The sequence below is a fragment of the Phasianus colchicus genome, chromosome 10 (genome assembly GCF_987193195.1).
Source record: "Phasianus colchicus chromosome 10, bPhaCol1.hap1.1, whole genome shotgun sequence".
Taxonomy (NCBI): domain Eukaryota; kingdom Metazoa; phylum Chordata; class Aves; order Galliformes; family Phasianidae; genus Phasianus; species Phasianus colchicus.
The window spans coordinates 13,771,635-13,842,630 of record NC_143445.1 but is presented as its reverse complement, the minus strand read 5'-3'; the positions used below and the strand labels follow the sequence as shown (position 1 = coordinate 13,842,630).

Here is a 70,996-nt window from a genome sequence, read left to right as displayed (position 1 = left end):
TTGTCCAGGTTGGTTAATTAAAGGATGTACGGTAAATAAAAATTGATATTTAATTTATATTAATTTCAAATTGTTTAATTAGAATGACTAATTATTTAACAGCTTTAAATTAGAATGATTTGATGTAAAGGGAATGGCAAATAATTGAGGCACTTTCCAGTTTAAAATACTTTCAACTTACATGATGCCACTTGTGATTTGCATCTTCAGAAAGAGTTTCAATAAGTAGTAACTATATTCTTCTGAGTTTAATGTTGCTGTGTTCCTTGATTTAAAAATGTCTGATATAAAAAAGAAAGCAATTGTAATATGTAATTGCAGTTGCAAAAGCAATATCACTCTTTTTTTTTTTTAATAGTGAGACGCTTAGAGAAGAATGTAAAGGAAGTGCTTGAAGATTTTGCTGAGGACAATGAAAAGAAGGTTAAGCTTCTAACTGGTAAAAGGGTCCAGCTCGCAGAGGATCTCAGTAAGTAGTCTTCTGGAACTAGGTTGAAGTGAAACAAATTCTAAGCTACCTCTCTCTTTAAGAGTAGGAAAGTAAGGCTAAGAACTCCTGATGCTATGTGGGCCATTCACGTGCTCACATTTGATAAGTATCACAAATGGAATTGTTTTTAAATACAATCAGATTTCACTGACTGAAGGTGGACATGGTTGGTAAATGTGATAGAAAAAAATTTACACTAGATTTAAGTTCACTGTTACTATGAATATATTGCACGATTGCATTGAAAAGCAGAGTTACAACAATGTTGTAGAGAACAGTTCTTGTTTTTATAGTACAGTATGGTTAATCCACACCTCCACAGAACTGTCTCTGGATGATATAGTTCTTGGCTATGTAAGGAGGTTTTGATTACACCTATTTTTACTTGTTGGGTGCCTTTCCACAGATTCTTTTTTGGAAATGCCCTTGATTTACTTAGTGGTCAGCTGGTTTTAGTCCTTACATGCAGAGCAATACCTGTCAGCCTATGAAGCTGAAATAGCTGTTACACTGAGGCATAACAAGGAACAAAAGGTAGCAGTTCTAAACTTCTGGAGGGACTACAAGTAGCACAGTGATTTGAGTCACTCAGGAAGTGTTATGGGAGTGCTGGTGTTAATATATGCAAGTTATAAACAGTGAAAGATTTTAAGGGGACAGCCCATAGGTGGGTGATTCTCCACCTGACAAATGTCTTGTTGCTTTGATACTGTGTTGCTTTTTATTTTCCTGAGCAAGTATCAGTGCAGATAAAAACTTGCTAAATTTAATATAACCTTAAATATGCCATGTTTTAAAAGAGTGTAAACAGAGCACTAAAACAAGACATAGAATTTAAGTTACCCTGGCTTTATTTGGCACTGTAGTTGGCTTAAGTTTTTTTTTACATTGTCACTTTTGCTTCTTACCAGCATCAGGAATAACCTTCCATTTCAAAGCAGTAATGACTGGAGCTTTTGTTTTATAAACTCAGGCTAGACCTCTAGGAATGCCTTGTCTGTGTGATGAGGTATCTGTGTATGTATGCATCAATTTTTAGAGTATGCGTTTTTAAAATTATTATGTAGCTAAAACACCATCATTATACTGTATTTCTTTTAGATTCAGGAGGTCACAGATACTGGGTACATTTTTCTAATGAAATAATCATTATTCAGTGCAAAACGATGTATGATGACATGTTCTGTTTTATTGCACCTATGGGAAGATTTTAAAGCTGCCACTGCTTAGCTCTGTAGTCAAATCAGCAATGTTCTCTACTTTCTGCAAGCTTTTATTGCTAAGTGGTTATAATTTTTATGGGCAAATGACAGTGAAGAGGGATTTCTTTGCCGTTCCCATGGTGACTAGAGTGCATGTCTGTGTTGCAGTTTTTTTATACTCCTGATACAAACTTTGAGAGCATAATGCATTGTACTCTCAGGTGGCTTTACGAGTAATTTCTTTCTTAGATTATTCAGTGGTGATCAGAACTGTGGTTAAGGAAAGAAAATCCTCACTCCCGCAACACACATTTGTTAAGTCCTTGTACTTTAATTAGGAATGGAATGGAAATGATCTTCTGTGTCATGAAGTTCGCTCTCCCTCTCTTGCAGGCAGCTGTGTTTATACAATCCAGCTCACTCATCTATCTTGAGCTCCATCTTTAAATCAGTTAACATTTGGGGGCACTCTATTCTTATTGAAAATCTGCTCCACTATATCATTCTTCCAATGCTTACAGACTTGTCTTTTAATTTCCAGGGCAATTTCATTAATATGAGGCTAAGATCAGCTTTCTGATGGAAATTATAATTACAAAAATTTCTTTAAAGACCTGAGGTTAAGATGCTTCCTTCTGATATGGCAACCCTATTGTACTTCCATCTGTCAGTCCTTTAACGTTGAACACTGGATGTGTTTTACTGTTTGTTCAAGATACTGGTTGATGGCAAACTGTTTCTAGCATGGTGACTCAATCTCATAATAAGAGCTCATGCAAATCCCAGAACGTATTTGAGCAAGTTTTGTCTGTATTCTACATCCTGGACTGGTATTTCAGCCTGTATTCTTAAGGATTAATAGGGTTTTGGAAGTCTTGCAATGGGTGGATCCCAGTAATATCCCTGGCAGTGAGCAGGTATGGGTACTCAAGGAAAAGAATAAGAACAGGTTAAACATACAGCAGTACTTGTTAGATGCTGAAAGAGCAGACCAGACAATCTGTGGTTCCAAGATTTCCTAATCCTGAGGTAATATCTTTGTGATTAATAGCCCTTCATGGGTTTCTTTCTCCTCCTGTGAATTTCTCTAATTGCTTTTTGAACTCTTATAAACTTTGGCATCTGCAACATCCTGTGGCAATTAGTTCCAGAGTTTAGCTACACATTGTGTGAAAAAGTACTTCCTTTTGTTTGTTTCTGAGCCACCTGCCAGTTTCATTTGGTTCTCCCTAGTTTTTGCACTGTGAAAAACATTCAGTAATCTTTCTCTATTCAGTTTTTGTGCTACTTATGACTTCATACATGCTTATGCTACCAGCGTTTGCTCTTCTTTTTCCTGAATTGAAAAATCCTCATTTGTGTAGTTGCTTGTTGCAGGGACATTGTTTCATCATTTCAATCAGCCTTGCCACTCTTTTCCCTTTTTTAGTTCCACTAAACCCCTTTTGAATTGAAAGAGCAGAACTGCATGCAGTATTTGGGCTGTACCTGCGTTCTGGATGTATGCAGTTATATTATAATTCTTTCTGGTTTTTAATCTTGTCTTTTACTAATAATTCCTCATAGTTCATTTCCTTTCTTGACTTCTGAGCAATGAGATGATGATTATGTTGGCTACCTGCTGCAGCTCCATGTTCTTCTGTGAGAAATAACAGCCAGCTCAGCATCAATCAGCCTAGTTGTTTTTCTTGCTTTGTTTTAAAACGTATCTGAGATTTTTTTGTTTTTCTGAGGATGAGGAAACAAGTAAACTTCTGTCTCTTATACATCTGGTTGGGCACTTCAAGCATATTGAGCCATTGTAGGAACCTGGTTTAATGTCACTGTTCACAACATCCCTCACAACTCTGGTGCAACGTTGATACTGAAGTTCTCCACTGAATTGTCTGACAGCTGAGAAGCATAAACCACATATTGGATGGCCTTATCAGCAACAACAATACTTGCATTTGCTTTCCAGATGACAGATGCTTCTTGCTTGTGCACACTGCCAAAGGACAAAGCATTTTGTTTTGAAACTTACGTTACACACAACTTGGTGTTTTCCTGTATGCTTAGCTAAATCAGTATCTTAAACACATTGTGTGCTGGGTGGTTCCATAAGAAACAAAATAGGGTAGAGGGAGCTAGAAGTATTATGGCAAACATGGATATTTTGAAGGGAAATTGACCTCCTGTCAAGACTGCCCTGTCCTTTGTATTGCAGGCTTTCAGGCACTGCTGCTGGCTGGATACAACATCCAGTAGGTAGTGGTGGCAAATTTCTGTCCTGTGTTGTACACAAGTGTGTATAGCTGTACACAAAGCTTTTTCACTTTTTCTAAAATTCTGCTTGATTTATGTATTTTAAATATCAGTTACCCTTTGTTAACAGTATTTTAGAAAGCAAGTCTATCTGGACTGAGTATGTAATGCATTTTAGAAGGTGGGTATATCTTGAATCTATCAGTAATATTTTATATTTGCTAGAACATGTTACATGGTTTTGTGATATTCTGTTCAACTTTTCCAAGGTGATTGACATTAAATACTCAAGCAGACTGCCACTGAGAGGTGTTATATTTTAAATACATTAAAACATTTTTTTTTTCTGCGGAACTTGTTAGAACTGTGAAACTACTGGCATTTCCTGAGCTTCAGGGCCTTTTTGATGGCAATGCTAAGGACAGTTGATAATTTATGTGATTCTGTCTGACATCAGACTGTCTCTACTAGTTTGGAAGAGCTATATCCTTCCGCTTTTCAATAGTGAGCATATGTTTTCTTCAGGGGAAGAAAAAAGAACATAAATCTCAGAAAATTTGATTTCAAAATAAAGAGTGTCATTTTTAAGCTGTTTTATTCTTAACAGAAACAACAGGATAGTAGTTTTAGTTAAGTGCTCTACAGTTCAGAGCAAAACTGACAAGATGGATAGAACTTAACTTTCTGTAGACCATTTAACGTGGCTGCTTTTGTTGCTGTTGAGCTCCCTGTGAAGGGCTTCCTAGAACCACCCAGCTGTCTTCAGAATTCTGCTCTGCTGGACTCACTTCTATTCTGTTTAAGGCCAAGGGAAACTTCATTAGCGTGAACTCTGTACAGCAGCTAAGTTGCTTTACAACTTTCCAACGCAAGATGGCAATGAGTGGTCTTTGTGGAAGTGAGAAAGTTGTGCATGGCAGCAGGGCTGGTGCCAAACCTCCCATCTCTGGTTATCGTTTCTCTGTTCTTGATGCATGGATGTGGCATACAGTGGGTGTTTGTTTACACAGTGGGCGTTTGTTTCTTGGATGTTAGCCTTTTTCATCCAAGGGGAAGATGAATTTGCCCAGCCTTTTTCCTTCTTGTTTTCTGCTCTTTGATGTTTTGTTTGCTTATTTACATATTTTACATAACATTTATAAATATTGTAAGAGGTGGACATTTTTCTCAGATAATCTTCATTAGCAAATGCATGGTAAACTTTATTTAGTAATGAAGCCTGCTGACTGTTACAATCTGAATGCTTCAACCATTTGGGAAAGTGAATGGGACCTTCCAGTATTGTATCCTAAACATAAGCTACAAATACATGTTGCAGTGGCATTTAAAAAATGCTAGGTGGTGCGCATGTATATTGAATACCTACAGTGAATCTTAATATCAGGCCATCAGCAGGAGCTTTGCTGTTTACTTCACTAAAGACAAAATATTTTATCAAGCCTAAGAAAATATGCATGCTCTATCTTGCCTTACTTCCTCTTCTTTATTCCTTTCAGACAGCTAAGGTATGAGTGTTATAAAGCATTATTCGTGTGAAAATGTGATTTTTGCAGAAGGCTTGTACATGCAAAGCATATTTCCTAGATCATCCAATATCCTATTTCCTCACAAGTTTTAAAAGAAAATAAATCACTGAATTATATATAAAACCATGTGCATTTATGTGGGGAAAGTCATTGCAGAAAGCCTGGGGAAATTTGATCCTGAATTTACTAGGTTTGAATGTAAAGAGGTCAGCCTGCAAGTTCATTTGTCAGTAACACTGACACCTGTACAGGTGTCCTGGGCTAGCTGAGACTTCGTCCTGCACAAAAGCCTTTTGAAACTTGTAGGTAGTGAGCCCTCACATGAAGAAAAGGCAGTTCTTAGCTTGGGGCCGTTTGTTTGAATTCTGTCATACATTTTTAACTTGTAAAATAAAAATAATTAAGTTCCACAAATTATTATAAAACTAAAGCATATAAAAAACTAAATCAGTGTTATAGTAAAATACTTCTGAGTTATATATCTAAAGCCATTGCTTCAATGTCACCACCTGAAGTTCTCAAGATATTTCTGTTGAATCCATTATAGCTGAATATAAACCTTGCAGTGAGACTGTGCTGCGTTCTATTTTGCAAACTGTCTTTGAGCTCAAATGATTTTAATATCATATGTATGTGTAATCAACTTTAATGCAGTTAGAAAGCTGGCAGTATGTCTGGTACTTCCATATGAAAGCTGATAACTCGGAATCTGGGATTTCTGCACTATATTTGGCTGGGTGGGCTCTGTGCCTGTTGGGTTTAAATCAGTTTGCTTATACAAGTCATCTCTTTTTCGTTATACATTTATGCAAAGTTGAGGAAGTCTGTGAGTAGCGCTTTGCAGACGATGCCTTGCTCTACGATTATGTGGCTTTTTTCCTCTTATTGCTGTTAGCTGCAGAATTAAACGTTGTGTGAAACTAATACTATATTGTGGTCATTACTGTCATCTAATTAAATTTTGGTCTCTTGAGATGACTGTCAACAGTATTTTGATTTTTACCTCTGTCCTACGTGACAGTGTTGATTACATATGCCCTTGATTTGGCTTTGTCTTAGCTTTCTAATGCCTTTACTTCCTTTTTTTTTTTTTTTTTTTTTTTTTGCTGTTATGAACTTTACGTTTTTTAAAAGGTTAAAAGGTTTCATGGGGGGAAAAGCTCAGCTGTAGGAGGAAGGTTCTACTCTCAAATGGGCAGATCTCAGATAATTTCCCCTGGAAACCAAAGGGCAAAAGGCCAAAAAGCTGTTAGTAGTTCTTACGTCAGTGTTTGAGGTGCATGTTCAGAAGCAACATAGTTTTCAGTGTTTAATAGAGAAGAAAAGGTGTAATTTTGAAAATGCTGACTGTAATGCTTAGATGTCATTCATACTGCAAAAGGGATTCTCAAAGAACGATATGGAAAAAAAGGCAGTATTGTAGGAAGTCCATATGGAGAAGTTGCTTTTAAGAATTTGCAGAATTATAGTAATTTTGTGCCCTCTTTTCTTCCATGGTGCCTAACTGTTGCTTGGGAAGCTACTTAAGGAAAATGTGGTCACTTCATAGTTGTGAGATGTTTCATGTAAGTGGCAGCAGTCTTGTTCAGCTCCATTCAGCTGGTTGTGGCAGTGTGCTTGTGAGCAGCATATAGTTCTGGGTTGATCCTGAGCTGGCAGAAGTTTGCACAGGAGGTGCTGTGGCCTTTTATCCGGACAAAAACAGAGGGGCCATTTCTCCCTGGGAGTCATCAAATGCATCTCCAGTGTGTGCAAAGTAGTGGCTATCTTCAGTCCCCTGCCAGCAGCTCCTACTGGGATGCTCTGTGGTCTGCATCTTATCAGAGGCAGACTGTCACTTAGAAAACATTCATTTCTGCCTAGATCTTAATCAATCAATTAAAGTGCTCATGTGGGCCATGTGTGTCAAATGAGTTCAAGCTTGTTCTGATGTCAGCAGCATACAGGTGACAGCAGGACTGCCGTGCTCCATTTGAGTCCTGTGTAGTACATGGGGCTCTGTGATGCCTAGTCAGGGGCGGTGTGCTTGGAATTTGGTCAGTGTGGCCATCCATGTCTTCCATTTCCCCTGCCTTTGAATGTAGCAAGTCAACTAAAATGCATCCTGTTATTTTTAGTAGATGTGTTTCAGTTCTTTTTCTTAGAGTTCTGGGGCAGCTGCATGAGACCAAAGAATTAAAAACAGAAGAATGTGTAGGATGGTCTCTGTCAAAATGCAGATAAGGTAGTTCCTGCTTTGTATCACAGCAGAAAGTGCTTTAAAAAGCTGCATCTTCTCAGAGAGGAAAATAATCCTCCAGGGAGAACATCCATCACTTGTAAGCCTCCTGTGATGGAGTGATGGTTTACTTTACTTAAGAATCCCAGATGACCAAGGTCTGTCTGCTGTGATTTCTTAAAGTTATTGATGAAGAGTTAGGCTCTGGTGTCCAGGTTCTAAAACAGATCCTTAAAAAGTTCAGCACATTCGTCACTGACTAAGTGAAGCCTATCACTTAAAGCTGACATTGAAAAATAATGATATACTGCTACATGAGTAATGACACATTTAATGCCTGCTGATCTAGACCTGTGCTTCAACCCATGCCTCTTGTACTTGATGGTCATTCTGTTGTATGCCAAATTTAATTTTTTTTTCCTAAAATGCCCTTAGTGATGCAAAGATCAAGACACGTAATTGGTTGATGTTTTCTTTTTCATACTGGCTGTTTGAGAGTAGCTATTAATCAAGTTGTAAGTACTTACTGTGGGGAGATTGCTATTTGTATAAATGCAGAATTTTAAACTAAGCTCCGTAGGTGTGTGTTTGGTATGAGTATGTAACTGTTAACTATTAACGTCTCCAAAAGCTAGAGAAATCAATGTAACGACTCTTCATGCTGTTGTACATTGTACTTTGCTTCTAATGAGTAAGCCTATACAAAAGCTCAAAGGAAATATTTTCTGATAGTGATCATGACAAAATAACAAAATAAGAACTGAACAACTTGCTTTTCCCTTAAAGCTCGCTTAAAGTTTCTGACTATCAAAACTGAAGTTAGATGTTACTAGGATCTAAAAATTATCACATTTTCCAATATTTATTTATTAGAATTTCACATAAATATTCCTGATAGCATACTAGATCATTATCGAGCTAACTACTGGTTAATTTTATTTTGGGTGGAGAACCAGCCATATCAGTTGTTCATACTGTTAAAGTTTTATAGCTATACTCAATGGTAACCTTTATGTAAGTAACTTATAACTAAGTTATACAGCTGTATGTGTCTTTCTGCATCAACTGGAAAACAAACTTTTTTACACTACTGGATGAATCATTGGTTAATATTTCTGATTTGCCTTTATTTTCTACTTTTTGCCATTTCCACCCCGAATAATGAGTATCATTGTGTTTGGTTTCATTCAAAGTCAGCAGTTTTATTTTGAAATGAAAACTCTGTAAGTCTGATTCAAGATGCAAGTCTGTTTTATGAGGTTTCTTTGTCATTCTGCTATTAAGTTCCTTCTAGCTGTCCACCAAGCAGCAAAACTAAATTCTGTTGAAAGATTGAGTTATGAGTATGGTTTTAATTAAAAATCCTATGTAGGGACAGGAGACTGGAAGGAACCCAAGTCTTACCTTGCTGTTGCAGACATCATGCCTCTCATAAACTTGATTATTACCATTATTAAGCTTCATTTGTACACTAAGCTATGTTAATGACAATACAGAAATGTATACTAGTCTGACCTTACATCATGCTTTGGAAATATTTAGTTTATGTTCTGTAGACAAGTGGGACTTAGATGTAATAACTTGTAGAAACACATAAAGTCAGAATTCTGTGTAGTTGTCACTTCTGCTTTGCCCATGTACCTCAGTTTCATGTTCCTGCCCTGCCAAGCGCAGGGGGACTTCATGCTTACCAGTCTGAAGAGCCCTGGGGATTGCTCCAAGAAACATAGAGAGCTTCTGTTCTGTTTGGCTGAGGCAGGGAAAGTGTGTTGCTGCTGCCATTTCATTAAGCTGCAGTGGTCTCACTTGTGGATCTGGGGCAGCTGTAGGTCAGGATGCTGATTGATTAGTAAACCACAATTTCATCAGCACGATGCACAATTTCTGTTTCTGATTCTTAAAAGCATTATCAGTAATGCTACAGTAACGTGGCAATGCTCGGTACCTTGTAAAAATAGCTGAAGCGTCTTTAGATTGACTTCTCTTTTACTGCCATCTGGTTCCCTTTAGTCTGAACTTAGTGATCCTTTTTTCTACAGGTAGCTGATAGCCTTATTCAGGTACAATAAGCAGAATGTGGTATTAATATTTGCAACGGGAGCAACTTCAGTGATGACAACTTCAATATTTATTTTTATTTTTTTCCCTAGAGCAGACTAAATACACAATCTAGCTGATCTTTTCCTGTTCTAGCAGCTGCAAGAGGGAAAAGAACAATTTTCCCTCATAATATCTTTGTAGAAAGCAGTTTCCCATATGTTTTCTCCTGATGATGCCACACTAAAGGAGATTTCAGCCAGGTCTGTTACAGATAGTCATATCTGTGGAGCTGATGTTCTGACTGACTCCTGGAGATCTTAATATTGGTACTGAAAGAGTAAGTCTAGTGAATTCTCTTGTTCTAGCTTTTAAAATGAATATCTCTGAAAGAACATTGAAATGATTGGCTTAATTCATTTTATAATGAAAGCATCTCACCTGATGCACTTCAGTAGTTAAAATGTGTTCCTGTCCTCCTCCTTGACTCTCTGGGACTGATAACTGGAGTACACTGATTGTAGATGCTGCACAGATTGCCATCTGAGACTACAGGTATTTTTAATGGGATTTAAGGCAAGCAGAAAAGTTGTCGTCATCTCTTAATATAAAGGTAGAGAGATTCCTGGGGAGGTGATTTATAAGCATATTTAGGAAGCTTTTGCATCTGATTTATCCCATTCCACTGGAAATACTTTAAAATCAGAATTTATGGAAATAATTCAATTAAGCTTTCTGTAAATTCAATAGATTGCAGTAGGTACAGGAAACATTGTCATCATAAAGAAAAGCACTGATTCACACCTTCATTCAGTCTAACCACTTGTAACTGAAGGCTATGCTAGCTGTTTTCTGCAAGTTTGCGTTTTAAAAGTCGTGTATGTTTGTTGATTTGTGGATTTACTATATGAACCATTATAAACCCCATTTAAACTTCTCAAAGTTTTGCAGTGCTTTATTACGCTAATGAGCCACTTGTTTTAGAATCATTTGCATGATTCATCCTCCTGCTCTGCTTCTTTACAAAAAAAAAGTAGATGTTGAAACTCCTGACAAACCAATATTTATAACAGTTTGACAGCAGGATGAGGAACAGTGTTTGTCTTTATAACAGCTTAAAGAAAAGGTCCTTCCAGCACCCAGCCATGCAGTTACAATCTTGACCTCTTTCTTATGCTGGGAACATACATACAGCAGACAAGCAGCACCTCCCGTGTGTTTTCTTGACCCTTTGACTGTCCATTCACTTCCCATCTGTTTTGCAGCCTTAAAGGAACAGAGGGGGCCCTCTACTTATAAATCTGTCTTTGCAGCTGATAAATGATGTTCTCTCTCTTTAAGGGCAGCCTGGGTGGTTTTGCCTTTTTTTTTCTCCCCTCTTAAAATTTTAGCTTTCCCCTTGTACTCATCCACAGGAAAACACAGTATGTGAACAAGAGGAAACTGGCAAAAAAAAATGTGATGGGTAGTTTCAAAGGATGTTCTAAACTTCAGCAGGACGTGACCCTGCAATGATGGGTGAATTATAGGAGCTGATAGGCTGCAGTTGTGAGACAAGAGAAAGCATGTTGATGCAGGTCCTGTAACAGTGGGTGGAAGTCTGCTTTCTGGGGCATTTTTAGAGTGGCTTTTAGTGCGTTGCCTCATACTGTTTCAACAAGAAGTGTAGCTTTTGTCTGGCCTTCAGAAAATTCAGGAATGCAGTGCAAAAGGCTGAACTTTGAGGACTTTTTTTTCTAATTCTCCACCTGGCTGTGCACAGGGGGTTGAGTACACGTGTGGGATCTGTGACTTAGGTAGCCCTAAGCTGGAATTCAGCTTTCAATAGGGAACTGTGGATCCATGTTTCCAGTTTTTAATAGTTGCTTCTGGGCATTCTGGTGAAATCTGACTACAGATCAGGCTTTCTTTTTTGCCGGAGGAAAGATAATGCATTCACAGGAGTAAATTCTAGATTTTTGCCTTTATAGTTAATTAACCATAACACAGAAGTAGCATAGCAAGCAGTAGCAATGTTCATAGGCAACAAAGGAACAAGAAAGAAAGATTGGATTAAAAAAAAAAAAACACACACAAAAAACAACTGAACTGTAACCAAAACCCAGAGCATAATATCAAAGCCATGTAAAAATAGTTGGAGGTAGGAATCACTTTGCTGTAGAACAGGAGGGTTTACAGTGAGGCATTAGCAAATGTTATCATGCTTTTTCATGCTATATCCTGCACTGAAATATAAAATGAAGATGGATCTCTGTCTGGAAAGAGTTCACTATGTTTTGTTATGCTGCAACTGAAAATTGATGCCATATGGGCAAACTTGTAAACAAGGGACAGGGAAGTTTTTTGTTTTACCTCATATGATAAAATACTCATGCAGTTTCCTCCAAGCAGTAGTGCTGGGAGACATGATTTTTCTTTTAAAATTCTATGCTAAACACATTTCTTATTTACATCTAAGTATGTATGTTTTGAATGTCTGAAAACTCATCTTTAGAAGTGTGATCAGGACCAGTCTTGTGGAGAGAGGTTGCATCTCTCATTAAACCAATTAATGCAGTTGGAAACTATATTTTTTTCTTGCTACTTAAAGCCTTGTTGGAATAAGTCGGTAACATGCTTTACTTTCATAATTTGTTTAATATTATTATAAGATTACTTGGCCTTATCTTTGTAGCTTTGTTTGATAGATACCTTATTTTAGCTGTTTCAGTGATTTCCTGACCTCTGCGCTGTTAATTGGCAGATAATCTTAGTTGCAACAGGCTGCCATCAGTGACCTTGCAGTCCCTGTAAGAATGAATATTTGAAGAGGTTTTCTTCTTACTAGCTTACAATATTATGAAAAGCAAACTCTATCTGTGAGTGTGGGGTTTTTTTGTGTTCACAGCATATCCAAATCCTAATTACAGACCAATTAGTCTGGGTTCGAGCCTTTTAGATCCAGTATCACGGGATTAATGAAGAGAAAATGAATGGGTAACAATATCGTTTCATATGGAGATAAGGATAGACTGAGCATGAATGAGGATCTCATGACATCCGAGGAAAGAATTTCCTCATTCTGTCAATGAAGTTTTATGGGATATGGTGAAAGGATTATGGGAATATTCATGACCAGATCAAGAGGCATAAGGAGTTGATGTATGAACCAGCTTATCTTTTAGGTAAACACAGGGTAAATGGGAAGTAGAATAGCCATTCATTGCCCCTAGGCCTGTGATTTTCATTGCTCTGAGGATGGTAACGTTCAGTTACTGTTGTTCTTTGTTGATACCATTTGATTTTTGGATCACTTTTTAACAGGTGGCAACTTCAGCTCTGCTTTGAAATTGTCAAAGACACTGTGCTCTTTCTAGATGCTATGGGTAACAGTAAGCAATAGCACATATTTAAACTTGTGAAGCACCATATAATAAGACAGTAGTCCTTCCAGCCAACTGGGGCGTAAAGTACTGGGGTAATTGAGAATGATACAGAAATCACTTGCTAGCGACTGAATGCTTTTAATCCAAGGTTTACTTCTTCATGGAAGAAGTATCACAATACATGGAAGGAGTAATACGTCACTTAGGCTGTCTTTTAATTTTCTTGTGCAATATTTGTGTCTGAAACCCAAGTGATATTCTGGGTTTGATGTGTTCATACTCCTGTAAATTAGAGCACGTTTTGTTTTCAGGAAGGCTTAAGCTAGTAATATTTCTATCAAGTTGTCAATGAAAACGATGCAAATTTTGGTTATGCAGTTTCTCTGTTTCACAGAGAAGTGAATTGCGATCAGAAGCTTTTTTAAATAGAGGCATTTGGCCTCACGTGGTGCTGGTGAGCCTATTGACCACTACCCAGAACTGCAGACACTCCACTTCTACTCTTTAGAAAACTGCCACGCATTTATATTTACTGGTTTATTAAGGTGTGTGCTGTCAATGCATAACTCTGCTATTTCCCTATTTAAAAAGTAAGCAAATTTAGCAATCTGTTTCTTGGTGCTGCTGCTAGGAGTACAGTGCTAGCTGTTGTTGAAGGAGGCTTGCTGCTCCTAGGAGTACAAGGCAGAGCATGAGGAACTGCTGCTATTTGGCAGTCATTGTAACTGTTCTTTCTTAAGAATAGCTAGCATGTTTTTTCAAAGTATTGAATTACCTCGAGACTTCATAATTATTACAGGTAAGCAATCATTTCAATTCAGTCCAAGTATAAAAACTAATAAAGTACCTGTAATATGGAGGCAGTTTTAGTGTGTCTGAACAAACACACCTGATTCAGTACATTTTGGTGGAATAAATATTTGGTATCCTGTTATTTAATTATGCCCTAAACAGAAAATTAAAATAGCTTTTGTTGGCACAAACCTTTTTTAAAGGTGATATAATTAGAGATTTTTGCTGATGCTATTAATTTTCAAGACTTTAATATGACATAAGTGAGCAGTTGAGTAGGGAAAATATTTGCATTTAATACTGCTAAATCTCTTTGCTTTCACAAAGCCAATGGCTTGATCAATGTAAAAAGCATATTTGGGAAGAAATGTATCAGTTTATATATATAGTAACTATACACATATAATGTCAAAGCTATTAAGAGCACTAATCTAATGAGATCTGATCTCCAGTTACCACTGGGAACTGCTGATCAGTTTTGGAGAGGGAGCTGCAGGATTAATAATGTTCAAAAATGGGTTGACTCTGTCCAAAGTCAAAGGATGTTTTTTTTTTAATGCTAATTTTATAAGCAATGGCAGAGCATCCATATTGTGAGCTGTGCTATGTAGCTGGCTAAATAGTGGTGTTGGCTTTGTTGCAGAATAGGTTTACATACTAACATGTCAAAGAAAAATACCCACTTTGCTACTTTGAGAATATAGCAATTCTTCAAATTAACTTCATGGGGATGCAATGATCATGGGACTTTTTTTTTTCATTGACAGCATTCAAAGGTTATGTTAGCTGAACTGAACCAAGACTACTTTTTTTCTGGTAAAAATCAGCTACTGCTGTTCCACAACTTCCAAAAATACAGCTTTCACCCTCATACTGTAACCTTCGTTTAATACCAAAGCCAGCAGGTGCTCTGTGGTCGTAGATAAGCAGTACTGGGGAAGGGGATGCTGAAGGACTGAGAGTAGAAGGGATTTGCCCTTCATCACCTAAATACTGTACTTTAAAGATGGAAGTCCAAGGCCTCTTCATTCCCCTGCAGGCTGTTTTCCATCTTTTACTTCAAATTCCAATTAAAATTCTCCACTTCTACAAGATCAGGGCTATGGGATTTAGTTGAGTTTTGCCATTATTACTCCTCTAAAATGGGTTCAGCATTATCTGTGGGATTGTGACTTGGTTACTAGAGGAAACTTTCAGTTCCCTTGGGTACACTTCTATTGCATTCCTGTTTGAGGTCCTGTTGTTCCTGCTCCCCCGCACCTCCCCCAAAATGTTTGTATCCTATTTTTAAGGATGTCAACTCTGCTTCCTTTCTGTTTTGCTGTTACTTCAGCTCAGCAAAGCCCATTTACAAATATGGTATTGATAAAGAGAAGAAAACATTAATAAATAATGAATAGAAATTAATATATAAAGAATATATAAAAGTTTTATAAAAGGAAGAAAGAAAAAATCAAAACTTTTATGTCAGTGAAACTTACAGCTCTCATCCAGTAGTATCTTTATTTTTGGGGGGCTGGGGGGACATTTTTCTACATGTTTCTTCTCTCTAACTTATTTGTGTGTTGTAACGCTTCCCACCCCTTCTCTCATGCTCTTGACCTGTGCTTTTATCATGGCTGTAATCACACGCAGAAGAAGCTTCAGTGAGGATGTGGTGAAAGAGAAGCAGGAAAGCTTGCAGGCTTTCAATTCCAGTTAGGTTCTAAACCCTGCTTCATAAGCTGCTTAATAAATCAAATAGGTTATGTGGTAACAACTATTGAATGGGACTGGGGGAAGAGTGGATGAGAATGCCTAAAACTGTATTTTTCCTGATCCCTGTTGCCTTTTTACTAGTGCTGTTTGCAATTGTGTTCTAGTAATGCCTTTGTAAAGAAATAAGCTCCCAGCTTTATTGTTTTATATAAAATGAGATTCTGCCCACATCCATCTAGTTACTGTCCAAATGCAAGGAAGTACAGACCTTAAACATTCTTAATATTGTGTATGCCCCCCTTGTGCATTGGGTTTTTGAATATTGATGTTTGCTTCCCTGAAATTCTGCCTGATCGAAGGTCACTGGCTTTTAACTCTTCTTAGAATGATTAGTGGCATTTGTGACACTTGCTTAGGGAATTGTCCCTATTCTCCACAGCGTAGCAGGTGTAGGGCAGTTGTGCTGTGCATGACCTCATGGAAGCCTCGGTTTTTTTGAAATACAAGTATAGGATTTCTTTTCTAATGTAAGGTTGCTTTGGGAAACTTTAGAATTATTAATAAAGCATGATAATTGTGAATTGTGTTTGCAGAAGTTCTTCAAAGTGGACTATTTCTTTTCTTCTGATGTGGAAAAATTGAAGTAGTGAAATGTTTTAATTGCAATTTCTTTAATTCCTCCAGAAAAAGTTCGGGAAATCCAGGAAAAACTTGAAGCCTTCATAGAAGCCCTCCATCAAGAAAAATAGATTGTCAAGCAGGTAATTGTGTGCAGGTGATAAAAACTATTGCAATTTCTTCACTGTTCAGTATAAAATAATTATTCATGTCTCCTGGATGTATTTGCACACAGACTTTGTGAAAATTCCTTTTTATTTTGTTCCAGTGCCTGGCAGCTGCTGCTGCTTGCTTCTAACATGTAAAACTGTACTTTCAGCTTTTATGCTACAAGCAGATATGAAACTTAGTAGGAATACAATTAATGGCTAGTTGTTCAGATTTGGTTACTCTTGGTTCATTATTTCTTTCTGTGTTAAGAGACGGTCTGTAACGAACTGGAATGAAAATTAAGAAGCAATTTTCTTGGCTGCAAAGTGTTTTGAAATCTTTTCTTTATAGACATTATATATTGTAAATAAAAATTATATGCACGTAGGTCTTTGTTTTTGAGAATTAATACTGAGATACGAAATTTAGAAGTGATCTAAGGGCTCTGATATATTTGCATGATTTAAAATCTCCTCTTTATTTCAGCAGCAATTTAACACAGGAATGCAGACTTTTTGAGGAACCATGCACAAAGAAGACTGAACAAAAATGCTTTCATGTCCCATTCTGTATCTGACCTTTTGGGTGAGCATTGTGAAACATTGGAGAAAAAAGAAAATACTGTCTCCTGGGATTGAGAAACTCTATCAGAACCGGCCTGTTTTTTTTTTAATTTTTGAAGCTACGTGTATGTGACAGAAGAGCCTGATTTGTGTCTTGATGAGATAGCCTGGAAGCTTGCCAGAGTTCTACATTTAAGAGTTCTTTTTTCCTGATTGGAAAAAATGCATTTGTTGTTGTCACCTGTCTTGTACAGTGGAGCTGGATCAGATTCATAAAGGGATTTTATCTGTTGTCGGTTTCTTGGCTGCAAATGCTCTTAGAAGTTTGACATAAAGTTTTTGTATTCATTTGTGTGTACATTAAAACACCCTTCAAAGTCATGCCATTTCTCAGTTATGCTCTGTTACTGAAACAGTCTCTGATCACTCTGGTACAGATTTTAAGCATGGTATTGAGATATCGAGGGGAAATCGTAAATTTTGTTAAACTCAAAACTCTTGAGACATGATTCAAGGAATTCCAGTGCTTTCAAGTGAAAGTGCAGACTGCTGTTCACTGACACCTTAAAAGGTTTGGCTCAGGAAATGATACCAATGGGGGCTTTTTTTTTTTTACCAGTTCTTTCCTAATTGTTCTTGTTCCTTGGAATCATGGCCAATTACATTTCATTTGTCATTGCACAGACTGATTTCTTTTTTAAATCTTCCCTTTCCAATAGGCACAAAGTAAACTGATTGTGTAAAATATAGAAAGGTAGCCTGTACAATTCTATGAAGTCCAACCTTTTGAAGTAAAAAAGCAAAAATATAATTACTTTCATTTTTCTAACAGCTACTGTAAGACCAAAATCGCTTTGATATGAATGCTGCGCACAAAGTCCCTCCATAACCACATGATATCTGTAATGCAATACAGTAAAAATAAAAACTAAGTATAGTCATTCTTCTCCTGCATTTTAGTCACTTCTGACAAATGTAAGTATGATATAGGCTCTGTATCATAGGTGCCTGGTGATTAATCACTGAATTTTTCTGCCCACACTTTGCAACAGATGATCTGGATACACTTCTGAATACTGTGGAAGAAGGTGTTAGGCTTTACACAATTTGTTTTGAAGTTGTCTCATTATGAAGGTTGAAAAATTGACGTAGGTTTATTTTCCTTTTTGGAAAAGGCTATAGATTTCTGACCTCCTGGCAATTAAAAGAGAGGAGCCTGACTCTTTCATAACAGTTACTGTGCCTGTTTGCTCACAGTGAAAACAATAGAAATTTAGGTAAGATGTTCCCCAGATATTCAGATAATTAAGTACTTAGGCTATTGTATGAAAACTTAACATAGAGCTATTCATAAAAAAGTTGAGAAGTTAAGTACTGCAAGGTGATCTTACTGCTTGGGGATTATTTTTGTTGTTTAAAACTGCTTTTCTGTAAATGAGTTTTTAAGAATGGAAAAATGGAAATTAAAAAAAAAAAGGCTTCTATCATCATCATTCTCTGACAATAACTTTAGAGATGTATATTTGCACAGTTCTGAAAGAAGATTCCATAGGCTGTACAGCAATTGAAATAAGTCTGTACTTGCATTAAATTCCTCTTTGTATTAAAAAAAAAAAATACACAACTTTTTGCATTTATGTCAAGAGATCACTGTCAGAAAATTCTGTGTAATGTAAATGTTGCAAAATATCACATCCAGTGGTCCAGTATTCATCTCTCAGTGTGATGTTCCTGTAGTTCTAGTTCCAACCTCTGTGCTGCTCATCTAAGACTTAGCATGATGAATTCCATGGAAACTAGGTATTTATTGAGTAAAAATGTAACTGAAGGAAAAATAAAATGTGGATTTTGAACACAGTACTATTGTACTTCAGAGTCATTTGGGCTTTCTTTTTCTCATTTGTTGAATTGTGAAGAAGTGTATTGTTATGGTACTAAAACATCAGATTCAGAAGTGTTGTGTTAGTGCCAAGTTGGTGATAATTATATTAAGTGTTTTATTTCAGTATATGAAATAATGGTTACCATTGAGAAATGTTGAAGTAAAGGGTCTGCAAGTCTGACCCAGAACCCCTTGAGTCATTTAAAACTCTCCATTCTTGGTAGAATTTGGTCCTGGAGATGTTCACAGGGTATTTTTGTCAGTGAGAATGTTGCCATATGAACTCAATCTGTAATGATCTCTCTATATTTTTGCAGAGTGACAGCAGAAATTTTCTTTGAGATGTGTTTCTGCTTTTTTGAGATGCCATAGGAAACATCCGAGTCATGCTTCCTTATATGGAAGGGATGTACATTGATGAAGATTACAGAAAACAGCAGGTAATAAATTTGCCACCCATATATGCCTTTTGTTTTTACTTCCTTTGAGTGTAGCTTGAGAACTTCCTTGAATGAAAAGTCAAGTCTGGAGAGAAAGGAGAGATTTGACTAAAAGTCTGGTTACAAACTACCCTGGTAGAGGAACTGGTATATATCCAGTTATTGCTGTCCTGTATATAGACATGACTCTAGAAGCTTGGTTTCCAGGCTAGAAGAGCTTTTTATGAACACCTGCCTCACGCTTGTTTTTATTTAGTAAGAAAAAAGCTCTTGCAAGATGGGGTTCTATGTAGTCAGATAACTTTTACAGCTGTCATTTGTTAGAAATGTATGCTCTATGTACCTTTTACCACAGAGGTGTTTTTTTTTTTTTAATAGGATGAGGCTGTGGTTGAGAATTTTTTTAGCATTTGATATAACTACAGAAACAAAGGGAGGAGAAAACTGAGATTGCAACAATGATCCATGCTGTGGTGCTGGCATGGAAAACACATTTCTGTGTACACAAACATTGCTGGCTTCTGCCATTACTTCTGTGCTTTTACACACCAGAAAGTGAAAATATCCAAGTTGTCACTCTGTAAACAAATGCTAAAAATCACAGGTGTGGTTTTAGACTACAGAAGTGACTGATGACATAGTACTAAAAGTGCTTCTGGAATGGCTCTTGAAACTATTCCTGAATCGACACAGGAAACAGTTCCAGAAACATTTTTAGAAGTGACTCGAGGCAGGCTGCCTGGGTTAGCGCTGGAAGTTAGCAGAGCAGCATGTCCTAAAGTGGCTCTAGAAGTGATTCTAGCAAAAGGGAGTTGGGTCTGGTGGGTACTGTCACAGTGTTTCCGAACTGACTGGTGAGTTTCCAGGTGTTATTCTGGAGCTGAATCCAGAACCAAGCCTGCTATTGGTTGCGGACTTATTCTGGAATTAGATCTGTTGGTGCAGATCTAGAGCTAATTTCTGCTGAAAATATGCTTACTGTATATAGCTGCTAATGGTTTGTATTTGTTTTGCAGAACACTGATACAAGATCCTTTTTTGCTGCTGCAGGGAGTCGGTATGGTCTAGGACAGCTCCAGGAATAGTGCATCCTAATCTGTCTGTCAGTGTCACTTTCTGAGACAAAGATTGATTTCATGTACTACATGTGGTGGTGACAACCAAGATGAGCTTTGTTCCGGTTTTTCACCCAAAGAATTTCAATGAGAAGGTTAATCAGTTGGATTAAACCATTCCTAATTCATGTAAAGACATGATGTACTAATTAAAATGGTATTTTATAAAAGTTTTACAACAGAATATCTAAAATACGGTAGATAAAGTCAAATACAGTAGATAACATGAGCCTTTTTAGGTTAGAAATCATTTCACTACAGCAATCATAACCAGGAGTAATTTTCACTTTCAAGAAAGCGTCGTCCTTGCTAGGCTCACAGAACAGGTGTTAAGCTAACAGCGTGCTCTGTATATTTAAGGATGTCTGAAGGATATTTAAGGATGCCTCATCTCCACAAGCCAATTGCCTATGACTTTTAATGCTTAGGGATGGAACATTCATTGCAACCTTCCGTACAATGAGCCTGTTCTGGTTCATGTGAAAATCAACATCCTTTTTTGTGTTGCTGCCTGACAGGATGCTACAATACTATTAGCATTTGCAAAGAGTTTGCTTCGTCTAATAGTGCAATCCCCAGATCACAGGCTGCTCAGTTTGTGTTTCTCTATTATGTGAAAGACACAAAGAAGTTGAAGGCTGGCAAAGGCCTGTCAAATCTTGTAATGTAGCAAGCGACCCCAGAGCTTCATTCTGCTTTATATCATCCCTTGTTCCCCATCCCACCCCTTCCCCTGAATGGGCTCTGAGGTAGGTAAATGAATTCAGCAGTATGGTAGGCGGATGATTCCTTTCTGACCTCATTCCTGTACCATTTGTTTCCAGGCTTGTTGGAAGGAAGGGGACGTATCTGAACCTTTTGTTTCAAATAATTTTCTTGCAGGTTGGGGAGTTAATGCAGACCTTGTCTGAAGTCACCCAAGTGGAAAGGGTTCTGGGTGCCTGTCCTGACACGCTCAGTCCCTTGGAATTGCCAGATTAAAGGAGAAAGCAGTGAAATGGAATTCTTTTACGTTTGGCATTGCTTAAACACCTGGACGCTTTTTTTTAGGAACGTGTTTATATCCTGTTTCATGCCTTGAAACATCTGTCTTAAGAGCACGCAAGAAGCAAACAGAGCACAAGCTTCAAACAGCCCAGCGTTAACACGTTGCAGTCAGGAAGAATTTGTTGAGGCTGAGGGAAAAACTGAGTATGATGCACACTAAGCAACAGTTTGCAAAGGGCTGTTACAGACTGATGTGTGAATTTGGCAGAGCACTTCTTAGATTTGAACAGTTGGTTTGTTTAGGGATTTGACCTTGGTTCATGTGTTTGATGATGAGGAAAGCAATGGTTTTCCACCATACCAGGACTGAATTCTAGGAGCAATGAGTCCTTTAACACCAGCCCTTCCAGCACTGTGCATCCTTCTGTAGAAGAAAAAATAGAGGAATGTGACCGGCAGTAAAACATGAGATGGCAATATCTTCACAGCTATCCTGTGTAGTTGTCAGTTTACCCTCTGCACAGTCAGTGCTATGATGTTTGGAGGGTCATTCTTACATGAAAAGTGACGAATTCCGAAGATGTCAACTATAACACAGAAATATTACTCCCTCAAGTGTACACAGTAAGTTTACAGTATCTGGAGTGTGAAATCATAATTAAATCATAGCAGGACAAGATTTCACACTCAGTATTTAAGGAAGTATTCTACTAAAGAGAAACATTGTGGATGATTTAATTGTCACGGCAGCATACATCTTTGGCAGGTGAATGGGTGATGCATGACAACCTCCATCTACTTATTCCAGTAGGAATTCAGTGAGAGGCCTGTTTATGATTTGAGCTCACCACTTTGTATAGCACGTGTGCTTTGCAGAAGGCTTCCACAGGCTGAATCAGACACAGAGACAAATCTGCAATAACTTCATCTAGTCTGGTATTGCTGCTGATGTGAAAAATACAAACACAAAGGGAATTAAAGGCATCAGTCACAACCCAGGTAAGAGTGCTTCCTTAAAGCCAGAGATGTATTAATGATTTTCTATTGGTGGACTGCAGCTTGATGGTACAGACAGAAGGGATGTTTATCTTATTCTTGTGCATGTTAACAGGTTTTCCATGTGTGTTTGTAGACCTTCTTGATTATGACATTTTATGTTACAATTTGTGTTGAGCTTGAGAAGTAAACTTCCTGCGCTGATTCGGGGCATCCCCAAAACAAGCTCTTTGATCATGTTTCATTTCTGATTCTTCTGTGACATGTTTACATATCTCAGGTGGAAGATGAGCTCATCTAACAGCTGTAATCTCAAATACACTGAACCTGAAGCAATCTGCATGTGCAAATTATCTTTGCAGTTTAGGATTATTTATGGACTAAATGTTTCAACCAAACAGAATTGTTCCCTGGCCACCCCACCTCCTATTGGTAAAGGAGTTTATACTTTTACAGGGCTCCACTGCTGGTGCTTTGTAGCTCTGTGTGTTTACTCACCAAAGTCAGTATGAATATTGGTAGAATAAAGCCCTTAAAACAAACAAAAATCCTCCACTGGTAACAAGGAAGGCTATTACTTTTGTTCTTATCATGTAACACCTCTTCTCTAATAAGTGGACAAAAGACCAGTTTTTGTCTTGGCCTTTATCTGGCAGTTCTGATCAATTACATCTTTTTGCAAGGCAGACTTTTAAGCTATTGGATATTTATTTTAAAAGAAAACAGTTCTCTATTGCCCAGAGCCTGAACGTTAGAATTCAGCTAGGCTTCTGGAAGCGCAGGCAGCAGTGGGTTATCTTGTGAAGGTTCACCTCTGTACCCTGCTTTGTGACATGATTTTACACACCGTTTGCTTTTCTGCCAGCACAACCTCCTTCCCTGTCTTCATCTGCCTTATGCAAATGGCTCCCACACCAGGTGACACAATCAGGCCTGTGATGCATTGAAGGTCAGATGAGATTTTCACAGTAAAGCCACCTGGCTTGAAATATGTATGCAGTATAATTAATTCATGCAACTATCATCCCTTTTGGGGGCAGTTTCTTGCATCTTGATTTTAATTCAAGTGTGTAGCACAAACGTTATGGACATACCTGTATTTCAGCATACCTACTAGGTAGGTATTATGCACACTTGGGCAACTTCAGAAATTGGGACTTACTGCCTGCTCTATGCATAGCCCAGAACAGAATTTATTCGTGTTCAATCTAATTTGAAAGACAAGTGTAATTAATGAAGAGTAGCAAAGAAACACTGGAGACTGCTTGGTGATAAGAGGCTGTTTTCACATGGAAACAAGGGAATATTCAGCCACTTGCTGAAGCTTAGAACAAGGCTGGGATCCTCACAGAAATTGAGCTTTGTGATGAAAAGATTTGCAGCCTGTTGGGCCAAGAGAAGGGATTATAAGAATATTCATGACTCCTGAGAAGCAGCAGGTGAGACCTAAGGCACACATTTGCCCCTCAACCCTTTCCCAGCTCATCCCTTTGGTAAACAGTGCATAAAGGCTGGGTTCCCAGAGTGACTGAACTAAGTTCCTGATCTCTTTTTTCCTCTGTCTCTCTTTTTCTCTATTCTTTATTAAGAAAAGATTGCAGCGCTGTCACCACTTGTCCCAAGCAGAAGCACAGACTCTGCCTTTCATTTCTAAAGAGTAACTGTGTGGCCAAACCAGAAGTCTTGTGACATTACTTAAGAAAACAGAGCGGTATCTAGGGCATCCAAGGCCTCTTCTAAAACATAAAGAAAAGCCTTTATTAGAGCTTGGATAAGCTGGAGCGGGATCTCTGTGACATATGTGCATTGTCTTAGGAAAGCATGGGATGAAGCTAACTGGTGGGACCCTGCCTTTAATACACCAGGGATATGTCAAGGCTGTTAGTGTGTTTACTGGTTGGTAAACACCCAACTAGCAGAGTCCTTCCTGAACACAGTGGGGAAAAACAATTGTACAGAATCTCCAAAGTGGAACACAAAGGCACTGTGAATAGCAGATTTCACAAATGAAGCATTTGTAAAATTGTCTCACTTTCTGACTGAGATGTGGGCAAAGAGGCTTTCTCGTGACCTTGTCCTGAGTCTGACACTTCACCTGCAGGCATGAGGTTGCATACTCAGCACAGCAGGGGACAGATGGCAGTGGGCTCTGTAGGTTGTAGTCTGGTTGTTGCCAGCCCTTTGAGGCTGAATCAGTAGAATATGCTTGATTTTGGTTTTAGTTCACTGTTGTTCCACGCTTTGCAAAAGTGTGTCTGTACTGTTCACTCTGCCCTGTGACGTAGCATATAGAAGCCAGTAGAAGGTCTGCCAATGAAGCCACAGTGATCATTCTGCATTAAAGGGAAGGTAACTTTTTAGAAAGTTTTTCAGCCTTTTTCAGAAAGGATTTTTAAAGTATTTTAAATCCCCCTAGAAATTTCAGTCTGCAAGAGCAGTAGTGCCTGCCTGACAAAACTGCTGCTACGCTTAGTTTGGAGGTGTCTCAACATAAGGGCACTTGTCTATTGTATCCTGGTGACAACCAGGATAAGATTTCAACAGTTTTCTTGTAAATCTGACTGTAACTCAATAGCACTTACTTACCTCCTTGGATGTGAGTCCCTAGCTATTGAAACCGACCTGCTGTCTGCTCAATATAGTTTTTCTGTAACAGATGCATCTAGGTCAACAAACTGACAGGCACTGCTCATTTTACTGCTTGGCAAATATTGAACTAAAGTCTTCAGCACTGTAACACTGTTGACAAATGCAAGATAATGGCATTGTCCTCTTTTGTCACTGTGAAGTGCATCTTTGCATCTGATTCTGGCATAACACACTTTGTAAACAGCAAAGGATGTTGTGATTTGGAGCTGCAAGTGTTTGCTCTGACAATATAAACTTACTGCCTGCTCTCTGAAACCAAACATCCTGTCTCTGCCATGGTTACTCCCAACCAATAGTGAAACAAGCCACTCTCTTCCTGAAAACACTGGAGGGCATCGGCGAGGCTGCTGTTGAAGGAGCTTTCTTTCTTTTTTTTTTTTTTTTTTTTTTTTTTTTTTTTGTCTTTTCTACCCTCCTTTGTTATATTGCCAGTCTACATTGAGGAGTCTAGATTGGGCTTCAAGAGCCTGAAAGTAGAGAAAAACACTTGGCAGGAAGATGAATAAAAACAACAACCACTGTGAATTAGTCCAGTATAACGTTAAACCCTCTGGTAAGGCAATACTTTGTTGTAAGCCAACCATTAGTTTTTCCTTTCCACGATAACGCATTAGAAGAAACAAGATGCAGCTGACACAGAATTCCCTCACATGTATACATACATCCCTTTAGCTGAGCAGGGCACCGCGCCTCACCTCTTCCTCTCAAAAATCAGACTTTGCTCCTGTTTCCATGAAGGCCCAGAGTTGCTTTAGTCCCAGCCTCCATAGTTTCACTTCATCATTGCTCCCTTCTGCTTCGCTGAGCAGCTCCGGCTCTTTAACTAACGTGACGCATCGCTGTGAATCAGACTGGAGTAATTCTGCTGCGTGCGTTTTAGTGGGAGTGTGCCTCAGAGAATGGAGACCCTGACAGATTTTCTTCTGTGCTACTGCTGGCCTTTGATCACCATAGCTTTATTATTTATTTTGTATGTATGTCCAGAGTGAAAATTAAAGCAGATCTGCCTTCCCTTTGCTTCACACCTCTGCTTTCAACCACCGTTTTTGTTTTGCATGTGAAGTTGTTCAATCTTTGTTTAGGCAATGACTTGAAAATGGTAGAGAACCTTAATCAAAATGAGTCTTTTCAAAAAGTGCCTTGCTAAGTTATTAAGTGTGAAGCATTAACACAAACACTTAGGTGAATCTGCAAAGAAAGAGATCCTCTGTGGGTGATGGACCTTGCTATTGCAGACAGATGCCCACCAGCCCTGTAACCATAGGGGACACAGAAGGAGGCTGGCCTGTGCTGCTCACTGCCTTTTGGGGTTGAACTAATGATGCTTCCTTTTTCTTCTCTGTCTCAGAAAATAAGACAAAAAGAAAGAGAAAACAACAACAGCTCTGTCTTTGAGGTTAATGTAGTCACATATTAAAAAAAAAGTCCAAGGTCAAAGAACAAGGAAGAAGCCAGCACGCAGCACCCAGCCAGGTGCTGAGATGGGACAAGTCCTGTCATCAGTCTTGTCTCCAGTAATTCACAGAGCTGAGGGGAGGGGAGATGGGATTGTAATTGTGTTCCCAGCAAAAAGGAGAGGAAAAGCTCCACGCTTCAGGAAAGCACCACTGTAATTCTTCCTATATCAGTGCAGGGAGGCTCGTTGATCATGAGGCTGAAAGCTTTTGTGTCTGATGTCAAGTGACTGCTTTTGGGAATGATTCACCTATTGTCTATTAGGTTCTTTTTACCATAAAGCAGCTGCTGAAGCCTCTATTTCCCCTAAACAAAACTGTCTTGAACTTCCAGGGAGGAACAAGGCCTTCACTGTGCCAGCTTTGACTGATATCAAAGCCAGGAGGGAGCAGTAAGACAAGTTTTCTTGCTCTTGCAAAAACAAACTTTTTTTTTCTTTTTTCAGCAATAGTTTTGAAGTGGACAAAGCAAATGAGCAGCCATCAGCCCTGTGAGAGAAAAGAGCCCATCCATCTTGCAAAGCTGCTGTGTTTTCCTGTCCACCTGCAAACATGCACAGCAGAAGTGGCTGCTGTTGTGGCTGAGCCTACTGATGCTGGGTACAGCAAAAGCTCCCTTCCCAGCAGCTCTCCAGTTCAGGTATCTATTGGGTGTTGTTTTTTCACATATTCAAAGCTGATATTATACCTTCTTCTAAGTGAGGCAGGGCTCAGCGTCACCTCGAGCAGTGGGTGCATGGAAGAAAGCCTTAAAACTATTAGAGAGCATCCAAAGAAGGGCTGCAACGATGAGGAAGGGTCTGGAGAGCGAAGTGTGTGCTCGTGCAGCAAGGCAAAACCACCGCTCCTTTCTAGTGGCTGAGGAGAAACAGGCAAGGAGCTGTATTGATCAGACCTGCAGAGAAAAGAAAAGAGAAGCACAGTTTGCAATGTGGAGCACTGAAAACCCTGGAAGAAACTACTGAGTTTTAATTGTACAAACCCACATGGCTGATGAGAAATTCAGCGGTAGTTCTTCTACTTATTTAGAATTCTAGAGTCAGCACTTTGGCATGGCCTTTCCCCCTAGAAATGCCTCACTAGAAGTATGCTGTGTTGGATATCTGCTTTTTCAGAGTCCTCCTGGAAACAGCACTCCTGTATGAAAAGCTTAATTTGGAGTCAAGGGACAAAAGGATTCCCTTGGAATCGCATCATGTTAGGTGACAGAGGACTAAGGGGATATGCTAAGTCTTCTGTAAAAACATTCTGGGAGAACTCTGGCATGAATTTCCACTTGGTTGTGAATTCCTCTCCAGTAATTTGCCAGTATTCAGGTTTTCAGGTCCCTCAATGTCATTCCCATTAGTTACGGTCATGGCTGTGATTCCATAATGCTGTGCAGTTTGCTTGCAATTACTGCAATGAACAACTGAGACAAGGATTAACTCAGAATAGACAGTCCCAGACAAACACCCACACAGAAAACTGCTTTTTTAGGTGATAATAAAGAGGAAAGGGTTGGCCAGCTAGCTGTGTAACTTTTCAAGCCAGCATTTACAAGTTAGTACACATTGATTTGATTTATAATAATCTGAAAACCTGTGAGGTCTAAAATACATTTGGGGTGATGCATTTGCTTGGTCTACAAGAGAGATCCAGGGTGTAATGCATACGGATGGTCAGCTGGGTTTGTTCTGTCAACACTGATCTTGGGTTTTAAGGTTTGCTCAGTGTTGCTTGGGTCCTCTGACTTACGTGCAGGTTTTTTCCTGCTGCTTGCTTCCACTGACACAGGAAATCAAAGGGGTTTGGTCATTCTTAGCAGGAAATATTTGATCCAATCCCAGTTTTTTCTTTATCTTCTTATTTATTTAGAGATATCAGGAAGAAATAAAAATCCCTTACCAGTTTGCATGCAACTTGTTATGTGCATTTCTATTCCTACCATTTGATATTTACAGGTGGTAAAGACCAGAATTTGCCACTGTGATCATCTGCATCAAGCTTCTGTCTGGGCTAAGAGATTTGTAAGAAAGAAACACTGAGGGCTGATATAACAACCCCCTGTGATGGATCTTGTCAGCAGGTAAGTTTGCTAGGCTTATTACCTCACTGATAAACATCACCACTCTGCTTTATCTAAGTTTGTGCTGTAGCTTCCGGTGCTGAGGTTTCATTCTGCTTTTTATCTGCTGAATTAGGAACCATCTTGAATTGAGCGTTTCCTCAGAGCATTACTTATGACTGCATGTTGAACTTAGAGGTTAGTAATTCAGTTCCCTATGTGCATAAGCAAAGTTACCGAAGCTTGGTTTCTAAATAGACCCTCTCAGCTTCAGCCGTAATGTTCTGTACTGCTGCTTTTCAATAATCTGGCTATTCTGTGCCTGGAGAGGGAGTGGTACTCTGCTTTACTGAATGAGCCAAGCATACAAGCACAGCATAGGAATCCTTCCTCTGCCTGACTTCAGGCCCAAGATGCTGATCTGGAACTGAATCATGCTTTATACCCAGAGAGGACAACCCCAGCCTGCTACTGTCCTCTGTGGAACAGAGCGTGCCATGGGCCTTCCCAATGGCTGATGTCAAAATTAAAAGTGCAGTCAAAATAAAATCCTTGCTCCGAGCTAATGATTGCCCAGAGCCCCATCTTGCCCATGTGAGGGGACTGACTGACAGGTGCACCCCTTTCATCTTTGACTTTTTCAACCCAACTTGCAGGATCTGGCCAAACTTTTCATTTGGCACTAGCACAGTCGAAGCAAGAAAGTTTGTGTCTGGGAAGAGTTGGTTGAAGTCTGAATGTAGAGAATATTAAGTCCAGGCGTGGAGAATTTTTTTTAAAGAGCAGGAATTTCATGGAAATAAAAACAGTCTAGTCCGTTAAGTTCCTCTCGTGGACTTTTATGAGGACAATTATTAATACTGTTGAAAATTATACTCATGAAACCTGTTAATGTGAGCTGTGCTGGCTGCTGCCAGAACAACTGCGCCTTTTACGGCTCATTCGGAGACAGAAATATTCAACAAAGTAGCTTACAGGGTGCAAAGGTTTGCGTGGTGCAGGCTTAGACTAACTTAACATATGCCCTCTGTAGCTTTGGTATTGTCCACAGCCTAATGCCCATAATAAAAGAGAGAAAAATTGGACCCCAAGTGGCAAGAATGGTAAGCCCTGGGAATTCTCCTAATCAGAGATATTCAGCTATTTTTAGTTTATAATGTTTGGTCAAATAGCAACAATGATTTTTCTTCTTTTTTGCAACTCAGCTGCACGGTATGTTGGAGGGGGTCTAGATGGCCTGTGACCTTGCCTTTATCTGTCGGTCTGTCACCACCGGTCTTCAAAGCACAGCTTAAAGGATCTGAGGCTTCTGTGTGGCCTTGATGTGATCTGCTTTCCTGGTAAAGTTTTTCATTAGTGGGTGCTTTTTTAAGCAGGCTGGAGCTTTCTTGGCTTGCACTGTGGGTTACTGCTGTCTCTGAGGCTCTCCCGACCCCACAACCAGGTTTAATAACTCTGTGCAGGCTGCATTTGCAAGCTTTGTATGTGTGGTGGATGCTGCTTCTGCATGGCAGATACTGCTTCCTGTCCCGTTGAACGGGCTCTTTCTTCTCTCCTCTTGTCTCCAATATATCCACCAAAGACTCCTCAAAAGAGCAATTATTTTTGAAGTACAGTTGGTTAGATCCAATGACTGAGCAATGCAGCCATCGCTGTACACAGTGCTTACCCACCTGTTCGTGGTACTGCCCTTCCTTTCTACTGCTGCTGTTTCAGTCGTGCATTTCTTTTCCTCTAAATCTTGAGAGAAAGAACAAACCTAACAAAAGAGCAGTCATTTTGCTTCAGACCAGTGGTCTGGGTAGCCCAGTATCCTGTCTTTAACAGTTGCCAGCAGCACATGCTTGGGATATAGTGAAAAACAGGACAAGTATGCATGATAATTCAGTGTAGTCTGCCAGCAACACACAGTTCAGGAATTTCTTAAGCCAGAGCTCTTGTCTCTGTATTTAATAAAACCTATCAAGGTTTTCTTTTATGGATTTGTTCAGAGGCTTTTCCTAGCACAATTAACTTCCCTGCTGTCTTTTATATTTAACAAAGGACAAAAACCTGTTCTGGGAACGTGTGGTTTTTTGCGTGAGCCCTTCATTGGCTTTTTATAGATACCTGGAAGCAACTGATGGTGAGGCTGAAGTACCTGTCGCAGGCAACAGGAGAGAACTATTTGCTATATACATGTCTAGGTGCCCTGTGTAAAATGGCTGGTAGGGCTAAGTGTAAAAAACAGAACAGAGATGTGATTGGATGTGGGTGATGGCGACCCTTCACTGACGAGGCAGATGGGACTGGTTAGTTACTGCAGTTAGAAGGAACCACGCTATTCCCACAGTGTGTTCCTGCAAAAAGACTTTTCCATTTTGGTTTTACTCACTCTGATCTTGCTGCAGCACAAGGATGGACAACCAGTCCTGAGTATTTTGTCCATCAATAAACACGTGGGACAGCAGGGACTGACTGACTGGTGTTCCTGCTCAGCACGTTCCCCAGGAAATAGGTTTCAGCTTCTTCACTTAACACTGTGTTCAGTCTCAGCCAGCTGAGTATCCCCTGGAGCACTTCTGGAGAAGTTCTGACTGGTTATTGTGCCTGGTGTGAGGAGACAGCCCCTACCTGTGAAAGAAAAATGCTGGGCCCCTCTTTATTGCAAACCAAACCATCGACACACAACAGCTCTTCTTCCTCACTTGCAGCAGACGGGTATGACAAAAACTAACTGTAAATCCAAGGCATGGAAAGACAGACACCCCTAAAATGTTCTCTTTGCTTTAGTGAGGTTTGTGTGAGGGGTAGGCCGGAGCAATTACCAGCATGCAAGAAGATGCCTGCTATATTCATTGGAGTGTGTTTCTTTACTACGTGTCAATACAAACATAGAGCCATTTTTCAGAGTTTGCCGATGGCTATAATTGAAAAGGCACGAATTGCCCTCAAGAGATTCCCCATTGCTCTGCGTTATTATCTGCTGGATGGCAGCTCTATAGGCCATGTATCATTTTTTTCAAATAACCAGTTAATTACTAAATAAAACAACCCAGCTTTCAAGCTGATTAGCCTAGATTAATGACCAGCAGCACGTTTCACTCTCCTCAACAATTTATCATGGAAAAGAACTACGTCTTTAATGATTTAGGTACCTGGTCTATTGAGGCTTGCTCCAATCTGTGCAGCCTCCAATTTGATTTAATTGCTCTTCTTAGTTTGTGACCTGGAAAAAACCAAGTGACAGCTCCCATTAGTGAAGCCCAGCTTGCAACTCGCTTGCAGTGTTACAAAGGCTCGCTGGGTGTCTTTCTATGCTGACTTCATTAAGAAGATATATAGAGGTCAAGTGTCACTTTGGCACAGAGCGAGTACCACGCTGTTTATCAGCTGAAACAGGTTGAATCAACCTATGTATTTTATCTAAGTTTACATTCATTCTTTTTTTTTTTTTTTTTTAATTGAATGGTTTTTAAATGATGTTTTCAGAAGTTTCTTATTTTCTTTAATATTGAATTTACAGACTGGTCCTAAAGGCATTAACTGCAGTTCATTTATTGCTACTTTGGCACGAAAACTTTGGCATTGCACTCCTCTACAGTTATTCAATAAAAGATCTTTTGTTATGAGGACCTATTCACGGCCCTTGAGTTTGCTTCCTAATTAATATTAGACTTCCTCACAGTTGTGCTCTGGAGTACAAATGCTCACTTCCCAAGGATGTTGCTGCAAAGGCACACTGAATGTGTCTTTAAGTGCATCCTGAATTACTGACTTATTATTGCGTAAATCCCTGAAGTCTTCACTTAGCCAAAATTTCCTCTTAAGACAATGGATCTATGGGAGTTGTCTCATCATTAACTGAACTCCAGCAGTTGTCTGGCACTCAGTGAACTAAGTCATGGTCACTGCCCCTGAGAGTGAACCATCTACATGAGAGACAAAGACTAAACGAGGCTGAGAAGATAATGAGGCAGCATGAGCTGGGCTCCTCGCCTCAGCACTGCATTTTGTTCTCGAGGTGTTTGTGAAGGGAGAGGGGGACCTCTGGAACAACACCGGTTGCTGTACTGGCATTAAAGGCATATTTTGGCACGCACTGTTGCTGACCGGCTCCTTCGTCGTGCTTTTCAGCAGAGAGGCCGAGACAGCAGAAATCCAGCTCTGCCGCAAGGCACAGCAGCCACCGTGCGAATGGCTGTGGGTCACGTGACCCTGCCCTGCCTGCCTGCTGCTGACCCGCAGGAGCCACGAGGAGGAGGCAGGACGGAGCAGGAGCTGTCATTTGCACCTAGGAAAAGCAAGGTGGGAAGTGTTCCGTGCTTTCGCAGGTCAATTGTTACCTTGCTGCGGGGTGTAGCTTTCATGCTGTCACTGCTGGAGTGGGAGCTCATCCCCACGCAGAAACCCCTTGCAAAGAAATGCATATTCTGTTTTGTGTAGTCCTTCCCTCTATTCCCAGAGAAGAAATGTCCCTGCAGTGTGACGCAGTGCAGAGACACATAGGTCTGTTCCCATAGACAGCCCTTGCCCTCGGGGTGTTGGTGCAGGAACCTCCAGCAGGCTCTGCTCCCGAGGGCTGTGCACGGGAATGGGATGGGTGCCTTGGGGTGAGATGCCTGCAGGGCATGGCTGCTCTTGGTGGGCCTGACACGCAATCCCAGGGCTTCTCACCATACCCTCTGCCCTCTCCCTGTCCCTCCACCTCCTGAACTATTTGGTGTAAGAATCCAGCTGTGAGTGAATGCAGGCAGGTGTAAAGCCTGGTCCTAATCCCCTGGCTGTGTACCCGGGTTCCTGTGGTATACTTTGAACATGTGCTTCAGATCATTGTTTCAGTAGGTGAGACCTGCTTCTCATCTGTGTGAGCCGGTGTCTTATACGTGCTTTGTGGGTTTTCCTAAAGCAGCCTAAAATCTCTTAATCCTCCCTTTCTGTCTCGTATCTCTTGCTGATTGCAATTCTGAGCCCTGGGGCCCAGTGATGGCTCCTTTCTGTCACGAGAGAGGGGTTTGGGTTTTTTGGTTTTTTGTTGTTGTTGTTGTTTTGACGGTGAATGCAGCTGCTGCCAGCTGGAAGAGGGATGTGTGACAGAGGCAGCACGGGTCCCAGCTGCTGGGGTGGGCGGCATTTGGGTGAGGTCTGACACAGGCTAGAGCTGCCTCTGTGGCCTGCAAGTAGCCATTAGTGCTGAGCAGCACAGCACTCTCGAGGGGGAAAGAGGAGAAGGGGAGGTTTCTCCTGTTTCAGATCCTCTCCTCTTACTAATGGGGACGGGTCATGACCACAGGAATAAGGCACGAGGTGTTGATTCATTGAGCTTTTTCTTGTAATGCTGTAGATCTTCATTAATGTTCCCAATTGTGCTTTCTGCTGTTCCCAGTGGGGCCACTTAATGACGTAAAGAGCTTAATAAGGAGAAGCTGCGGTCGCAGCTGAGGGGAAGGGTCTGGAGTACTGCTGCCAAGGGCTGGGCTGTTTATCATATGTAGCATCAGCCTCTAAATATTTCCTACCACTGGGACTGAGAGAATCACTTTGCTGAGGTTATCCTGTAAATCTGGCAGGGCAGAAATTGAGACCAAGGAGCGACCATACTGTGCTGTGAAAGTATCTGGCAGGAATCTGGAGAGGGCTGTTTGTTGTTATGAGCTGTGATACACGTTGTCTGTGGATATGAAGTCTTAGATGGAATGCAGTTGGAGTTTCTCCTAGAATTTTCTTTTTTTCCATGTCCCTTTCTCATTCCTGAGGGATCCTGGAGCAAGGAACTTATTGGTACTGATCCCAGTGTAATTGAGCTATGGGAGCCCAGAGCCCTGGAAAGCATGGAAGAGTGAGGAGAGAGGGGAATCTGTTGAGTGTGAGAGCTGTGTTCCCTAGAGAAGGACAGATGGAGGAGGCTAGAACCCAGGAGAATAAGCAGGCATGCAGGCATAGGCAAGAGTCTTCTGGCAGTTCATTAAATGGCAGATACTGGGGCTGACACTGGAACCTGAGAGTCACACTGGTGGTGCGTTTGGGTGCAGGATATGCCTGGGGCTTGACTTACAGGTGTTTTGGTGTCTTTAGATGTGCTTTTTAGCTATATGAATGTGTCATTATCCTCAGACGGAGATCTCTACATGTGACTGTCCTGCAGTAACTGCAGTTGCTTTGCTTTGAAACTCCTCATGCAAGTTTACAAGGGATGAAAAGCTCTATCTGTAGCAGTGCAGAGTCACTTGATCTGTGTCTGTTGGAAAAGCATTTTTGCTTTCCAGCTAGAGCTTGGACAGGCAGGGCAAGCTCAGGCAGGTTAGCACAGCTCAGACCTGGAGGTGTTACTTTAGCAAAAAGCCTCTTTGTGAGAGCACAGCTCCAGTGCATGCTTCAGGCTCTTTCCTCTAGATGTCCACCCAAGAATTACTCTATCAGAGCTTGCTGAGTGTTCCCCATCATTCAGGATGCTTTCACTAGCATACTGGTGTGTAGGTGGACAAGTTGCAGCCAGGGCAGCAGTAAGACACTGAGCGCTCCGGCTTGTTAAGCGTAGCTACATGCCGAGCTCTCATAACTAGTGTGAATTGATGTTCAGCATTCAGTGCAGAGCACATGTTAATGGAGGGTCATCGGAGGCTGCTCTGCAGCATAATTATGGAACTATTTTGAGCTTTCTTCTTTGGTTTTAATGCAGATCAGTGCTGTAAATTGTCAAGAATCATGAAGTGAAGGTGTCTGTGAGGCATCTAGACAAGCTGCCTTCCAGAAATGATTCTTGCCTACTGAACTTAGAAATTCAGCACCTGAGATTTCGATTTCCAAGTGCTTGGAATGCTTTCCCAGCACTGAAAGCTTTACCAGATTCCAAAGGCTGGGTCATGGTACTAGCATAAAAGCATCCTCCTCCCTGTTTAACCTCTGTCCGGGCTCAGCACATAGAGCAGTGCCCAGCCAGCCAGCTGTGCTGCCCCGTGTCTTCTAGGAATAACCCTGCAATGCAGAGAGTGAGAAGGATTGCTGCACTTCTGCCAGCTGAGGAGTTCCAGGGAAAAAGAGGGACTGCCAAAGTCAGGTGTGCAGGGGCTCTGTGCTTCACTGCTGGCTCCTGTATGCAGCACAAGGGCAGGCAGCTCAGCCTGCACATCGGGCTGCAGTCAGCAAGTCAGCTGGACTCCATTCTCAGGACAGAGTTATAAATGGGGGTTCTGGTTTCTTGTACTATCTGCCTCTTATTAATTCAGTCCCTGGAGTGATAGCTGTTGTGGCTCTTCTCATCTCCATTTTTTTGTTCACAGCCTGACTGTGTGAGTAATATACCCAGGAATATTCCTTCTGTTTCCAACTGAGTGTCCAGGTGTCTGCAGAAACTCCTGCTGTTGCACCCTATGCACATGGTTATCAATTTTGTCTTTCTCCAATCCTTGTAACCATCTGATTCTCTTGTCTTCTGTCTCATCCGAGTCTCTTTCCCTCTCAACAGTGCTCCAAAACTTCTGTCCCTGTCCTAATGTTTCATTAGGATCACCCTCCACACTGAGGTTATCAGTGATAACACTGAAGAAAGACGTGCCTTAGTCCTATTGATGAGGTGCTCCGTTAATTCCTTATCTCAGCATCACACTGACCTTCATCCCCTCTGGTCACTTGCAGCCAACTCCTTTTCGTACCCACCTGCAACTCTTACACCAGTCCTGTCTTCTCCAGTTCAGCAAGAACACTTCCATTTGGTGTAGTATGGAGGTACTGTAGCATACATAGAAAAACCTCATGCTCACCTACCTTGACAGAAAAAGGTGATTTGGCACCAACTGCTTTGGGCAAATTATGTAATATTATGTTTTCATATTCAGGGATTTTCTTAGATTGTTCTCTGAGGAGATCAGATCTCTCTCCTTGAATGCTTTGGGGAAGAGTTTCACAGGAGATGTACCAATGCTTGCAGAATGACCATTTCTTTTTCGCTTTGTATCTTGTTCCTGCATGCTTCATTCCATGCTCCGTGTGCTGTGATGGAAGAGACCTGCCAGCCAGTCCTCCTGCATTTGCCCTAAAACATATCTATACCATTCAAGCCAAACAAACGACACAAACTGCAGCTGTCCAGATTATCTTCCCCTTTGCTCTTGAACTTTACTGCATGAGTACAGAAATGTTGTGACAGGGCAGATGGAGTTGCTGCTGCCTTTGCAATCAATGAAACTCACATGAAGTCTGCATTGGCTGATTTTCCAGAATGATGCTCTATCCTGTGCTTGGTTCCATTATCTATCCAATCTCTTCTCTCAGGCTTACGTCTCTGTATTCAAAAACTGGGGCACTGTCCTTCACTAGTTTGAGGCATACCTCGATTCTCAGTTCCTACTGAGAACTACTGCTGTACACTACAGTGTACAGCAATCAGCACTCTTGATTTAAAGAGTTAAGGGATATTTTGCAAGATTTACTTTAATATCCTCTATTCTACACAGCACTCATTGCAATGATTCTACTTTTTTCCTGCAGCTTTTGCTGACAGCTTTCTTTGCATCTCTCACCTTTCTTTTCCCCAATACTTAAAAGCTTTATTTAATTTCAGTAACTTTTTTTTGGAGGAGAAAGAGGTGATTTGTGATTCATGAAAACTGGAACACTTATCTGTGCTTTTCCTCCTTGTTTTCAGGTGCAGCGTCCAGATATCTCTTGCGCCCTGCGCTTTGCTGTGTGTGTAACGGCAGCAGAACAGCTCTCCCTGCCCAGAGGCTTCTCTTTGCTAGGGCAGCCATAAATTTTTGGTGGTGACGTTGCTATAGCGATGGTGTCCGATCTCTCTCTGTTAATATTGCCCTTTTGGAAGGACCCTGAATAGGCACTGAGGTAGGTAAATGTATGCGGTGACACCGAGCGGGTGATTCTATTCTGACAGATTCCTGCACCGTTTGTTTCCAGGCTTGTCTGAGGGCCGGGACGCGGTGTTGGGCTTTTTGTCCCACGTGCTGCCCTCGCGGGGACGGAGTTAATGGAAGCCTTGTTCGGAGCCGCTGGGGCAGAAATTTTTCTGCTGAAGGAGACAAAAGCGGGACGGGCCACCTCAGAGGTTGCTTTGGGAAGGCCGTCTCTTGTGGGCTCTCAAAGGAAATGGGAGATAACACTCAGCCCAGGAGACTCATCCCGTGTTTTCCGGCACCCTCCTACCCGCCCCACCGCCTTGCTGTTGCACATCTGCCTCCTACAGCATCACAGTGCATGACCGGGTCCCCTCTGTGCTTCTAACCAGGCTCTTTGCTGTAACGTTTTACCCAGCCCTGCTTCTTGTAGCCCTTGGAGCTGGGAAAGCAATAACAGCCACGTGTGGTAGAGCAGCAGAACAGCCCCAGCAGACAGAGACAGGTTGTTCTCCTGTGGAAGACCTCCAAGGCAGAGATTTAAACCTGCAGTTATGCCGGTAGTGCTGAATGTCTGCTCTCTGGGGACAGCAACATTTCATCCAAAGGGAAATGCAGTCAGCATAAATTTATCAGTGCGGGCTCTTTAGAAGTGCTTCATCACAATAAAGTATGGCCTTTCGATTCTACCAATTTCTAAAACAGGAAATAATTTCTAATGAATAAATTATTGGATTTAGCCTATTTCTGCTCAGTAAGGGTTCTAGTTTTTCAGGGGTACTGTGTAAATCTGGGGGGTTGTTTGCTAGAGTGCACAGAAGGGAGAGTGTTTTGTGGCGAGTGGAACGTGGAATAACTTTTTTTCCAGGTTTTCCTAATTAGTCGTATCAGTCACCCTTATTGCTGTGCTTCTGACTAGGGCTGAATGTGTCGTGAGGTACAAATAACTGGATCCACCCAGTTGGGTGTTAGCATTTTGGGCATTATATCAGTTGTAAGTATTGATGCAGAGATTATTAATCAAAAGCCATCCATGGGCTCTGATCAGTAGAAGACCACAGGCCACCGGCTTTTCTCTTTTTTCTTCTTTTCGAGGAGCCTCTTTTGTTTGTTTGTTTATTTTTTAATTTCCTCCTTAAGCTTTCCTCTCATCCAAATCCTTTTCAGTGCTGCTCTTTTTTTTCAGAGAGAGGAGCCATTTCTCAGCAGCACATAACTCGTATTCACCCAAGAAGTGAGGGTTACCTCAGTTGGACAGGCAGGATGCTCAAGTGGTGGCTGTGCTTTATGAAATGCTCTGAGCTGTGTCAGGAAGAACATGCTGTGGAGCTGTTGAACACGGCTCTTGCTAGGATGTTATCTGGGGAAAGCAAGACCCCTCCTGTTGTTGATATAAACCTATCAGGAGCGAACTGGAAAATAGAAGAGAGAAGTGCATCTTCTTATGTATTTGAAGTGGCTGCTGATACAGAGTGGGAAACGAAGCCATCTTGAGTGTCAGCTAATCTCCGCTGGACCGTGTTTTGTCAGCTGGATGCTGGTTTGGCAAACACTTGGGTCTGCGACATGGCACGTATTCTTGGGAGCTGTGCCATTGAACGCAGCGACACTTCTCACGTGCGGATGCTTTAGTGGGATGGAGACCCTAATCCAAGGGATTTTGTCAGGGTTAAATAAGGACTTTCCCCGAGCCTAGTGTTAGGTGCCTACCTTAGTGGGCAAGGGCATTCTTCTTATCTTTAGCCTTCGCTGATGTGAGAGTGCTGTTGGTTTACTTGCTCCTTTTGGTTTTGTGAAAGGGTTCTTTCTCTCTAAATACACATTCATAACTTCCCTTTGCTCTCCTGGGACTGGTGGCCCACAGAAGCCTTCGGGGCCTTGTTTCTGCTGCAAAAGGAAAGATTCTTTTGTCATGCAGAATTGGAGTTAAAACTCCAAACACAGATCATTTACAACCATATAGCTAAGAAAGAAACTGCTCTCAATAGCACACAGCAACACTGTCAGCCCCTGTAAATAATCCCCTACACCCTACAGCACTCTTACCAAATAAGTCTGCCTGAATGAGTTGGGATGCTGTGCTTTATGGATGCCACTGCCCATTCTACAGCCTGGACGTTTTTTAAAAAACCCAGAAACCTTCTGATATAATACTGCCATTTAAGAGAAATCAGAACTGAAAAGCAGCTGTCAAACTTTAATTTCCTGGCTAATGAATGGCCACGATTCCATTCTTCAATGATTCTTGACCCTAGAAACAAAATGTATTAGCACTCTCAGATTTTGCACAGTAGTGCTAAATGGGGCATGTAATGTACTAATTTAGTGCCTCTTTAGCATAATCACAACCTACGTGCACAGCTACATTTCCTTGGCAGGCAGCTTTCCTAAGACCTGCAAAGAACTTACGTAGGACATTTCACCCTATTATTCATTTCACTGATGCTTAGGAATCAATATATGTGATTTTTTTTCCCTGTCTTGTCCTCCACAAAAAAGCATGAAATCATCCATTGATCTTCCTGGGGTGATTAAAATGCCAAGAATTCTGTGCTTTTCTCTGCCTGCAATGGGGAGCTGTGTTTTCGCTCTGCGTCCAACCTTTGAGTCTAAAAGCTTACAAAAAGGTTGAGTTGGTGTATAAATAGTACTTTCCAGAAGAAATACAGGGTCTGTGGGAGCCAAAGGCTGTGTTTAGCTCAGTGGTTGGAACAAGTCATACATGATCAATGTTCCTGGTAAGCACCTGTGACCCTGTGGCATGCCTCATTCAACAGCTGCTTCCAATTGTTTGTGATATTTTTATTTTCCATTGTTTCTCATTGTCACCTTTACCCACAGAATGCAGGATGGCTGAGGTCAGGGACATTTCTGCAGGTTGTCAGTTCCAACTCTGCCCAAAGCTGTGTCAGGCAGGGCATGTTGCCCGGTACATTTGGTTTTGACTATCTATAAAATAGAAATTCTTTGGGCAACTTGTTCTGGTGTCTGGGCACAGTCTCAATTAATTAATTAATAAGTAAAAGCAAAACCACCACATTTTCTTGTGTTTAAGCGCAACCTGCGTTTCAGTTTGTGCAAGTGCCTCTTGTACTTTCTCTGGGCATCACTGAAAAAAAGTCAGTTTTCTTTACAGCCTTCCATCAGATATTTATACACACTGAGCCTTCTCTTTTCCTCTCTCAGCCTCTGAAAGTGCCTGAAAGTTCAGACTAACCAGAGAGCAGCTTTGACCGTGAAATAGCAAATTTGAGTTTTCCTTTGCGCAGCTCTAGCAAGGTTTTGCTCTGCTCTGTCATCTTCCCTCTATAAATTAGTGCAAATGAGGGGACATTTCCAGTGCACTTTCAGAGGACTGCAATCCAGATGGAGACACAAAAAGAGAGATCCTGAATACGTTACTGCAATGCCACCCCAGGATCTCTGTGGCGGTTTGCCTGTTCCTGCCTGGTTTACACAGATGTACAGGGGATGTCTGCCCTGATTCTGTTACAGAGGCAGGCTCTCCACTTCCACAATGCATTTCAGCTACTTTTTATTTACTACTTCAGCATTTACTGGGTCTGGATGGTACTGCAGCCTCTGTGAGGAGTTCTGCTTATCTATGTGATGTACAGTGAGCAGAGAGCTGTGTGTGCCGTGCTCCTACTTGAGATCTGTCATGGAATCAATCCCTTTATGCGTGTGCAGCTCAGACAGAACTGCACACAGCACTGTGGGGGTTTGACACAAACTGTCTGGGAGAAGGCATCTCCCCAGCAGACCTACCTTGTGCTGGAAACAGGCTGTCTTTGTGGTTACAGGAGAAGGTGTGAAGCTCCACACCTCCTTCTGCTCTTTGAACGTCTCAGCGCTGCTGGAGGTGCTCAGCCAATTAGTGCAGCCAGTCCCTTTCTGCATGTTTTTATTTCCATGTATAGGCCGCACTATAGAGAGAAAAAGCTGGAGACATGCCAGTCTCTTTCCAGAAATTCAGGAAAAGGAAATGGGATTGTTAACTGAAATGGGCTGTGCTGGTGCCACAGTTCCTTGGGCAGGCAGTGTGTGCCGCAGCAGTGCTGCCCCAGCAGATCAGGTCTGCTGCAGCTCCTGCAGGACTGGGGTGTGCCACAACAGCTGGCATTGTAAATGTGGGACGCAGGGCTGCTTGGTTATCCAGGTGAGAACTCGGGGAACAGGCCAGGCTGCTGTATTACCCTGCACTTGTGTGTGTGACTGAGTCCTCCTGCAGCAATGCAGGTTAAGCGTCATTTGTGCTGAGGGCTCTGCGCTGTGGAGCATCTGATTGATGTAGCAATTTTTCTTTCATCTCCGGTAATAATTAACTTTAATACTTAATTACAGCCACATTTTAGACTATAAGGATGTTCTTTGTGATAGGTGCTAAATAAGTTACTATTAAAATAGTAATTAACTACAAAAAAAAATTCTTTTCCTTAGAATTGCCGGTGACGCGCGCACAACTTGCTGCTGCCCCTTACTGTGGAAGCAGAAACCTGCCACTTCCTACTGATGTCTGTTCTGCTCTGAATAGAATCAAATCTGTCTGCTGTGTTCAGAACCTGCTTTTCATACATTACTTTTTAAGATGGTTATCTTAAAATGCTATATTATCGCATCTACAGGCCTTAAAATGCGGCTGAGCCTAAGGACTCTTCGAGACAGCAGGTGTCTGTTCAGCAGGGTTGGGTTGCTGTGAGTAGGGAACCCAACTTCTCTGCAAACCTGGGAATGGGGTGGGAGGCGCAAAGCCTTGTGTGTGAGTGATGCCCAGGCCCTGGTGTTGTTTGGAGGCTGGCATGAGGCGTGCTGCCTCTTGAAAAGATGGGGAAGAAGTGCTGTAAGGTAGGCTGTCAGATGTGTCTTTTGGGGGTCACAGGTTGCAGTGTCCAAAACTGTAGATCTTAGGACCATAAGAAAGTCACAGACTATGTGTTTAAGGTCAGGTTTTCTAGGTATGCTCTGCCTCTTGTAGCTCTCTGTGTTGGATGTTTCAGTACCTTTATGAAAAGTTCTGCTCTTTAAGTAGCTGACTTAGGGTGGCCCCACCACCCTAACTCAAACTTTATTTGCCTGCCAGTATTCTCCTTACAGCAGCTAACCCAGCTGACAGTTAATGAATCTAATTCTTGCCAGAGGTGAAAAAGTGCACTGAGGTGTGGTGGACCAGGAAGGCATGCTGAATTCTCAGCCATTAGTGCAGCAAAACGCTGCCTGTGCCAGTGGCTGCAGGGTGAAGGTGGGAGCAGAGTTAGAGCACTGCCAGGGCTGTGGGTGAGGTTTCCTGCTAGTAGCACTGACAGCAGTTTATCTGTATGAGCCTGGGCACAATCCAGGGCAGTGCTCAGAGCAGCCAGGCACTGCTGCTGGAACACGTGAGTGTTCTGCTCTATGGAAAACGATGTGTGAATGGCAGCTGAGCTGGGCAGCAGAGGCTGAACCTTTTTCTCAGTAGAGATTACTCAGTGCCACCCACAGCATCAGTGCTCACCCACAGCAATGCTGCTTCTCCTTTTTCAAAGAAAACGTGGTTTGTTTTGCACATGTTGCACGTAGTTAGCAAATCTGGTCGTGGTTTGCAGAGACTGTTTCAGCTGCCCAGCACCTGCAAGCCGCGGAGGTGCTCTGCACCCAGCCCTGGGTGGCGTATCCCACTCGTGCTCTCAGCAGCTCCGTTATTTCTTTGCGACAACAGAGGGCACCAGCGGCCCTTGCTTAGTGCAGGGTTCTGCCCTCCCGGGCTCCCCGGGACACGCAGGGCGGCTCCTACGCCTTCGGACTCGTGGGAGAAAGCAGCCCTAACACCATGCGCATCCTGCTCCTCAGGTCTGGGAAGATGTGTGCAGTGAAGCCGGTGGTTTGTTCCCACTGGGCCTGCGTGGGTGTTTGTGAAAATGTGCAAGTCTGCAAAGAGCAGTGGTTTGGATACAGCTGGCAGAGGTGCAGCGGAGCACTGCAAGTGGCTGGGAGCAGGGAGGGCTTGCACGCAGGAGAGCACTGCCAAGCATGTTCTATTCTTCCAGTGGTCATTCCGCATCTCCAGCTCAGCGGGGTTCAATCCTGCTGTCTGCACCCAAGCAGAAGCTACTAAAATGTCAGAAATCAGTTAGTCTGCAATTAAACAGTTTGGATCTGAGGCTAGGTCTGAATCTGTCCTGCATTACATCCGTTTGGCCTCACTGACAGCTGTATAGCACGTGAGAGTTGCCTGCAGGGACGACCCTGAGCTAGCTCCAAGCTATTCCTTGCCAGCTTTCCCACCAGAGCAGGGAGGAGCGCAGTGCAGACTGGCTGTTTGAACCTGAGATCCCCAACAAATCTGTCAGCCCTCAGAGCTGATAGGCAGTCCATCTAGAGGTAACCCCAGCAAAGTGCCCCAGGCTGCCCCAAGGGTGATCCAGGTATGTTTGTTCCCCATGCAGTAGGAACGGGTCTGCTCCCAGCCTGCTCTGCCACTGGTGTGCAAATCCTCTCTCCTCCCACTTACCTACTTACGTTTATCACTTCTGCAGGTGCATTCTGGTGTAGGCTGCCTGTGGAGAGATGCAGAGAAGTTCAAGCTGTATTTGTTATTCTCCTGAAGCACAGCAAAGCAGGTAAGCAGCAGGCACTGTTAGGTAGGAGACAGATCCTGACGATGTCAGGTCACAGAGCTGTACATGTGAACCATAAGCTAGAGTACATACTGGGGCCCCATCCTATTCAGTCCTGCAAATTTGATATATCTTTTTGCAGAAGGACCATTTGCATACCAGAAGGTTTACTCACATGAGCATGGGATGTTGGATGGTCTTTTTATCCGCAGCCTAGAAAAACGAAGGTCCCAAGCTTCTTCTACTGCCAGGGGACATGTGAAAGCTTTGAGCACGTGCTGCAGAGATAAGTAGAGACATATGCTTTATGCCAGGCCAAGATGTTTTTATAAAGAGCTTCTGGCCACGTCTGGTAAAACATTTAATAACTTTTCTGCCAGCAGCCAAAAGGCAGTCATATATTTAAAAGCAGCAATAAAAGTTCCTATGTGAGTCAGAGTCCTACAGAAATCCTGCTAGTGAATTTCCCCATGGTAGCCTGCAGGACTAGCTGGAAAAAAATACCACAGAATTCTACTGGTATTAAGTATTTTTTAACAAGTCCTTGGAAGTGGCATGGAATGTCTCTGCAAAGCCCCTGAAACCAGATTCCAGGCTGTGTGCAGCCTGAACAGCAATGCTGGTACTTTTTACTATAGCCACAAATCCTATTTCGCTCCCAAGGGATCACAGAGAGGCTAGTTTCAGTGTGACCTTTAAGTGGCATCTCACTGGCTTATAGTAGACTATGCATTAGTGCGTATTCCTTTAACCTGCAATCCAGTGTGCTCAAATGTCCCTACCGCAGATGGAACAAAGTGCTACCCTGACATGTGCGTGGCCTGGCCTCAACTCTCCCTCCTCCTTTCCTGCTGAGCTCTGCTCTTGTAGTGCTAATGAAGTACATCTTCTTTTCCTTTCAAAGTCCTCAGGTGATCCCTTTCGGCAATGAGACCCTGGGCTTTTTTGGAAATGAATCTCATTAAGATCCAAGGCCATGAAAGCTTCTCTGCTAATTCTTCCTGCTGCTAAAGCCTTGTCAATAGCCAGCATGCCCTGGTTTGGCTCTGCTGCAGGCAGCGGTGCTGGAGGCCCAGCCCTGAGCAGGCACTGGTATCTCAGAGCAGCTCCCTCTGACTCCTGGCACACGTGGTCAGGGATGCAGGCATTTGCTGCTCTCCTGCTTGTGCAGGAGTGATGCTAACAGAGTGAGAGGAGGGGTGATGCACGTGTGCTTTGGTACTCCTCCATCACTGTGCTGAAGTAGTGCAAGTTGCTCTCTGATCGTATTTTGCAAGTTGCTTCCACGCAGCAGTGCAGGTCTGGTTTAGATGCTGATCTTTGCAGCATGTGGTGCTGATCTGGGAGACTGCCAGAATTCCCCCCCTCACCACCCCAGGACTCTGGCCTCCCTTTCCTGTGGCCTCGTCCCAGGCAAAGACTCTACAGGGTGCTCCTGCAATGTGCCTGCTTGGTGAACAGCCATCCTCTGAAGGTGTCTGACCTCTGTGCAGCCGTGCCCTTGGCTGCCTGCTCTGAGCACACAGCAACACGCTATCTGGTTACCAGCCTCGGCCATCGCCTTTCCTCCTCTGGAGGATGTCCTCCTGAGTGTCAGGAGAGACTCATCCAGGAGAGTGTTTGACAGGGAAATTTAATACCAGCCTGTTACAACTTGTTGCAGGTTTGGGTAACACGTGGAGCAAACACTCTCTACAACGGCACGCTTCTCTCCTTGGAAGCCCTGGAGAACCCTTCTGGTCTCAGCTTGCTGTCCCAATTTGTCATTCCCAGAGGCTGGGGGAGGAACTGGGTGTGAGCAGCAGATCCCATGGCAGCACACTGCCTGCATGCAGCATGCCTTGGGGTCACTCCCACGAGGATAGCTGCAGTGCCCTGAGCGGCTGCAACCAGTTCATGTCAGCACAGATTTACTCACTGTGGGTGTGATATCCAGCAGGACAGCAAATGAAAGCAAGATCCCTCCAGCTTTGGATCGTCATAGGGTCTGTTGAGCAATTCAGTGTGTTTATCTCATAATGATAGTGCAACCCTGAGGCTTGTCTCTGTTAGGGGCTCACCACTGCGGTGCCTGGCTATTACATCAGAATTGATGTTTGGACCCATGGGGTCATGCTCCAGGAGGAGGGGAGGTGACAGTGCACGCTGTCCTTTGCGTTTGTCTCCCTTTATGCTTGCATTTTTGACCAGAGAAGTGCCAGAGCTCTGGGGTATACAGGGGAATTCAGGCTAAACAGAATGCCCAGAGCAGCTCTGTGCTTATCTTCTGTTAAAATCCTACAGATCTGGGATGGCACTGGTGACGTCTGTGCTTGCCTGTGTCTGTACATGCGTTGCATCTTGTGAATCAATGAGCATTTTCCAGCATGGGTAGCATGGAACAAAGCATAATTACTTTTTTCTCTGCCTAATAATAGGCAAGAAAAACACTGCATTTGCCCATCACATGCTGATGTACCCTGGCTCAGGCATAAGCAGTGGATCTGCTTGCAGCACTGAGAAAACAGCATCCATCCCCTTTTCAGGTTCTCATCCCCAGCCTCAGTTTCCAACCTGGGAGCACCAGCAGGAGGGGATGGTGTCCTGGGTGGCTGCACAGCTGCACCGGTCACTTTTCATTGATGGGATGTACAGATGCTGGCATTACCTATGCAGTGGTGAATTCACATTGCACAGCAGTCCACGCACTTGTGGTGATTCATGGGGAGCAGGAAAACCTACTCTTATCTTCAGGGAGAAAACTGCAGAGCTTCAGGTTTCAAAGCCCTCGCTTCAGTGGAATTACAGGTTCAAATCCTGAGAGGGTCAAACAAGGTCTTTCTTCCTCTGAGACAGATGGAGTGTCACACAGTAAATTGCCTATGATTCTCTTTGTTAGATGCTGTGTTACTTTGAAAACGGCATCATGACAAATCTTGGCTTTCTGCAAAATAAATAACTGCATCATTTATCAAAAAGGTTTGCTTTCAGAAATGTCGCCACTCTTTTAAGGCATTAGAGACTCTTGAGAATGAGAGAGACCAGAAGAGCACAAGATGCCACTTTTCTTTTCTTACTCCATTGTATTTGACATTTCACTTTTTTCTGCTTATTTGAAAAAGCCCCTGTGAGGAGTGATCCCTGGCTGTGGCATGTTCCAGCAGACGTGGTGGAATGTGACAGCAAGGAACACACGCTGCCTGAGCCTCCCTGGGGAGATGGGAGTAACAGTCATGCTCGCTTGGTGTCCTTGCTGCCTGCAGTCACCCTGCACAGGAGGAGCCCACTCCTGTCCCCACAGCAGCAGACATCGCCCATCAATGCTGCTCCCAGGTCTCTGGTAACAGAAGGTTCAGCTCCCTGGGACTGGCGGAGTCACGGCATCGGGACTGGTAAGTGGGGAATAACCAGCACGTTTCTGCCCCCTTAGCTGATAGGAAACATCCAAAGCAGTAGTGCCAGCTGGAGGTCCTGTGCTCATTTCATACAAACCATCGCTGCAGAGCAGTATGCTTGGCTTTACAGTAGGTGTGTTGCACACAACACAGGTATGCTTTCCAACAAGGAGGCTGTCAGATGTGAAAGCTATTGCAGCCAAATTCCTTCTTAAGAGTTCCTCAGGAATAGCTGTCTGCAGAAAGTCTGGCAAGGCAGGGGAACAGCTTTGAAGCTTGGTATTTTTCTTCTAAAGATACCTCTGATGTTCAGCTATTTCCCACACTTATTCTTTGCCTAGAGTAGAATATAACATACCAGATGAAATGTTAAAAAAAAAATAAGCAACAAGTGTATTCAGCAAAATCAGCTGTAGTTTATTTTATAGGATGTGTAACAGTATCTTACTTTGTGCTTGACGCTGCAAAGGCTCCTGATGTCCAGCTAGCAGCTTAGAAATGTTTTTAAAGAGACAGATGAGGCAAGAGGCGTTGCAAGCTGCTGCTGTGTCTTCTGCTGGATGCCCTCAGTGCTTTTCGAACAGGCAGGGATTGGCATCCCCAGTTTACACACAGGAAAACAGAAATAAAAGAGTTTATGGCTCCTGTTTCCAAAAGCAGCCACTAGCTTTGTGTCTGTCTTTTTGATGCCAAACTGTGAGAGTTTTTAAAGTTCTGGCATGTGTGCAGAACAAAGACCAACTGTTCGCTGGTTTAACTGGTTTGACTTGTACACTGCTCTGCTGAAAAGGTGCCTTAGTGTGAAGTTTGCGTAGCACAGTGGAGAAGCAGATGTTCCCTTCATCCCTGTTGCCCATCAGGGCTGGATTTTAGAAGTGCCCCAGTCGAAGCCAACAGTGTTTGCACTGTCCAGCACTGCTGAGAGCTGGGCCAGGTGTTAGATCAAATGTCTGGTGCTGAGAGTGTAACATTTTTTCAGATGTGCTTCTCAGTGATTTTTTTCCAGACAGATGCGGGAAGTCTGTGGTAGAGCTGGGAACAGAGCCTGTTCCTGTGCTGCAGGAGGCTGTGTGTCTGACAAGACACAGGCGCAGCCCTGCAAAGTAAATGTTGTGATTTCATGGTGGGAGCTGCACGGCACCTGGCAGTTGCACCAGGGGATTTTTCCTGGTTCCCAGATTCACAGGGGTTTGCACCGTGGCTAAAATCTCAGAACCTCTGAAATTCAGCAGGGAGATGGCTGGTGCTTCATTTTGGGCCTATTGTGACAGGGCATCTTTCAAGAGAGTACTTGTGTGTTTGTGTGTGGTGTGGGCTGGGTGGGCAGCTCCCTGCTGCTCTGTCTTTTCCTTACTTGGATGTGTGCATCCTCCCACAGCACAGATTTTTCTGTCCTGCAGCTCTCATGAGTTCACATTCAAAAATTGCTTTCTCAAGACATTCTGTTTGTTAAAATGTGCTGTTTCCATAGGTTGCACCTGTTCTCAAGGATACCACCCAAGGGTAAACTCTTAGAGGGCACAAGCCAGCATCACAAGTGCAGTTTCCAATGGGAGATGCAGGCAGGTATATCTTTACCTGCAGCTCAGAGTATCTGCTCCATTCCCCTCTTCTGCAAGGAGCACCCAGTTCCTGCAGCAGAGAAGGGCCAGGGTCTCCAGAGCAGTGAGGCTGCAGCTGAGCTCCCTACAAAGAGGATTTAAAACCACATCTCAAACCCCCCTCTGCCAGAACAGGTCAGAAGTTGCAGATTTTCTTGAGTAACAGTCAGGCTTAATTTTCTCTTCATTTCTGTTTTTAAAAATGCTTATATTGTGCTGCCATTAGGTAAAGAGTGGAATTTTGGGCTTAAAAGCAGGTCTTATACTCTTTATTTAGTGGAAGACCTGGAGATTTTTTGTTGAAAATACTTCCATGGAAAGAGTTCACTGGTTAAAAGTATTTCGGCCATCTGCCATAGGAAGGAGTTGAAAACCTCTCAGACCTTTCCTGCTGTGAACACGCAGGATTTTCTCTAGCAAAAGGCTGAGTCTTTCACCTGTGGACGAAGGCTCCATTTTTTTGATCGATATCACTGTCACTGAAACATGTAAATGCAAAGGAGTTCGGGTGAAACTCTAACTGATATGCGGCAGGGAGCAATCGTGGGCTGGCAACAGGATGGAATCAGTGACCTAATCAACCATTTCCCCCTCTAATTGCAGTGATTCTACGGTTTAAAGAATTACACAATGTGTATTTTAGTTGGAACAAGACACTATTATTGAGTAAAGTGCATAATAATTGTGTTTCAGGAGGTGAAATAAATGTCGATCACCAGGCACTTTAATCCATCATTGTACTTTGCTAAATTACTTAAATTGCACTACATTCAATACTAAAATTACTTGTAATAAAGTGATTGCCGAACTGACACTCACAAAAAGATGTCTAGCACCTACATTTGTTTTCCTAATTGACAATTTTAGGCTTCATTCTAAGGAGGAGGAGTGCCCACAGCCTTCACTTCAGTTGATAGGAATGAAGGGCACGTAGACCCTGCAGAAGCATCCTTTAGCAATGAAGAATCCTGCCTGCATGAAGTACTTCCAAGTTCCGTTAGCTTTCAAGCCCTTGCTTTGGTCCCTGGGTAGGTCCATTTTGCCTGCATTTCCAGAAATATTAGGTTTTGGCACAAGGCTTCCGTGTAGTGATACTCCACTTGTTTATGTTGCTCTGCAACTTCTTCCTAAGCCATTCATAAATTAATATCCAATTTGCAGACTGAGATGGGTGATTTGGTTGAGGATCTATAACATGATCCTCAACCAAATGATCCAATCTTGCTCCTGAGTGGGGAGAAAGATGCATTCCTCCTGCTCAGTCTCCAGTGGGACTTTGGAGGCAGCTGTGACTTTTGCTGATTCTTTTTCCCACAGTCCTTCCGCTCTGCAGGATTTTAGTTGATAAAAAGTAAACATAAAGGGAACTCCTGGTTTCAGTTCCTAATATGACATTTCAGTTCAGCCTAGCTAGAGCTGTTTTTTTAATTCATGTAGTACTGCAAAGATGTTAACAAGCTGTATAATTAACTGATGCTGAGCTGAAGTAGGTTTTTGTTTTTATAAAACTTTAGCTAATGTCTGTAGTTACGTGCTTGGGAGAAAACACAGATTGTTTTTTTCCACAGGCAAAGCAATACCCTTCTGCAAAGGTATGTAACTCCTTTCTCATGAGATTGAATGAGAAGCTGGTAATATACCTGTTCTGTACAAGGAAAAACATTTTGTGGTAATATGGAAATGAAAATTCAATTACAGCTTACAATAATTTTATTGCTGACTCTTATCTTTGGAAAACTGCATTGCTTTCTGAAGACCAAAGTCTTTTTTTCTTTCTCAGGGCTTTTCTCAGCCTTGCTTGGGACAGATCTTCAAGAAATGTAATTGAAACATGTTAGAACTTCTTTTTGGAGGAGAAACATGCACTACATCCAAAAACACTGGATTTCAGCCCTCTCTTGATGTTTCCATGGCCTCATTAGTGGGATGAAGCCTTTCTTCATGGCAGGTGACTTAATTTGTAGGGTTGCTGATTGTCTTAACCAAGTAAAAAACGCTCATCCTGATATTTTTTTCTGCCTTTCCTTTACGTGAAAGGAGATGTGAATGTTTCCTTCATCAGGAGTCACTATATAACATATTCACATACTTCACATATAGTGCAGTCTATTAAAAAGTTTCAGTAAGTTAAGCAAATATGAGGAATTCTGATGGGAAGGAATTAAAACTGTCCAATTTTTTCTTCCAAAATAAATATGAATGTTAATCTGAAAAAGTGAAGAGTGCCAAATATTCATCCTATGTGCTAAAGTGACTCATGGTGAAGGCAGACAGTTTTATAGTGCAATTTCTTGTGCTGGAAATGGATAGTTTCCAAATGATACTTATGAAACAATTAGCTGTTCATGGATAATCAGATTTGTATGGAAATGTAAAGATAAGTGATTTAGCTATGATCTCAGCTGCAGAGTGACTGAGGGTGGTGGGCCATACTCCACAGCAGAAATCTTTTGCTGAAACCCGCTGGATTCAAGCACCTAACAGCTCCCTTGACTTTCTTTTCTAGAATGACACAACAGATTTGCATCTTTAAAATCCTTCCTGATTTTGCATATAAACAAAATCTGACTTAAATGGTTCAGGTGGTGATTGTGAAGGGTTTACATTGATGGATCAGGTCTCCATTCACCACCAACCTCAGAGGGAACTCTGCTGTGGGCTGCTAGAACACAGGTAACTTCTTGTACCTATTTGTCTGAAGCTTAGGAAGGGGGTAGAGGCTGGGTGACCAAATGACCAAAAAATGTCATGAAGTCTTTTTGTATTTTAAAGCTAAAGTACTTTTCAGTCTTACCCTTTTTCTTGAAGTTCATGTGATGGAAGTGATGAGCTTTTCTACTTTCCACGTGTTGCACAGATCAGGGAAGTGATGCTGTTTCTAAGAGACGAGCTGCAGCACATAGGACCCAGCCAGCCTGCCTCCATCCCGCTCAGGACAGCCAGGTTTTGACTGCCAATGTTCTGTGACCCTATGGATTTGCCAGCTCATATACAGCTCTGAAAATGGATGCGTCTCCTATGGACCATACAGCACCAGACTGGTTGCATGGAGTACTGACAGTGCAGAAAGGGTCTGTCCTGCATCTTAAGACACTGCCTGTGATACTTCGGCAGAGCTCTTCTCCCACCTCCACGACCTGTTTGTCTCCAAATTGCCGAGGGAGAGAAAGGCAGCAGACAGCCAGATGAGTCTGGCTGGTCTCTACTGAGTCTGCCTCTCAGTATTGCTCCTTGTCCTTGTATTCTTTTCACTGAGCTTCTCTGTCTGGTCGACCATGTTTCTTCTTGAAGTGGGCTCTTTCTGCCCTGCCTTTGCCAATGTGCTTTGTTGAGTAAGTGGAAGAAATTGTGATGAGGGCTTGCTGACCCCAGCCTCGAGCTATATGGGAAGGCCCCTTAGGAAAAGGTTTTTTTGTGATATTTTCATCTTAACTTTCCAATTCCAAAGGCCTGGAAAAGACTGGTTGGCAGCCAAGCCTTGAGAGTCTATTAATCTGCCTGTATCCTCCCTGTAGGTTTGCTTGTCCATGGAACAAACCACATGGGCATTGTTAATGATGCTGCAGAGAGAAGTTCTCAACCCAGAGGGAGATCCCAGGAGCCTTGAAACAATTTGGATCCTTGATCTATAGTGTGAGGAAAGCCTGTTTCTCTAAAGCAGATGTGGCTGTGTCCTGAAATCCAAAGACTAGAAAAATACTTGCATTCTATTTAATCTCTAAGGTATCACAGATTCAGAAAAATACTTAGAGGTCTTCCAAGAAAGCATCTGTAGATTTGAGTGTGCAAGCCTGTAAAAGTATTTAGTTGTCTAGCAATGGTAGCATATGCAGGAAAAGCATCTTCATCTGCTTTAATAGTTGTTATTCCTCCACTGAAGCTGGAAGAAAAGGGAATGAGTGCTGTGATCCTATCAGCTGTGCAGTAAGTACCTGATGACACAAAGGCTCTGGGCTGACATCCTGCACTCTGCAGGAGGTGTTAAGTGCAGAGCTACTGATGGTAAAATGATTTTGGTGCTGCTTATTGTGGAGGCAGAACCCAACCCAAAACATCCTCCTTTCTTGAGTTGGGTTTGTTTTAGCTCGTGGTGATTTCTTAGGTAGCTTGTTAATTTTTTGAGTTCTGCTGTGACTCTGCAGCAGCATCAGAGAGAATTACAGTCTGCAGCAAACAAGTCATTTTGGCCTTTCAGAGAGGGTAATGACACTTCGAGATCCCCCAGTTGTATTTTTCTCAGATAATCGGACCAAGTATTTATTTATTTCTTTATTTATTTTAATTAAAAATACAGGTCTACATGCTCACCAGGTAGTTCGCTCACTGAGATGCTTAATAGCACTTTGCAATTGGCTGAAATATCTCTTTTCTCTTCTGGAAAACAGCAGTAGAGACATTGATCAGAAACTCAGACTAACTTTTGCGGTCTGAGTGCCAGCAGTGCCAGCTCACAAGTACCCCCTGTTACACAACATGTTAGAGTTGTCCTTTATTGGCTAGCACTTCTTACCTACCCGTTAATGTGTGTGAGGAAGAGGGCTGGCTCATTCTGATGCTGCTGATGAGACACCCAACTTGGCTGCTGGTCCTGCTCCTGTTCCTACCAGTTGTTCTTGGTGTTGTTGGTGACCTTGCAGTTGTGCATCCCCAGAATGGGAGGAGGAGGACAACCTTTGTAAAAAAAGCTGGGTAACTGAAATGTCTCTGTACAGCACTGCTCAGCAACAACTAGAAATATAGGTGTGTTTCCAATATTGTTTTTCTTCTAAAGCCTAAACATAGCATTATGCCAGACAATAGGAAAGAAAAATTGGCTCTATCCCCCCTCAAAAAACAGGAAACCTTGGAACACGTATTTCCAAGATTTCCAGTATTTTGGAAGATGCTCTCTAAGACATCCCACTGTGTCCTTTGCTATCCTTCTTGCTTCCCTGGGGCCCAGTCTCCCTTGCCCCTTTCTTGGTAGTAGGACTGTCCATCTTTCGGAGGTAAGCTTCCACTTTGGAGCCCACTGCATCCTCAGTCAGGCCAAGGTGGTCCAGGACCCTCAGCCCTTTTAACTTGCATGAAGTGTTCAGCAGAGCCTTCAGGGACTGCACTGGGAGTTCATTTGCATACTGACTTAGTTTCTCCTTTGGGATAGACTTCAGGACTGCGTGGACATCCAGCAGAATTTTGTCCAGGTTAACGGTGCTGATGGTGCCTGGGAGAAGATGTGTGGTCCTCCAGAAAGCTTATCTGGGCTGCCATCAGCAGTCAGGCTGCCTTGCAGCAGCTTGAGCAAGGTACAGAAGATGCTTGTCTTGCCAGATTTTATCAGGACTCTTCGCATGAGGGTGTTGATGGACTGAATGAGTTTCTCATCTTTCTTTTGGTCCTGCTCTAGGCAGTCCTCCTTACCCTCTGCCTGAAGGTAAGAATGCTGTGCATGACATCCTTCAGCATATCCATCAAGGCCTGCTGAGCCAGTTTTGTATCAAAGAGAAGCATCCAGGTCTGGATGACACAGTTGCCTCTCAGGATGATTTCATCCTTCCACCTTTTCTCATCTCTTTGCTTTTGCTGTTGGATAAGCTTGAGAGGTTGTAAGCTGGGTACAAGGAACTCATTAATGTGTCCAGGCATGGCTTTCTGCCTTGTGCTTCTGTCTCAGCATCTTCTCCATGCCTGAATGCTGGTATCAGGATCACTACTGCTAATACAACAAATGAGGGAATTAATTGTGGATTTGATGCCATCATCTTTCAGAGTGGACTTCATCTGTATTTTTGGCTTGGCATCACCCTTGTCTTTCACCCCTTGTTCTCTGAGGGGCTCCTTGGAACTCTGCTTCTCTTGGGTGCTGGCTCTTTAGCCAACACTTACGAAGACATGCTTCTTGTTGCAGGTGCTGTGGTTGCAGTGGGAAAGTGTCTGTGCTGTTGACTACAGAATGTCTGGAATGTGGGTCAGCAGAGGCTGGATGGGTCTGACAGTCTGGCATTGGTCTTCTTCAGTTTGTGGCACTTTGCAGCACCCTTCAGCTCATTGGTGGCTTCTGCCATCTCCTGAAAGCTAAGGAGCTTAGGAAGGAAGGCTGAGCTGCCTGTGAGGCTATGCACACAGCCTCATTGCTATCCTGCAGGCACAGGAGCAGAGGTGAGGCACACACGGAAACAGATCTGAGAGAGTTGAGTGAAGTTTATGGCTTATGCCCTCCTGGGACCCCTTGGGTCCTTCTGGGTCCTGTCACTCGGGCTTGGCTTGGGGCTGGCACAGCTGGAGACTGGTGGGATCTGCCTGTGCACCTCCTTCAGCTCAGCCTCTATCAGAGGACGGACTAAGGGGCAGCCTTTCACTCTCCATCAGTGTTCTGAGTGAGTCTCCCATGTACAGGTAAATAACTCTCAGCAAAGTGATGGCCAGGAGCCATCTTCAGGGTATTTACCAGTGTATTGCTGTCCATTTCAGCAAAGCCAAACTCCTACGGCCTTTGATAGTCCAAGTCCAAGATCTTGGTCTGGATGCAGGAATTCTTTGGAGAGAAGGCTAGTCTATGCAGTCCATGCCAATGAACACAATTCTGCTATAGTTGTAAGGGCTTCTTGAGCACTCTTGCTGCATAGCACATCTCCCACCATTTCCACAATGTCGATGATGACGATTTGTGCAGTTGTTTGGGAGAAGTCCCCTTTCTAAGCTAAGAGGGTGATGATGTCAAGCTTCATCTTCTTCCTGGGCAAGAAGCATAAGATCCTAACGTTTATAAAAGACCATGAAGGGTCTCTTAGTCAAGGTACAGCCAACCCACAGCTCGGCCTAGCCAGTCCTGCAGCTGCTCCGTGCCATCATGGCAGCAGCTCTGCCCTGCCAAGTGGCCCAGTGCCGGTTACACACCCATCCCTCACAGCAACCACACATCGATGTGCAATGGTCTGGGTTGAAACCAGGGCGTGGAGAGGGCACAGTGCAGTGCCAACCCAAGTGATGGCAAGTAGTTGTATGCATTTGGTTACTTTGGCGAAACACAGATCTGGAAACAGCAAAAAATATGCCCCTTGCTTTCTGTTTTGGTAGAGGAATGTGAGAATGGGGTTTCAAGATCACCAAAAAGATCATCAATTTTTTGGTATATTTTCTATTCCATTTTCAGTCAACATAAACGCATTTATCTGTAAATTTTCAAATTGAATGTGTAGCATTGCAGTCAGATATTCAACTCAGAAATGTGACTATATCTCTTTACCAAACTTTCATAACACCTTTCTCACCTGAGGGATGTCACTGCTTTTTGGCAGTACGTGCATTTGTGAGCAACTATTGTCAAAGATGAAGCACAGGAGTAAAATTTCATCAGAAATCTGATGAAAACCTTGAGATCTCACTAAGAGCTGCAGCAACTGCCGCCAAACTGGACTGATGCATCAGTTTCACAGAAACAAGGTCAAACATCCCAACAGTTCTGTGTTTTTGTTGCTCTATTTTTTGTATGTTTTAATAAAAAAACATTAAAAAATAAAATAAGTTTTGTTACTTACATACATTAAACATGTTATGTATAAGGGCTGTTCCAAAAGTACTGCCTGCTATTTTATTATATTGGCCCAAAACATCAGAGGTGGAAGTTGGTAGTACGGCAGTAGAGGCTGAACCTTCCCACCAGTATCCTGGTACATGTTCTTGCTGTGTGACAGATGGCAGCAGAGGGGCAGTCTGACAGAACAATGTCTGACATGGAAGCACATACGGAGCAAAGGTGTATCGTTGAATTCCTCCGTGTGCTGTCTCAGCACAGGAGAACTGCTTTTTGAAGGCTAAGTGGATCCTCAGGACCGCAGTGCATGGCCAGGGATGGAGAGATCTCTGTTTTGCTGAGGCCCTAGAAACATGCTCCCTTTGGAATACACAGCAGCAAAGGAATGGGGTGAGACCTGGACGCTTTCCAAAGGTGCACTCTTCACATCCTGCCTGCTTTTTGGGTTGAGAACCCCACTGCATCACTGGGCTGCCCATACCTCTTCCCAAAGCCCTCCCAGGGCTGCCACCATTTGTCCCCTCCCAGAAGCATGCTTGTGCTGCACACTGCCCAGCTGCACTAGTTGAGGTCGCAAATGGAAGAGGAAGCTGTTTGGCTTTCAGAGCTTTGTTTACTTATAGGAGGCCTAACAAACATGGATGTTAAGGCCCCCTAGGGGGCCTTTCTTACGATGCTGGGGCCTGTTGGATTAGGCAAATGAGAGCCAGAGATTTGCCTAATAGCTTGACAGGCCATGAGGGATTAGATTTGTGGGCTGGTGTAAACGTGTGGTGCAGAGGTGCTGTGGTGTGGATCTCTTCTTAGCCATGGCTAAATGCCTTGTCAATGTGGGTTAATCTTGTTTGCCTTGTCTTCCATAATGCTGCCTTACAGGACAGCCTCTGTGGATTTAATCACTGCGGAATGGAGCGGTAGGCTTTTGTTTTGCGTGTGCACCTCCTGCATTACACAGCGCTTTCAGCATTGCAGGCATCAGTAATTAACAGCAATTTTTAACTGGCATTGGTTCCAGCTCCCGAACTAGTTGCTCCCTTGGGACCAAAGGTTTCATTCCATTGACTGAAGGCAGCTCCCTCTGTGGAGGTCCCACCGCTGTCCCTGCGCTGTGGATCTGCTGCTCCAACTCCTTTATCAATCATTTGCATGAACTGTGTCCATGTCCCCAGTTCCTTCCCCTGAGCAGGAATCCCACTGTGTCACATTGCTGTGCTCAGGAGCTCTGTGATGCCTGAGGGATGCACCCAGAGCACCCAACCCTCACTGGAACACATAACTGAAACTGGGAGTGGCTGGTGTCTATGCTCAAAAGCAGGGGGCAGTTAGCTGCTGAAGTGCCAGGGCTGCAAAAGGGTTGTAGAGGTAGCGCAGGTGGGACGCCTCTGTTCCTTGGTCCCCTTTGGTCCCTGGTTCCCTTTGCTTGGTCTGATGGGGTACAGTGCTGTCAGTGCTCAGGGTTCACAGAGCACTAAGGCTTTTGCAGGACCTTCCACGAATGGAAGACTTCAGCTCACAGCCAACTCGGAGAAGAGCAGGCACCTCTGCTGCGCTAGGTTTGCCCCTCTCTGCACCAGGGCACAAGCCATGATTGCCTCATTAAGGTGCAGGGTCCATCCCAACTAGCCCTAAATGTTTTCGATTTTTGTTTTCACATTCCCCTGCTCCACATCTTCTGCCCTGACTTCCTTACACCTACACCAAAAGCCCAGCAGAACTGGGTCCAGCACAGGAGCTGGGCTCCAAAGGCTTACAACCACTGGGATGTGCAGCCACAAGTCTTCCTTGCCAAATGCTTTTTGGAGCTGTGGGAGCTATGGAAGCTCACTGCAGGTGTTCCCCAGCACAGAGGCAGACTACTCCGAGGTGATTAGCATCTGCAAGGCACTGGCAAGAACAGTGCAGGTGGGAGGAGAAGAAAAGCTCATGCCAGTGCCATTTGCCCCACAGAGTGGGCAGCCTCTTGCTCAGTTGTGCCAATTGCCCATGCACTCTTGGGCCCCAAACTGCTCCCCAGAAAGCCCGGCAACTACTAACCCTGCTCTGCCATTCGCTGGGTGGGTGGCAGAGCCACAAGGAGCAGGTAGAGGAACAGCACCTGTCAGCAGTGCCAGGTGGCAGCTTCCCATCTGCTGCCTGTGCTCATGTGCTAATGGCAAGCACCTGGACTCAAGACCAGCTGAGACCGGTGGGATGAAAAGGAGCTCTGGTACCTTCAGTCAGCCAATAGAGGAAAGCTGTAGGCAAGATAGCATCCAGTTTTCCTGCATGAACAAAAATGGGCTGCAGAGCTGTGGGGTAACACTGAGGCTTGCCAGCTAGCTGCGTGCAGCACGGTCTTCTGCCCCATTCAGGCGGGAGCTGGGGCAGGTAAAGCCCTGGGGCTTTCTTGGTTGTTCCTCCGTGTGAAGCACTGTCTGTCTCCCACCCATTTATCTGCACCTTCCTTTCCTTACAGGTAGTGAGAAGTTTAAAACTATCATGTGAGTGCAAAGGAGAGCTTGCATTTTTGCCTGGGAGTTCCAGTAGCAGCCCCTGCTTTGCAAGGTAGGCCTAAGAGATTTTGGGGCATGGGTGCTAGTTTTGTGGCTTGCCTGGGCAACTGGCAATGATGAATGTCAATGGGAGCAATTGTTTTTGTGGAATTGAACGCTGTGGAGAAGACTGCTTAGATATCATCTGTGACTTTAGCATATCCTTCTTCAAGAGTTTGAGTTTACCAATTACGCTGTCCTAGAGTAGCCTAACTGTCTAACAGAGAGCTGCTGAGGTAAAACTCAAAATTCCCAATACATTGGGAAGAGAATCTATCACTTGTCCTTCATGGAATTCTGTGGGCTCTTACCTCTTGCTGTGCCTTTGGAGACCTATTTGTTCTTTGATTCCCTTTCTTTGTGGCTCAATCCAAACTTGTTGGAGTCCTTGTACTTAGGCAACATGCAAGCTTTGCATCATAAAGAGGTTTCCTAATAGCCAGCAGTGCATCCTGCTGCTCTGTGTCTCTCCTTGCTGAAAATTAAACAGCTGTAAAATTAGTAGCTGAATGTCTCTGCATCTGGGGGTCCTTGTGCATGGCTGGAGATTGGAGTTTCTGCCTTCTGAAATAGTGATCTAAGGGTTTGAGGAAAAGACAATCCCTTACAAATATTTCCCCAATCTCTTTTGCTTTGAATAGTTCAATTCACAGTGAATGTGTGCACTTTTGCTCATAGTTTTCCTTGCTTCTTATGCCTGCATGCTTCTGTGGTATCTCAGATACATTACTGAGAAAGGTTTTCAGGTGCTCCATTCCCACCTGTGCTTTTGGACAGGTGGACAAGGAGGGGACAAGAAAACAGAAGTAAAGGTTTGCTGCAAACAGAGAGGTTAGCCATTTTCCTTTGCTGTAGGAGACTTGATGCAGGTCCTAGCGCTGCATATTGCCTTGAGTATTGAATTGGTATGAATAGGGTCTCCAGGCAGAACCCAGTCCTGGTCCAAAGTGGTGCTCAACACTGTTTTCTTGGCATCCTCTAGTCCATCCCTTCACAACAGGCTTCCCATTGCCAGGCTTTGTCTTAGGGTGGTAAGCAACATGTTATAGAGGGAATTTCTCCCCTGGTCTGGCAGCAAACCCTCCTGGATGAATGGTCAGAGCTCACACTTTAAAAGCTCCCTGCAGAAGGTAGCATCCATGGCCAACTGAGCTCATGGCATGCCCTGTAAATCTGCACTTCCTGGCTGCACGTGAGCATGCTGGGTGTTGGGAAACCTTGAGAACTGTAAGCAGAGAAGGAGCCCCATTAATTCCTGTCTAGACTGGCTTCTGAGCCCAGGTTCCAGAGATGAAAGGGCACTTTATTAAGGCAGGGCATAAATCCACCCTGCCAACAAGTCCACACTCCTCTAGATTATTTACACCTCTCTCCCTCCCCCTGGTCAGTGCCTGTCCCTATATAATCTCCATTAAAGTTCTGACAGGATTAAGCCAATATATCTTAACCTTAACCTATCAGGCTCTGTGTGCTTTCGTTTCTACCATGTCACAAGGAAGACCTCATGTTTTTACAGAGAGTCTGAAAAAAAAAAAAGTTGGTGTCTAAGGAAAAGGAGCTCGTTGTCTGGGATGGGGTGTGGAGGGCATGGGTGTTTCAGGATGGAGCCTCTGAAGAGGGCAGGCATTTTGAATTCAGAGGTCTGAGCATTTTAATTGCTGTTGTGGCTTTGCTCCTTTCTTTCCTGTCATTGGAAAGTTTCTACTGATGGTCTGTGGCTTGTGTCGTGCTTATGGCAAGAACTGCAGCCCTGCAGGAGCTGGGCAGATCCTGTCAGCTTGTGTCTGCATGAGTTTCCCCTTCTTCCCTTACAGCAGTGCAGGGAGGAGCAAACAGTTCTTGTGGACATGAACCTCAAATGGACTCTGGCACAAATGTATTTTTAGTCTGGATAAGTAAAATACATTCAGTGTCTGTGCAATGCCTGGCTCCTGGTTTGTTTCAGGTGTGCTGCTCCTATCTTGTGGCAGGCTGGTTCGTTGTCAGTGCTGCTTGGTACGTGCAGTGTGATAACAGCGTGTGATGACAGAGCTGTGCAGTGCTCAGAGCTGCATGACTTGAAGAGCTGCTGCAGCTTTCAGCACTCTGTGGCAGTGACAGGCTATAGGAATGACCAGGCATGTTGAAAGGAAGCACTTGAATTTTTGTGCACCCAGACAGACCTCATGAAGGCGAAGGATTGAAGTCTGCTCAGGTCAGCGTTTCGGCTGACTGCAGTGCTTGCAGTCCTTTTGTATTCGCTTTTCTGCTGCAGTTTTTAGCATATGAGCTTATTGGCGTGGTCGGTTCTGAAGTCGTTAGCAAATATTTGCCTAAAGTGAGTTTGAAACCTATAAAAAGGACCATTTGAAGTGTTTCCAAGGTTTGCCTTCATTTGGCCAAAGAAATCATGATCCCTGGCTTGTGTGTCCAATCCAAAATAACCAGGCTGCTCCAATTTTGAGTACTGGGTGCTCTCACGTTAACCTCTTATTATTACCAGCACTTTATACAGAAAGACTTGCAACAAAATGAAGAGATGTTTTAAGGACCAAGTCATTATTTACCTGCATCACTCTTGCCTGATGAGCAGTGAGATGAAACCCTTATGCTCTATGTTGTAGGCAGCACTGTGATGGCAGGGTGTGTGTGTTCACTGGGCAGGGGATTCAACAAGAAATAGATAGAAAAGTAATCCTTTCCCACACAATAAATGTTGCTTTCTAATCAGTCATCCTCCATCAGATAATCCGGCTGAAGGAAGGGCTGTGCCAGCTGGCACCCGTCCCACTTCTGATTTCCACCAGGAAGTGGGGAGGGGAGGAAGCGGCTGTGATCCTACATGAGCTGCCAGCATGGGAAACCCCAGCACCTTGTGCTGGAGTGATGCTGCCAGCAGCTCTACTGAAACAATGCTAAATAAGAGGTGGAGAAAATCATCCGAAAGGCAGAGAATTCATGTATACTTTTGCTATCTAGCAATGTGGAGAGATGTTCTCCTCTGTTTAACTTACCTGTTGTTTCCTCTTTCTGGCATTTATTAATCTGGCTGGTTAAGCATTGAGTCCAGCCTGCAAACAGATCTCATCACAAATCCTGTTCTCCACGGTGTACTCGGAAATGGCTCTGCCTGAGCAAACTCGCTTCTCATGTCTTCATTCTGAGGGCAGAACTAAAGGATGGAGGCAGATGTTTACCATGAAATTTGCACTGCAGGTTCCCCCTTCAGAGCAGCCCATAGTGCTAACAACACCAGCACTTCCATACTTAGACAAGCTGCATTTGGACAGAGCCCCCTGCAATTCATCCACAGTTTGGGTGCATTCATGGCACCCATCCCAGTCCTGATAAGCCAAATCAGGAGCCCTAATCACAGGGGTAGTGTGTTCAATAACCATTGCTCTTTAATTGTTTCTGATCTTTATCTCCACCTCTCTCTCCCCCGAGGGTATTTTTTTCCCTGTGGGAGGATCAGTGCTTCTCTTTGAACTGGCTTTTCCTTTCAGCATTTATTGTTCACGGCTGCACTCTTTGTAGCAGCTGCTTTTTTGGAGGTTTGCATGATTTGCACTCAGTTCATCCTTGATGTTGGTAGCTGACAGAATCGCTTGTGTTTGAGGAGCCAAGAAAGCCCATGTTGCTGTTCCTGTCCCGCACACTCTGCAGCTCCCGTTGTTTAATCCCCATCCATCCACACCTGAGTGGTTCCAGAGGGGAACCCTGCACACCTGGGAGTGCTGGCGAGGCAGGATGTACCAGGGCAGCTCAGTCAATATTGACTTTACTGCAGGCTTTGGTGCGTGGCGATGGTTATCTTTCTCCCAAGGCAAGATTTAGCCCGTGAGCACTAGTGTCTTTGAAGCCATTAAATACACAGCGGGGATGGACTTGAAAAGGGGGCCCTTTCAAATGAAGGTGTGTTACCATCCCATGCAGGTCATACAGATTAAGGCTGGCCCTTTGGACTGCACACCAGGTGAAAACCATACCTAGGACTCTAACAGGGTGATTTCTGTCCACCACATTTGTTTGCTTGTTGTATAACTGTTTCTTCTCCCTTGCACGGTGGGCACAGTGCTTTGCAGGGATTTCTTTCCTGGTGCAGCTGTGCAGACCTACTTTCCCACTCTGGCATTTGGATGAAAACTTTCCAGCCCTATGTATTTGCTTTATGGGAAGGAACTTTTTGCACAGCATGAAACTTTCCACTGTGTTCATGATTGGTTTGGGGCAAACTCATTCAAGATTAAAAAAAAAAAAAAATCCTGTCTGTGAGAGCTGAGCCCATAGGGCACAGCCTCCCTGCTCAGAGGAGTGCTGCCAGCAAGAATGGCACATCCTGGCCTTGCCAGTCTGCCTGCAGGGACGTGCTGCTCTATGTTGGCTTCGGTTGTGCCAGCTGGAAATTCAGGAGGGAGCCCAGTGCTGTGCTGGCCTGCTGTGTGCAAAGCTGGTTGCTGTCCCCAGCTGTGAGCAGAAGGCTGAAGGTAGCAGGGTTTCTTCCCATATACACAAATGTTTGGCAGCCCCCTGGGCTGCCAGGGCTGGGTGTTTATTTCCCAAGTGAGTCCTGGTTCCTTGGAGGGTTCCTTTGCTCCTCCGGTGCTCCCTGAGCTTTTCTCTGGATCCATGGTGCTCACAAGGTTGTTTGCTAGAAGGGCTGTGTATTCACTGTGCTCATCCTCTGTATGCTGAAATGAAGGTGGGGGCTGGTCCACAGGCATCTCTGGAGATGCAGAGTCTCACCATCCTTTCTCTCATACTGCAAATAGTCTTATTCTCCTAGATAAAAGGCCTGGAGAAGGGGATGTGCTTGCATGTAAATAAGAGCAGAAAACTCTTGTTTTCTCTGAGATGATCTGCATTCTGGTGGGCACACACAGTTCTGAACTACCCTGTAAGGCGGTGGCATGGCAAATACTACAGTCTTCATGCTATTCAACTGGAAGTCAGAATTGTTTGAGTTGGAAGGGCCCCTTGAGAGCCATCTGGTCCAACTCCCCACAGTAAGCAGGAACACCCCCAGCTCCATCAGATGCTCAGAGCCCCATCCAACCTGACCTTGGGTGTCTCCAGGGAGGGGGTACCCTGTGCCAGTGCCTCATCACCCTTATTATAAGAAACTTCTTCCTATATTCAACATACATCTCCCCTCTTTTAGTTTGAAACTGTTTCCACCTTGTCCTATTGCCACAGACCCTGCTAAAGAGTCTGTTCCCTTCTTTCTTATAGCCTCTTTTGGGTACTGAGAGGCTGCTCTCGGGTTTCCCCTAGCCTTCTCTTCTCCATGCTGCATGGCCCCAGCTCTCAGCCTGTCCTCACGGGGAGGCATTCCATTCCTTGAATCATTTTTGTGGCCCTCCTCTGGATGTGCTCCAACAAGTCCATGTCTCTCCTGTACTGAGGAGTCCACATCTGGAAATGAATTCTGATAGCTTTATATTGCTTCCCTATATTATAAAGCAATCTTAAATTCATGTTAATAGCTTGATATGAGACTTAAATGCTCTAAATCAGAATAAGACACCAGTGCCTCTGTTATTAGGAGGTCTTTAGCAACCAGGACAGGTTTAATCTGAGTGGATAAATCTGCAGTTGGATTAAAGCCTAATTACCCTGCGATGAATCACTCTGCAATATTTCATATAAAGCACTTGGTTTACAACCAAGTCTAAGTGGGGAAGTCTGCAGTGCCTATTGTTGCACTCAGGACACTGATGCAAATTCCTGTTTTAATGCTATTCTAGTGCTTTAAAGGAAAGTAGGGAAAAGAAATAACTCACCAGTTCTGTCAAAGCAGCACTAAGGTATTTCACTCTAGTTTTTTTCCAAGTAGAAACTAAGCCCCTGTGTTTTACCCTCTCTGACTGCAGTGGGCCAGAGGCCGTTTCAGGACTGCTTTTACACTGCTTTCTGAAAGACTGGCTGCAAGTCTGCTTGGCAAAGGCTGGAGCAGCACCAGGCAAGCCAGCTTACGTGGTGACCTTAGTGCTGTGGCCGCCCTTGCCAGAGGTAGTTAATTTCCCCAAATGCTGTTGCTCAAGCTATTTCTGAGGGGGTTGTTTCTAACGACCTGCTGGCTGTGAAGCTGTGCCTCCAGCCACAGGATCAGAGGTTTCTCAGCAGTGTCCAAGGGTAATGCTGAGGGTTATGTCCTTGTTCAAGCTTTGAGAAGGAAATGTGGCCCTGGACTTGTCCTGTTTGCTAGGAGAGGCAGATTATGTTTTGCTGGGTTTTCCCATTAACTCCCTATCTCCTAATAAAATACTGCAAGGAAAAAAAAAAGTCATTGGTGCTGCCAATTTTAACAGGAAATTGAGAACAAATATTTTACTTTAGCCAACTTGCTTTTTAGTGGCCCGAACTTTTCCTGGGGGCAGGCAGGCGCCTGCTCCATCTGTCCTTGAAGCCAGCAGAGCAAGTTGCTGCAAGGCTGGGCTCTGCTGCAGGCCATGCTAGGGTCGTGGAATCATTTCATAGACCTATAGAAATGCCTGAGGTTGGAGGAGACCTAAGAGCCCACCCAGCCACAACCCATGCCATAGGCTGGCTGCGCCCACCAGCTCAGGTTGTCCATGGCCCATCCAGCCTGGCCTTGAGTACCTCCAAGGATGGGGCACCGCAGCTCTCTGTGCAGAGGCTTAAATAGGACAAGGAAATGAATCTGAGTTTTGCTTTCAAATGTGCAATCAGCTTTATATAACATCAGTTTGGGGCAAAAAGGGAAGGTTTTCAGACCTAGTTGTATCAGTGCTGTAGGAAGGAGTCTGGACAACAAGAGGGGGGTAAATGAGCTGAGACAGCAGCAGTCTCTATGTGGGCACAGCTCCGGGAGCAACATCTCTGCTGGGCTGTGGAGCTGCTCAGAATACAGCAGTGTTCCTGTTGTGCAGAGAAAAAGAACGGCCATTAAAACTGATAAACAGTCCTACCAGCAAGTAGAAAGCCCAGATAATAGAGAAGGAACAAAATGCAGTTTTTCTGCATTTATCGTGGAAAAAAAAAAAAAAAGAAAGAAAACAAAACAACTTTGTAATCCAGAGGGAGAAAAATTACTAATGCAGCCCAAAAGCAAGGGAAAAGGCAAATGGTGCATAATGAAGTAAATAAGCTATTCTGTAATAGCCTCATTAAAGCAGCAAAAGATGTACTTTCCATGTGGATTTTGTTTTGTGCAGGTGGCAGGGTGGCTGTTCATGGTGGGGTGATTAGTGCCTGGGAGGGCAGGGAGAGGGGCTGCTCTGCTCCCCATCCAGCCCAGCTGGTGGAACAAAAGCTGCCCCTCCCTCCTCGGGAATAGGAAATAAGGTCCCCAAGCCTCCATGGGCTCATCCAGCTGCTTTTGTAAGGGGAGCAGAGGCTGTGGAAGCAGCTAGGATATGGTGCAGGGCACACAGCTGGCTGTTTGCACACAGGGTGAGTGGGCTGGAGGAGGGGTGCCAATCCCCAGCAGCAGCTGTATGTTCTGGTGATCAGGGCTGAGCCCGAGCTGTAGGAAATCATGTTTTTTCCAGCTGAAGGGAAACTTCTGCCATGCATTCACCTGCATCTCAGTGCCTGCCAGCTCTTATGCTAGATAGCCCACACACAGGATTTTCACCAGCTGAGCAGAAGTCTTCACAGCAGCATTTCAGGTCTCTCTAAGAAAGCTTCATTCTGGGGAAAAGAACTGTAGTTTACCTCGTTGTTTTTGTTTCCTTGCCTGATCATAGCAGACCTGAGTCTGCTGTTGAGTTTCAGGGTGAAGTTTGAGGAGTCATCTCAATTCAGCAGGCCTTCTGCAGGGCAGCATTTCATTTGCAGCCCCAGCCCAGGGCTCTCTGAGCCCACAGGATGAACCCCAGGAGTGAAGCCCTGTCTTTGAGCTGTGCTGCTGCCACCCAGCCCAGAAAGCCCAACTATGCCTGGCCGAGGCTCCGGGTTAATTCTGCCCAAACTTCTGGAGGTGACTTTGGGTGCTCTGTGAACACAAGAGATCTGTGAAACGTGAGTTTCTGCAGGTTGAAGCACATTCAGATTAAGGCTTTGGGGTTTTTTTACATGAAGCTTATTTAGTCTGGGTGCCCTTCCCGATGGGTCAGCACTCCCTTGAGGGCCTGAGGCTCTGCTGAGCATTGAACACCTAACAAAGCCTCGGACCAGACAAGCTGTCCTCAGTCAGCACCACATTTGCCATTTGCTCAGTTGTAAGAAAAGTGTTTGCAGTGGGAATGCTTTCAGCTCCAGTGAAAATCAAGCAGACTTTCCATAGGATTTTTAAAACAACCTATAAATTCATCCACGGAGGTGAAACCCTGTATTAAATCTGTAGCTTCTTTCTAAAACCTGCCAGAAAGGCTTTGTTTTCTTTTCAGTTCTTTAGGCAGCTAAAATTATTCCTGCATGACCTGCAGGTTTTGTCCTGTTGAGTTCCAGGGGGACTTTTCCCAGACTGAACGTTAGGGTAGATAAATAGTTTCATATGGACACAAGAGAGATAATTATAGCTATAAATGAAATGGTATTTCTCTTGTGTTCAACAGCAGTAAAATGCAAAAGAATGGTTGAAAACCAAAGGGGAAGAATATCAGAGGGAATGAAAAGTGAGGGATTTAAACAAATGTACCTTCCTCTGAGGGATCTGGAAATGCAACCAAGTTTAATCAGGGAGAATACAGGAAAGAAATACTGCAGTCTATAAAGGCCTGGATTTTTTTTTATCACTAACCCCACATCAAGGATGATTCAGGCATCCTCCCCAAAGAGAGAAAATCCATTGGTGAATGTTGGTGAAATCCTGGATTTATGACACACAGCTCCGTAAATCTCCTCTTTCTGGCCAAGCCATCCTTTGACTTGGCTATATGAAGAACATCAGGAATGGTGAGGAAAGCTGCTTGTAGAGCTTTTCATGTGGTTTCCATGGTTGGAAAAGTGTGGCTGGGTTCCCTGCCTCCTTGTAAGTGGTCAAAACAGCTCTTTCAATTAAAGTGGGGTTTGAAGTCTCAGGTATGTTCCAGGAAACCAGTGTGGCAGGGAGGGAGACCAGACTGTATGCAGCGTACAGCTCTGGAAGCTTGCTTGTGTTGTTTGAGGGTCTTCGCAATGGACTGGCTGAGAAATCTTGATGCTGGCAGCCCTTTACTTGCTACAAGCCCCGAGATGCAAGTAAGAGGCTGTATGGATGCCTTGGTGATGCACACACCTGCTGAGCTCCTTTTGTCTGCTCTGGTTTAGTTCTGCTGCCAAATGCAACAGGTGCTGATTTGCTTCCAACAGGCAGAGTTCATTCCTCTGGTTCCTTATTAAGGCACTTCAGTGCAAGCCCCCACCAAGATGCCCGGAGAGCTGATCAGTGTTTTCTTGTCCTTGGTGAACAGTGCTCTCCATTTGTGGGCAATAAGTGGAATCCATGAGCTGAAACAGTGTGCATGGCTAGATATGTGGGGAAAGGGAAGTCCAAAAGCACATCGATTCAGGAAACATAAGCAGCTCTACAGAAACAAAAGTGGCATCCTCCAGAGTGCGCAGGCAGTATCCCTGCCTCTGGCAGCTAGAAGCAGCCAAGGGAGTTGTGCTTATCGCTGTCTTGCACTCCATGCTGGACATGTCCAAGTGCCAACACCAGTGATAGCCTTGTGCTGTCCCTGCTCTGCCAATAGGTAGAGCTATTCCAGTTCATTTGCTGCTCTCAGTGTTTTGGGAATTTTTTCTTCTGATCACTCCTTTTCTCCATGCCCATGGCTGGCCTTGCTGGTGAGCAGGTCAACCCCAGCAGTTTTTCTGCTGACCTCAGGCTGGGGCTGCTCTTTGCCATGCTCCTCTAACTTTGCTTTCCTTCCTACTCCACCTGGCCATGCATGCAGTCTGATTTGTTCCAAGTGCCTTCTATGAAGAGCAGGTAGGGAAAGGAGGCAGAGAGATGTGTTTTATCCAGCTCTCAGACACAAAGTCAACAGGTTACTTGGCTGTCCAAGTCCAGCTTTCTTAAACTCCCTAGCAGCACAGGACAGACTGGACATGCCATTTCTTAAGCAGAGCACAATGCCCTTTTGTGCAGTGTTCCTGGGCTGGCCAGGTTAGGTTTTGTTTCACAAAGCCTCTTTAAATTCAATTTTTCCACCATGGAATTATGAAGAAAAAAGATTTCTTTCTTCCTTCATCAAACCTTAGCCCAGGTTTGTTCATAACAGGTCTGTGATCCTAGAGCTAGGTTTCAGCTTTGCAAATAAACCTGTAACCCTGGCATCCCAGGCATTTTGTAATCAAATTTGTGCATAACAAAGACACTATAATTTCAGACCTAGAGAGAAAAGATGAGGCTGGGGGGCCAGAGGATTACCTTTTATTCCAGCATCTTCTTCAAGCTGTGTGTAGAAAATTACTTCATTGCTCTGTTTGCAGCTTCCTCGTTTGTCAAGTGGCACCAAGTAGTTGAGAGATGTCTCAGGAATGGTGTAAACCTCTCCCCACATTTCCAGAGTGCCTGAGGTCCTTTCATAAAGAGGATGAGAGAAGTGAGTGGGATGGAGGGAGTTTCCTCTGGAAAGGGGAATCCAGAATGAGAAACACATTCAGCCACTGCGAACAGCAAAAACACATATGCTTTGACTGCAGGAGCCAGACCATGCGTGCCTCACATGTGCAGCTGCCCAGATTTATGGCCTGTTATCCTCCTGGCAATTACTGAATTGTGCTGTGGGGATCTGCATGGGCGATGTGCAGGTTGCCCACACAGCCTGGCCTTCTGAGAAATGACACGGCGTGCGCCATGTGCTGCGGCCAGCAGCAGCTGTGCTGGAAAACCACCACGGAGGAAATCACAAGTTAGTGAGTCACCGAGACCACTGCCAGCCTGTCAGGAGACTCTCCATAACTCAGCTTTCATGTGCTTGTGCTTCTGCTCTGAAGTAGGCTCAGATGCCACCTTGAACAGCAGAACAGCCGCTAGCAGGTGGGGAAAAAAGACCTGGTTTTCATTCTCCTATCCCAAATTTAGGTGTGTGCTGTAAAGTGAGCAGGCTCCCAGGCAGGCTGCAGCATAGCCAGCACGCCGCTGAAAGTTAGTAGAGATGCTGCACATGCCCCTACCCCTGCCTAGTGCTGTCTGGGACGTGCCACTGCCACAGCACTTCTGGCCCAACATCAATACTGAAGTCCTCCCCCAACTGTTTATAGCTCCAGTCCAACTGTGAGATCCAAGTGATTCAGGCTTTATCTGTGCGCAGGGAGATCACTCGCAGCTGCTCTTGCCCAAGAGCACACTCCTGTGCTTAGGACTTGCTTTCGTTTACATCATTTGCATCAATGAGAAGAGGGAGAAAAGCTGTTGATTAACAGGTTTGTTAAGCAGGCAGCAGCTCCATAGCATAAAGTGCAGGCTCTTGTACATCCAAACAAACCCCTGGGGAAAGGGCAGTGTTGTGCTGTGGGACACAGAGCTGGCGGGTTAGTGCTGCTGTCCCCACACAGAGCTGGGGCTGCCTCCTGGGCCCCCCCAAGGCCACCCCTGCCTGCCCACAGCTTTAAATGCCTCTCTTCCCTAATCCCAAACAAGTGGGAGCAGGATGCAGAGCAAGCCAGTTCCAAATGCATGTGCTGGGGGTTCTTGGCTGGGTCTTGTTCTCCTTAAAGCCAGAGGCAAAATCCACAGGAGACGGAGGTGCTAAGATACTCTCTGGCTGAGTATCAGATGCTATTTTCCTTGGAAATGCAAGGGGGTCCGTGAGGTGCAATTCTGTCAGTGAGTGAGACCAGGTATTTTCAACTTCAAAACAGACAAGAAAGTAGGAGCATTTTCTATGGAAACATAGTTGGATAAAGACTACATTTGGGATTTGTGCATATAAATGCTTTTACTGCTTTCTTTAACAAAAACGGAGCAATAATTCTTGCTTCGGGACTAGAAGATTTTCAAGCAATGAAAATACTCCCTTAAAAATCTCCATTTTAAAAGCAGTGTGTTCTGAGCTGAGTTTTTGGATGACTTCTCACCACATTTTTTCAGCTGGGTCTGCACAGCACATGTTCCCTCACAGCAGCAGGCGGAGTGCAGGCACTCAGGGCTGCCTGCTCTGCCCGGAGCTGCTGTCTCCATCTCCAGACGTGCTCCCACCCAGAGCAGAGCT

At 43.6% G+C, this 70,996-nt stretch overlaps 1 protein-coding gene, 3 long non-coding RNA genes and 1 pseudogene across 11 annotated transcripts in view; 4 read left to right on the top strand and 1 right to left on the bottom strand.

The window, feature by feature from the left end:
• OPA1 (OPA1 mitochondrial dynamin like GTPase) overlaps positions 1–18,771 on the top strand; it is a 50,355-nt gene extending 31,584 nt beyond the window's left edge. For 5 of the 8 annotated variants that reach the window (XM_031596233.2, XM_031596230.2, XM_031596232.2 and 2 more), the window contains 3 exons: positions 359–469; positions 16,257–16,333; positions 16,827–18,771. In XM_031596233.2, coding sequence (XP_031452093.1) covers positions 359–469; positions 16,257–16,321 — 176 coding nt within the window. In that variant the 3' untranslated portion in view covers positions 16,322–16,333; positions 16,827–18,771. Of the gene's footprint in view, positions 1–358; positions 470–16,256; positions 16,348–16,826 lie in introns of all 8 variants that reach the window. The other 3 variants (XM_031596227.2, XM_031596228.2, XM_031596229.2) reach the window with 3 other exon arrangements.
• A 1,112-nt stretch (positions 18,772–19,883) lies between these two features.
• LOC149916619 (uncharacterized) lies at positions 19,884–30,372 on the top strand. Its single transcript, XR_016469652.1, has 5 exons — positions 19,884–20,079; positions 20,242–22,326; positions 26,873–27,066; positions 28,370–28,494; positions 29,679–30,372. It is a non-coding gene; the product is annotated as an uncharacterized LOC149916619 (long non-coding RNA).
• Positions 30,373–31,986: 1,614 nt separating this feature from the next.
• On the top strand, positions 31,987–49,979 carry LOC116230851 (uncharacterized). The gene is made up of 5 exons (XR_004167319.2): positions 31,987–32,760; positions 37,097–37,290; positions 43,811–43,894; positions 46,993–47,262; positions 49,734–49,979. It is a non-coding gene; the product is annotated as an uncharacterized LOC116230851 (long non-coding RNA).
• Positions 49,980–53,755: 3,776 nt separating this feature from the next.
• Positions 53,756–55,573, bottom strand: LOC149916618 (cytoskeleton-associated protein 5-like; annotated as a pseudogene).
• Positions 55,574–58,499: 2,926 nt separating this feature from the next.
• LOC149916617 (uncharacterized) lies at positions 58,500–70,603 on the top strand. The gene is made up of 3 exons (XR_016469461.1): positions 58,500–58,746; positions 58,835–58,923; positions 69,273–70,603. It is a non-coding gene; the product is annotated as an uncharacterized LOC149916617 (long non-coding RNA).
• Positions 70,604–70,996: the final 393 nt, after the last annotated feature.